General features: G+C 33.9%; 5 protein-coding genes across 5 annotated transcripts in view; 2 read left to right on the plus strand and 3 right to left on the minus strand.

Annotated features, from left to right (window-relative positions):
- Window positions 1-587, minus strand: part of LOTGIDRAFT_180041 (hypothetical protein) — a gene marked incomplete at both ends in the record, with an annotated part of 4,367 nt that extends 3,780 nt beyond the window's left edge. Inside the window, one exon of the mRNA XM_009046868.1 lies at window positions 444-587. Coding sequence (XP_009045116.1) covers window positions 444-587 — 144 coding nt within the window. The remainder of the gene's footprint in view (window positions 1-443) is intronic.
- A 6,420-nt stretch (window positions 588-7,007) lies between these two features.
- LOTGIDRAFT_237470 (hypothetical protein) lies at window positions 7,008-17,199 on the plus strand (the record flags this gene model as incomplete). Its single annotated transcript, XM_009046869.1, has 5 exons — window positions 7,008-7,234; window positions 9,403-9,813; window positions 13,733-13,982; window positions 14,594-14,718; window positions 16,293-17,199. The coding sequence occupies 5 exons, from the start codon at window positions 7,008-7,010 to the stop codon at window positions 17,197-17,199; spliced, it is 1,920 nt and encodes a 639-aa protein (XP_009045117.1).
- A 1,264-nt stretch (window positions 17,200-18,463) lies between these two features.
- LOTGIDRAFT_171004 (hypothetical protein) lies at window positions 18,464-20,923 on the minus strand (the record flags this gene model as incomplete). The annotated part of the gene is made up of 4 exons (XM_009046870.1): window positions 18,464-18,576; window positions 19,160-19,305; window positions 19,946-20,114; window positions 20,863-20,923. The coding sequence occupies 4 exons, from the start codon at window positions 20,921-20,923 to the stop codon at window positions 18,464-18,466; spliced, it is 489 nt and encodes a 162-aa protein (XP_009045118.1).
- A 7,457-nt stretch (window positions 20,924-28,380) lies between these two features.
- On the plus strand, window positions 28,381-42,708 carry LOTGIDRAFT_237471 (hypothetical protein; the record flags this gene model as incomplete). The annotated part of the gene is made up of 13 exons (XM_009046871.1): window positions 28,381-28,507; window positions 29,630-29,816; window positions 30,383-30,603; window positions 30,938-31,243; window positions 32,267-32,524; window positions 32,905-32,928; window positions 33,547-33,647; window positions 36,306-36,713; window positions 36,883-36,965; window positions 38,657-38,748; window positions 39,642-39,719; window positions 40,067-40,166; window positions 40,773-42,708. 13 exons carry the CDS (start codon window positions 28,381-28,383, stop codon window positions 42,706-42,708), a joined length of 3,921 nt encoding a protein of 1,306 aa, XP_009045119.1.
- Window positions 42,709-46,849: 4,141 nt separating this feature from the next.
- On the minus strand, window positions 46,850-51,243 carry LOTGIDRAFT_204987 (hypothetical protein). The gene is made up of 5 exons (XM_009046872.1): window positions 50,960-51,243; window positions 50,290-50,444; window positions 49,862-50,021; window positions 49,130-49,314; window positions 46,850-47,924 (listed from the first exon to the last, which is right to left on the minus strand). The coding sequence occupies exons 1-5, from the start codon at window positions 51,102-51,104 to the stop codon at window positions 47,856-47,858; spliced, it is 714 nt and encodes a 237-aa protein (XP_009045120.1). The 5' UTR covers window positions 51,105-51,243; the 3' UTR covers window positions 46,850-47,855.
- Window positions 51,244-72,089: the final 20,846 nt, after the last annotated feature.

The raw sequence follows: 72,089 nt of genomic DNA on the forward strand, positions 1-72,089 counted from the left end.
GTGAAAATAAAGCAACGCTCGTTTTGGAGAGTTTCTCAGCCACACTGGTTAAAGGTTTGATGTGTAAATTGACGAAGACAAAATGAGTCATGTGATTTCTTATTAGGTGTATATTGTCAATAAGTCAGTAAATAGACTACACTATTTCAACAAAGCCTTCAATTCACATTTAAAGCCATTTCTAAAACTTTAAGTGTGAATTTAAGGCTTTGGATGAAATATCAAAACTTTTAAAAAATTATTTTAGATTCGACTATTTAAATCGAGGTAGTGATTCAAAATGGCTGGAATTATGTTCGTGTGTGTTATTTTTTTTTATGTAAGAACCATGTGAAGAAAAATGTTGACAATGCAAACTCTTGAAAAATGTGTTGTTTATTAAACTATTATGACTCAAATGCTCATACACAAATATCAAGCAAATTACTAACACCGATACTTACTGGTTTTGGAAATATCCATCGTGGTAAAACCGGTTGGGTATCCAGAATAATTGTTATGGGTATATGTGTTATGAAATAAAGCATATATAAGTATTCTATTGGGCGTCTTGGTGCTGTGGTACCAACATCAAACGATTCCTTCATTTTACCACAATTTCAATATGTAGCCTCGCACACCTTGTCTTGAAAGATTAATGCTTTGACTCTATAAAAAATAATCGAGTCCAATTAGCTTAAGTTGTTAATGAGATTTCAAGTTTTGCATTTATAAGTTGGTCGCAGTTGAAATTTTCGATCGGAATAGATTCGATGTTACGCGAGCTTCGACGTCTCTAAACACTTTCAAAATTTACAATTCTTTAATATTTGAAAACGAATTCAGCATAAATTGAAGATCGATGATCATCGACCAATTATATGCTAAAATTACCATTGATGAAAACGTCACACGATGTCACGATTAACGTACAAAGGGATATAGTTGTCAAAATATTGAATTAATCACTAAACTGCAGATGCTACCCGTAATACTTTTCAAAACTAAATGCGACGCTCAGTTCTTCTATAATCACATTGAAACTGGGATAAAATCACTGTAAGTGAACTTTATAGACATTTTACCCTTTCCGTATTAAGACCGATATTACTAGTCTTTATTTTGATCACGCACTATTTTGACAACCTGATGTCAGATTTCATTCTTAAAAGTGATACAGGTAAATGGTAATAACTTCTATGAGCTTTAAGATTAGATTTCAAAGGTAGACATACATATACCTTCACTAATAATGAACATGAAATCAAATCATGAGATAGATATGAAATACCGTAATGGTATATTGGAGAATTGTTGCAGTGTCTGAACCTGTAGGCTATTTTTCAATTTCCTGGTTCTCGTTTAAGGTTTCTGTAATTTCAGATAAAAACCACTCTGTCATCCTCTGCTGTTTCCGTGAAGTTGAATCAAAGCACTAGTGGAACTTTCACGGTAGACTGTCTAACGAAACTGCGTATGGTTCTTACATAGAAATAGCACACACGAACGTAGTTCACAACCACTTCTTCGAATTTTTAGAAAGGATACATGTTTCTCCAAAGGCCTCAAATCACATTTAAAGCCATTTCTAAACCTTTAAATGTGGTCTGAAATGGTTGTAAACTACGTTCGTGTGTGGTATTTCCGTGTAAAAACCATTTATGGGTAGTCCGTTTGAGACAAAACGAGTCCAATTTATGACGTCAGGAAGGGCAAAAAAGTTTCTTATAGCGTTAATAAAATATTCCAGATCTGAAAATGTCTCGAGTCCAAACATTCTGACCACAAAAATTTAAACTGTGGGCACCAAGCACCATTTATGAGCTTTTCAATTAACATGTTACGACAAAAGTAAAGGCAGCTTAACTATAAACCGTTTTTCGAGCCGGGTTTACTGTTTTTTGATGCGCGTTCAGACGGACTTAAAAGTTAGGCCAGCCTTGCCATTAACCTCGGAATATCAGAGGTCATAATACCATTACGCATGCGCATTATGACATAGATAATAATGGCAGGAATTTGTTTAGACGACACGTACCTGCAGACATGACAATCTGACTGAATGTTAGCCAGAAGCGTTGAGACGGCAAAACTAAGCTGGTTTAACTTCCCAGGCCAGGTTTTAAGCTACCCTCGAAGTAGGTGCAAGTTAAGGCAGCTTAAGTTTAACCGGTTGCGTTCAGACGACTGAAAAAAACCAGGCTCGAAGAACAGTTGATAGTTAAGCTGGCCTAACTTTTGTCGTCTGAACGCAGTATTAGAAACGCTATTGCAGTATTAAAAAAAACGACACATCATACGAAGTTTGTAGGCGTATATATACACCAATTCACTGAGTATATTTTGAAATAATTTTATTTTAGTCTAAAAGGATATTAAAACTGAATGTTATGATAAATTAAATCTCAGAAATAGACAGGATTTTCGAACAGTAATGAAGTTCAAAATTTTAGTAAATCAATATAATTATTATTTGCTATTGAAATTCATATTTCCTTTTTTAATGAAGCTAACATACACTCCCACTTTAATACATTGAATATAACAGCTTAAAATAACAAACATTTATTCGTTTATTTTGTCATCTTCACAATGTCAAGCTATAACACAGTCATCTTTATATTGTCAAGCTATTACGAACTTCGTACTTATGTCTGACTATAATAGCCACTATTATTTTTGAATCACTGAATGCACCTATTTGATTGGATTGTTTGCCAGCGAATACAGCCAATCAAAGCCCCCGGCAAAAGGCTTGCGTTCACATACTTTCTGCCGAGGCCTCTGATTGGCTGTATTAACTAACGTACAATCCAATAAAATCGCTTCATTTACAAACTATTTTGATACCAGACTATATTTTAGTCAAGGCTTGACATTGTGAAAATGTTTAGCACTCTGTTTATTATCTTGAGAATATATTCTTGTATCACTCGATATTGTACATGCTTCGATTTGACTGAATAGTACGCGTGATATAAGAAAAGATACTAATGATTTCAATTGCCGCATTTACAGACGCACATATATTGTTAGTTCACGATTGCATCTTTTCAATGTTGAATACAATCAAATCGCTGCATTTACAGACGCATATTATAAAAGAAAAGACTCTAGTGGTGTCAAGGTATAAGATGGAGATCGAAATAGCTTGATATTCTGAAGATGGTTAGCCCACGATCTTATCTATTCAATGATGAGATCTGTTAGAAATAAACAACCAATTATCTTTTGTACAACAAAGTTAATTGTGATCTAAATGTTATTTGAAGCTTAAGAAATAAAGTTATATTATTCTAAACCATTGTTAAATGTATGAAATTAAAGTAATTAATATATATACAAACAGTACATCAAACAAAACTAATTGGAAATCATGACTTATGAAAGATATTGAAATAGCAAGAAAAATGTAAGCTATACAGCCGTATAAATACTTGCTTCACGAGCCGATTATGGCTTTCTTCCTTTCACGAGCCGATTATGGCTTTCTTCCTTTTTTCTGGTTCATCTACAATTATTGATCAAACGATAATCTTATCATGCCCTTATAACCCCATAGGCACCAATATTAATACATCAAACATAGTATCACCGCAACTTTTAACTTTAGAGACGAGACATTTCATTGGTCAAATCATCTTCGGCACCCAGCGCAAAGTGACTTGTAATAAGCTGGTGGTGGAACTTCGACGAGGAGTAATCACAAGGTAGATTGGTCACAGTAATTTGATCACAGGGTAAACTGGTCAGGTCCGTAATTTGGCTTTCATTACAAGGATTTTGGTGGACTTATTTCATTTGTATATTTCGTCAAATTCTGCACGATGCATTATCTTATTTGTCTTGATTGGAGTTACGGCCGTAGTGGTAGGCTACCTTTAATTGCAAAGATACAGTTACGAGATTCATTGTTCACACTTGATCCGTGTCGGTTGCTATTTTTAAAAGCAAACGTGATGCAGTCATATGATGTGTATACGACTGCTGATTTGTTAAAGACGGATTTGAATATAATTCTAACTAATTGAAATGTTGCTTACATTTGTTGGGAAGACGAAACATGCAGCTAAAAATTTGAACAGCTTCAAACACGTTAGCCCATATTCAACGTTGTTGGGAAAGCCGTCCAGACGATCAAACATTTGTCCACAAACACGTTCATACAAATTTATGTACTATGACGATGATTTGAAAAAAATGTTTGATCGTGTAGTCGGGACGGGGCTTTTGTAATGCAGACAACTGGATGCTGGATGCCTCCATCACCAGTGATAGGTCGCTTGGCTCATTTAGACTAACTGCAGATTGAATATAGTAGATCTGTACCAAGTCTTAAAAGAACTATGTCCGAGGAGATATAGTATGATTTATGTTTGTCTTAAAGACAGTTGACGACGTTATTTTTGAAATTTGAGATTAGTACAAGAAAACAACCCTTTATACCTCAAAAGGGTCATAGGAATAAAAGAAAAGTGACGTCAACCCCAAAGAAAAAGTGTTAATTGGATTTTTTCCCTCGTCATATTTAGCACTGCTCTTAAATTATAAACAGGGCAGTAACTTTTTATATTTTCCTGTAATATCCCAATAGTCTTTAAAAATATATATAATGCAATTATTTGTAACAAAACTGAGATCCGCCCGTATTCAGATTTTTGTTAGTAGGTTAATGTGTTATTGCCTACGGCGCTTTGGATCATGAAATTGGTATAGAAATTAATAGCCCATGAATTATGACTCGTGGCCGTTATATAATGGTCATTCATATTCAAAAAGGTACAATTTAATGGCTGATTTTTTTAAGTACCAACATTAAAAGATTAACAGATTATCATTCCTGTCGATATGACGTATACAGTCGAGAGTATAAATATGAGAAGACTACTCTCTGTCTTCAGTACTTAACAGGAAACGTTATTACTCATAAAGTCTTATCTTTGGCTACCTTTAAGACTAGTAGGCATTCGAAATTATTCTCGACTAGAAATACACTTTAAATTATTCTCTTGATGCTATTCTATTGAATGTCAACTTTAAGAACACAACGTGAAGTCTGATATTTATATAAAGATATTTGAAAACTGTTATTCAACTTATTTACGGACGGGGACCACCAGCATTGGATCGCAAAAAGGGGATATCGTCATATACCTATCTTTTCTGGTGCGAGTGACCAGGATTCTGAACGGGCAAGAAGATCAAGGAACTAGGAAAAAGAACAGAAGAGGAAACGCACTCCTATCGTTAAGTTAATTTTGTTTCACTGTCCATTGAGCATAATCCGAGAACATGTCAACAGAAGAAGAAACCACATTCTTCCACACTTTATCTGACCAATTAAATAGACTTACAAATTCGATATCGACTAATGGGGTGGTAACAATAATAGACTCATTTGAGGGGGAGCCCAAAGCGTTTAGGGAATGGACGAGATCCATTGAAAAGTATGCGGTGTTAGCATCCATTCCAAACGATAGGATGAAATTGATCGCTTATCAAACGAGTAAAGGGGTGGTGTCTAATTTTATTAGGCGCTATCTCGATACCCATCCCGCAGCAGATTGGCCTACGCTAAAGGATGAACTCTCGGCACGCTTTGCAGAAGTAACTGATGCACAACATGCTTTCGCGTTACTCCGAAAAGTTAAACAAAATCATAATGAAAACGTACAATTTTTTGGTGAGCGACTTTTGGTATTAGCATCGGAAGCATATTCAGGAACATCGTCGTTAGAAATAGAAAGGCAACTAGTAGGGTTCTTTGTTGACGGATTGAAAGAAAATTATTTAAAATTGAAAATTCTACGGGAAAATCCCAAAACTTTGCAATTAGCGGTGACCTTACTATTGAGCAAAATTTGAGAACACGGTTCGCATTAAGAACGGGAAGCAATTTCCCGCGCAACGAAGATAGTTCTAGCCGAGACGAACCCATGGAGGTTGACCATTTCAGACCCAGGAAATGCAGAATTTGCTATAGACATGGACATGAGGCGAAGGATTGCCGACGAAAACCTAACAATAGACAGGTTAACAGTGCGGACACATTTAGGGCATCCCGTCCTCCAATTAAATGTTGGAGGTGCGGTAAATTAGGCCATAAACAAGTCGATTGCAAAGTTCGACTAAATTCGGGAAACCATTAGCCTCTCCTCGTAAACCGACTAACGAGGAGAGAAAGAAAGTAACTTCAACAAATAAACCTATTTTCAACAAAAATTGTAAGTCAAAACGAAATTCTAAAAATAAGAAAATTTTAGAAGTAACCTTGGCAGGTAATCCGAGTACATGTTTAGTAAAATTTGAAAAACAATATTATAGGGCATTAATTGATTCCGGTGCAGAAGTGTCTTTAATGCACCGGTGCGTTTACCAAAATTTAAAATATAAACCCAAACTCAAAAAAGAAAATGTAATTCTACGTTCCGTGAGCAGACAATCTTTAACTATTGATGGAAGTGCCGATTTCGAATTTAAAATAGGAAACAAAGAAATGAAGCATAAACTCTTTATTGTATCTTCTATGAATAGAAATTTGATACTCGGAAGAGACTTTCTAGCCGAGAAAAATGTGAGGATATATTTCGACCTCAAATGCCTAAGGATCTATGGAACGTATGTTCCGCTACAACACGACCTTCATATTTCATCCCTTGTACGGTTGACTGAAAATGTTGTTTTACATCCTCAAAGTAGTTGAATGAGTGTAGCAAGGGCAAAATGTTTAAACCCGAATTCGCCCATGCTACAAATACAAGGAACCGATTCTGGTTTCATGAGCAAACAACCAGGAATAATAGTGCAAATGCACTAGTTGCAACAGTAAATGTTGAACGAAACAATGGACGTATGCCCATTACGATAGTAAATAATACTAACAAAACTATGACCTTAAAGAGAGGTTGCTTAATAGGTCAAATAGACCCTGTCAATCATAACGACGTAAGTGAATTAGTCCCACCTTTAGATGTAAACCAGGTTAGTAATGAACAAACTAATGATTTAAATGTTTTAAAGATATAAAAATGCCAAACAACCATCGGTCACGCCTAATGAATATATTTACTAAATATAGAGATATATTCGCCTCGAGCGATACCGAACTTGGACAGACAGATACTGTCAAAATGAAGATTGATGTTGGTGACCATCCACCCATAAAATTAAGGCCATATAGGACACCGTTAAATAAAACAAAAATCGTTGACAAAGAGATTGATGATATGCTAGGTGCAGGGATAATCGCACATTCGTCATCCCCGTATGCATTTCCTATTGTAGTCGTAGACAAGAAAGATGGAGGGAGGCGCTTTTGTGTTGATTACAGAGCATTGAATAAAATCACTAAAATCAACTCCTACCCTCTCCCATTAATCGATGATCTATTAGCACAATTAAATGCATCTTCAGTGTACAGCCTCATTGATTTACGAGCAGGTTACTGGCAAGTGCAGATGCATGCAGATGACAAAGAAAAAACTGCATTTACATGTCATAGAGGTTTATTTCATTTTAATGTCATGCCTTTTAGTTTAGTTAATGCACCCGGAGTATTCATGCAATTAGTTGGACGAGTATTAGAAGGCCTCAGTGATTTTGCGGTCGCTTATCTTGACGATATTTTAATATTTTCAAAAACACCAGAAGATCACTTTAAACATATAAAGTTAGTTTTTGATAGATTAAGACAACATAACCTAAAGCTTAAGGCAAGTAAATGTTCATTCATGCAAGAAGAGACGAAATATTTAGGTTTTACTATTACTAAGAGTGGTATTTCGGCTGACCCAGATAAAGTGAGAGCGTTAAAAGCTATGACTCCTCCCACCACAGTTACCGAGACCCGTTCTTTTATTGGAGGGATGAGTTATTATAGAAGACTTATACCAAATTTCAGTAAGATTGCAGAACCATTAATACATTTAACTAAGAAATTTGCTAGATTTAATTGGACAACGGAATGTCAACTTGCGTTTGACTTCTTAAAAAATAGTCTGACTACTATACCGTTTATAGGTTATCCGAACTCTAATCTTCCGTACGTTTTATACACTGATGCAAGTGACACTTGCATAGGTGCATGTTTAGCACAAATTATAGATGGAGTCGAAACTCCAATTTACTTTTTGAGTCATAAATTGAGTTCAACACAGGTAAAATATAGTACTGTGTTAAAAGAATGTTACGCTATACATTATAGCTTGCAAAAACTTGACTATTATTTGCATAATGCAGAATTTATTATTAGAACTGATCATCAACCATTAAAGTACTTGTTAGAATCGCCGTTTCAAAATAAACAAATTCAGCTTTGGGCCCTTGGTATACAAGGTTATAATTGTAAAATTGAATACATTCCTGGCAAAAGCAACTCGATAGCAGATCTACTATCACGAGTGCCAGTAGCAACTTTTGACAATTTAACAGATGACGACGAGGAGATAGAACCTCGATTAAACGACAATGCATTCGAAATAAATGTGATAAATTCTAATAAGGTTAACACAGGTAATTTCGCAGACTGTGATATGAATGATAATGAAAGTTTAAGTGACCCCGAAGATGACCCACTAAAATTAGACTTAGTCAGTGAACAAATAAAAGATGATGAATTACAAAATATTAAGACTGAATTAGAAAAAGGAAACCTAAACCTGCGGTCAATAATAAATATATAGTTGTTGATGACATATTATACTATATATCTGACCCAGATGGTGATCTTAATTTAAGACTCTATGTCCCCAAGCATTTGACGAGTAAAGTCATTAATCAGTATCATGATGAGAATGGACATAGTGGTGTTGACAGATGTTATGCTCTAATTCGTACTAAATACTATTGGAAGGGTTTATATAAACAACTATATAAGTATGTAGAAAACTGTGTCACTTCTCAAGCAAGGTCAACAACTAAAAATAAACCAGACTTAGTTGAAACAGGTATACCACCATATCCAATGGCTAAGATCTCATTGGATCTATCGGGACCTTACCCAACAAGTTTATCAGGAAATAAGTACATCGCCAGTTTTGTATGTATGTACTCTGGTTGGATTGAAGCATTTCCAATTCCTGATAAATCGGCACAAAACGTCGCACATTTACTGATTGACGAAATGTTTCCAAGGTTCGGTTGTCCATTGGCTATAGTGACAGACAATGGAACAGAAAATGTAAATAAAGTCATGAAAGAAACGATGCAAACTTTAAATATAAAACATATTTGTACTTCTTATTATAGGCCTCAAAGTAATAGTGTAGTTGAACGAAGTCATCAAACGTTACACGATATCTTGTCTAAACGGTTGAAATCTGACATTTCCACTTGGGACATCCACCTTAATCAGAGTCTTGCAGCTTTGAGATTCAATATAAGCGCTAGCACAAAACAATCTCCATTTACATTACTTTATTGTAGAGATCCAGTGTTACCGTTAGACAATATTCTCAAACCTAGACGTAAGTTTTTAGGTGAAGGTGATTTCCATCAGATCGCACTGGAAAATCAACATCGTTCATTCCTACAAGTTTATAAAAATGTCAAAAAGGCTAAGAAAAGACAGGCTAAATATGCAAATAAAAATACTAAGAACATCGAATTTAAAGTTGGTGACCCGGTCTATTATAAGAATTTCTTAAGGAAGAATAAACTTGAAGACCGATGGACACCTTATTATAGAATTGTCGAAAAAACATCTTCAGTATCGTATAGAATTAAGAGTCAACTCACAGGCAAAAAAACGACCAAAGCTCATGCAGAGCAATTACGGTTGGCTAAAATAGACGAATGGGACATTCCAACTGATGAACAAAGACTTAGACAGGCTAAGTATGTAGAACCCCTCTCTGACTCGAATTACATAAAACTCCATTTTGTACATAAATATATTATTAATATTTTCATTTGAATCTACTTAAATTAAACATTATAGCAGGTGAAATCATGTATAATATATATATGATAACAGTCAAGTTATTGACCCATAAAACTGTCCGTTTGTGTGTAGAACTGAATAGACCCTATAGTATACTGGCGATGACTATAGCTGTGCAGAGTTCACGTAGTCATGAAAATACTAGTTGACAGTTTTAAGTGCGTGACTAGTTGACAAAGGCGCACAATATAGGCTTGTGGTAGCAGGCTTTCTGAAAGAGTAAAAAATGTTACAAAATGAGGCGGTATGTAGCGTTTTTTATTGTCTTTATTCTGAAAGATTTGTGTTACTAACAGGAAATTTCAAATATTGTCTCATATAGACATCCTATTTGACTAATCGGACGCTATCAAGTGAATGAAATGAATGGAGTTTTCTGCATCATGTGGACTAACAAAGACGGGCAACGCCATGCAGGTGAAATGCGGGAAATTTGAGTCAGGGCTACCTTTTGGAAATTTGCCAGTGGCATTAGCCTGCTCTTTTTCGATTTTCAACTGCCGAGGGATCTTCCATGTGGATAGCCTGTAGCACACGGGGCCTCGGTTTATAGTCCCATCAAAACGACACAACGCTTTTTTTCATATCAGCCCCTATCACCTGCATCACAGGGAGAAGCCGGGTTGAAAAATCCGAAGGTATTATCTAGACTTATCCCTGGACCTTCAGATTAGCGAGCAAGCACGGCGGTTCCGCTATCAATTGAATGACGACGAAAATGTAATGTGGCCCAACTTTCGGTTAAGGGCAAAAGCCGCCATGTTGTTAGTAAACAAATAATGGCAGCTGTTTATTTTTTGCATAATTAACTATCACATACGCCTCTGACCCCAGATTCAATCATAATATGGTTCTCAATCTCAACAAGGAAACAGCCAGTCATGGAATGGTAATCAACAGTATAATGGTGCCAATTTTAAATACCAAAGTAATCCTTATTCCAATCAACATATTCAACAAGCCCTGGCATAATGGATTTAACCAAGAACCTCAGAACAATAATCAATTAAGGGGAGACAACCAAAATTATCAATCGGCTCAAAATAAACAATCTCAAGATCCAACAAAAAATGGTGCAACTGTGCTGTATATGTGGAATCAATAACACCTGTTTTACTGCAGATCGCTGAAAGTGTTGTATTTTTTCCAAATCAGAGTTATAAGATATTCTTTGTAAGACATATAGAAGTAGGAAGGCAAAAAAAAAAAGAAAAAGAAAATAACACAAGATATATGATATACTACTTCTGAGTTTATTACATACTATATTTCGAAACACATAGGCTACCGGCATTATTTACTTGACAACGTTACCGGTATGTGTTTCAAAACGTAGTATGTAATAAACTCAGAAGTAGTATATCCATATATTTTGTGTTATTTATAGAGTTATAAGGAGGTTAAAATTAGACCAATTTTTGATTGTGGGATCCAAAGAACTTATCTCTCAACTAGAGTTCGAGAATTCCTCCAACTGCCCACAGTTGACCAGAAAGATATTTTAATGAAAACATTTGGATCTACAGAAGAGTCAACCAAAACTGTAGATGTCGTTTATGTTAATATACACTCCTCTTGTGGTAACAAGTGCCACTCCCTTTGATCTGTGACCCCTTGACATCTCAAAACATAACTCAAGCTAAGAGATATTTTCCCCACCTCTCAGAATTTGAGTTTGCAGATAGTTCAAATATGGAATCTGGTGTAGAGATATGCTTATCGGTGCAGATCAGTATTGGAGTCTGATAACTGGGGGTATAATACGGGGGGAGAATGGACTTTCAGCAATATGTACCAAGTTAGGTTGGGTACTCTCAGGCCCTTTACACACGGCAGATATAGATCCACATCAAAATACAAACATAATCACAACCCATGTGTTGAAGTTTAAAACCAAATTGAGTGAGGAGGTTAATCCTGTAATCCAAAATTCTGAACTTGAAAATTGCCTCCATAAGTTTTGGGACTTAGAATCATTGGGTATTAAGCCACGGTCAATCTATGAAGATCTCAGTGATTCCATCTGTTTTAAAATAAGGAAGATAATGAAGTCAAGCTGCCCCGGAAAATTCCTCACCCTTTTCTTCCTGACAACTACAGCACCAGCCTGAAACGTTTTAATAGTCTAATGAAAAGGTTGCAAGGAGAACCAGAAGTATTACGTCAGTACAACCAAGTCATAGAAATCAGCTGAAAAGCGGTATCTTAGAATGAGTAGATGAAAATGATCTAGGGGAAGCGGGAAAGGTCCATTATCTACCTTATCATGGTGTCATTCGGGCTGATAAGGACACAACAAAACTTCGTATAGTCTATGACGCGTCAGCAAAAGATCAAGGTATTTGGTATTGCATTATGCTATATTTGTGTTTTGAATTAGACATTTCTACATAGCAGTAGGTTTTTGCCGCTTTCCCCCGCCATACTGAATACCTTGAATTATTCTCAGATTACTCTCCTGTAAGACATTATTGTGTAAATCATCGTATAGAAACTTTTCATTCAATTTGGAAAAGGCACCCTGGTGGGGTGGCATCTTTGAAAGACTCATTAAATCAACAAATAGTTGTTTAAAGAAAACCATTGGAAATGCCTAGTTATCCTATATAGTAGTTGAAATAGAGACAATTCTAAATTGTAGACCCCTTTCATATGTGTCATCTGAAGACTGCGAGGAACCTTTAACTCCATCTCAATTGTTATATGGACGTCGTTTGTTAGGCCCTCTAGATAGTGAACTTTCAGATTTCAGTGAAGATTATAACCCAGAGCTCCCTAGCAATTTGAGAAAGAGACATTTTCATATGAACATGGTGTTGCGTCATTTTTGGTCTCGGTGGAAATGAAAATATCTCTTGGAATTCCGTAATGGTCACAGAACATGCTCAAGGCGATCTTCAAACACCGTCTCAATTGCTGATAAACATCAACCACTTACTTTGTTGAAGCTAGGTAAAGTCGAGAAACTCATTGCTGGAACCGATGGATTGTTGAAAGGTGCAGTCGTAAGAGTTAACGGTCATGGAAAGTCATTTACTCTTCATCGTCTTATCCAAATATCAAATATCAAATGCGGTAAAAGATCTTGAAAAGCCACTGCCAACTGAACCACAAGCAATTGTGCCAGATCCAGTGGAACCTATGCCAGGTCAACGTCCACGTCGTTTGGTAGCAATCCAATCTGATGCTAAGCGAAAGGAATGGATAAACATATTAGCCAATTGTGATGGACAATTTGACAGTCATTGATTTATCAATCCTCTACCAGCTGAACATAGTAAATCTAGTTCATTTTATATCATTGTATAATTGTTTTATTGTGATATCCATTTTCATGTAGGACATTCGAATGGCTATCAGGGGCAGTGTGAGAGAGACTTATTAACCAAGACTATAATTATTACCCTTTTACGAACTCTCTAGTTATCGAGATAGATTCATTCCGTTGTTTATGTATGACGTAATTCGATTCAAAGAAATCCTTAATAAATCCATAATATATCCATTTATACAGTCTTCTAACAATGAACCATCGCATTAGGTGCTACTGGCATAAGTATCCAAAATATCCTACACGAACCGTGACGGTTCGACAATTTACCCAGTAGTGGAAACACACGAAATCTAGCTTAGAACTAACTTAAACCAAAGCCGGCTTTTTCCCTTAGAAGATACTCAGTTAAATGTTTGGATAAATGTATATTCAAGTGTTGAAATATATGGAAAGTTCTTTATGGATAGTTTTTCAGCTCCACACCTTTCCCTCTCAGATTTTGACTGCTACTTCTATAATTCTTACATTTATATTTTAAGAAAAATATGGAATTGGTTAAATAGAGTTAAAACAAAATGTGCTGTCGTAATATTCTTGGTGATAGCATACCCTATGGTGAAAATGCTTATAAAAGAAGGTTTATTCATTGCGGATTATCACATTCTAAAAACAACAAATCTTCTGAAACCAATTCATCCAAGTGCGGGTTTTTCGCCTGTTGGTGATACGTTCGCATCATATGTATACTCTGCATATTACGATAATAGAAGTACTACGGCCGAGATACAGGTTTGTATTACTCCTTTACATCTAGCATCTGCATTAGTACTTCTTTTATTAAATGTAGCATCTGTGTTCATACTTCTTTCTTTAAATCTACCATCTGTATTAAATACTTTTTTTATTATTAAATCTGGCATCTGCATAAGTATCTTTTTTATAAGATCTAACATCTGTATAAGTACCTCTTTCATTAAATCTGACATCAGTATTAGTACTTCTTTTTTTTTATATAACCTAGCATCTGTGTAAGTATATTTTTTTTTTATCTAACCTAGCAAGGGTATAAATATTTCTTTTATCTAACCTAGCATCTGTATAAGTATTTTTTATATAACCTAGCATCTGTATAAGAATTTTGTTTTTTATCTAACCTAGCATCTGTATAAATATTTCTTTTATATAACCTAGCATCTTTATAAGTATTTTTTTTTTTATCTAACCTAGCATCTGTATAAGTATTATTTTTTTTTTATCTAACCTAGCATTTGTATAAATATTTCTTTTATCTAACCTAGCATCTGTATAAATATTTCTTTTACCTAACCCGTATTAGTTCTTATTTCTTTCAATCAACATTGTGAAATGCTGTGGAAAATGATAATAATATATATTTTCAGATAACAGTTTTATTCACAGCTTCGCCTGCTACGTATTTTTTTACTTGCATCGTTTGGGATCTTGACAACAAGCCAATTAAATTAAGAGGACGACTTGAATACATTCCAGATTTTAGAAAACCTCGGTAAGTCCTAATTTAGAGAAATTCAAATGAGAAATCTATTTCAAATACCATCCAGAATCCTATGTTTTTGGGCGTTTCCATTACAATGCTCTTTGACTTTATAGATTGTAAAGTGTGCAATCATCATATTGGTTTTGACTTAATTCAATTTAAGAATTCAAGATAGGTTTCCTTATTTTTTTAGTGTCAAATTAAGCAAGCTATTTGATTAATTGGTGTTTCTAATGAAATATCATGTATTCTTAATCATATCATTATGTTCTTATTGCATATTATTAATATAAGAGTTTTAACCAATATCCACGTATGTACAGTCTGGATAAACAAAAAAAAGGCTTTTTGACCTTTCTTGATCGGTCACTCATTAGAATTCTGCTGCTCTTCTAATTAAGCTAATTGTGAATTAATTATGGAAATGTGAGACAAAGTGGTATTTTTTCAAGGCATATGGACACCCGACTTTAAATATTCAGATTTTTTGTAAGATCTTATATCATTTACTATTTGCATGAAGTTTTAATTATTAATGGTCATTTTTTTCAAATTTGTTAGCAATAAAACCAAACTTGTCCCGGGTGAGTTTTGTAATATCGATCCAATGGTAAAGGTTTGATCAACAAATTTGACAAAAACAGCTTTTTCGTTTCATCGCACACAGTTTTGCTAATATTTGTTTTTACTCAAAGTTCATCTTAATTAACCATGCACTTGGCACAAATGGTTCATCTACAATTTAAGAATAGTTATTTGTATTGTAGACAATGTAGACTAATACTACCAGAAAACATAAGAGACACGATACTGGTGCTGTACAGTCATTCTGAACCTCAGCAACTAACTTTGGAACTGTTACTTAATTTTCCCCTGTTCACAAATTCGTTCGAAATTCCACTTCGGATTCAGTCATCAGTTAACAAAATAGTGCGTAATAAAAGTCGCACGTCTATAGGTTTTCATTATTGCTCTCGGGGCTTGGCGTCATGATATCACTCGTGTGCTATCTACACGTGTTATGCCGAACGCTGTTATTTGTAGTAAATATCGACAAATCAACTGTTGATTACTTAGGATTTACTTAGAATGTATGAAAGATCCTCTCCCTTGATACTCCATGACGCCTACGACAAAAAAATAAAGGGAAGTAACTCTAAAAATCACAGGACATTGTCGTTGTCTTGATCGTGATAAATTTCTAGGGCTTATTTAAGTATTATTGTGTGCTCTTTTTTTGGAGGTGAAAACGGATTATTGTTATTTTGAGCATGACTTGAATCAGAAAATGTGCAGACAAATATCCTAGAGTAACAAAACAAATATTTATTTGTTTCGTTTCATTTTTGAAATAATTTTAATTCCATAATAATGAAGTCAACAAAAATTTCGCCAAATCTAGTTTCGTTTCGTATTATGAAACTATACCCCTTTTAACGCATTTTTATTTATTTACGGTAGGGGTGGTAGGGCGGTTGGGTTTTAAAACCCACCTATTAGCCTATACGGTCTAGAAAAAAGGTAGTATATCTATAGAATATGTCCTATGATTTATTAGGATTTCCTCCCTTTTTGTTTTTCAGGTATAGCTCAGGATTTGTCAGATGTAGTTTAGGAGGCATTCAAGATCGTTTAACAGAAATATCATTAATTCCCACCTCAACCAAATACAGATATACCAATATGACATATCCACAGAATATACTAACTATCAAATACGCAGATTCTCATTTTAAACGTAATGTAACTCGGTGTATTCAACCAATGTACAATTATACCAATAGAATTAACATCATACAAATGATAGAATACGATCGTCTAATGGGCACAGATCATTTTGATTTGTATGATTATGAGAATAATTCTGCTTTAGATATTCTGGAATATTATAAAAAGAAGGGCATTGTGGAAATACATCCTTGGAAGCTCCCCATTCCGTCCAACTCAGGCGAGGACGTGCATCATCATGCACAATATTTACACATGCATGACTGCTTAATGAGAAATCTGCACGTATCCCGCTATGTTCTATTTGCTGATATTGACGAACTTGTGGTATCCAGAAAATATCACACTTGGAAAGAAATTGTCGATGATCATAAGGCATGTGACTCACTTTCATTTCAGAATGCGTTCTTTTTTCCTGGTCTGACTAAAGAATTGTTTCCTTTTAAGGAATTGGCTAAAACATATGATTTAAACACCTTCTTATGGACGAACCATTCGGAATTTTATTCACATGGTGAAAGATCGAAAGTATTAGTTGATCCACAACAAATTTGGATTTGTAAAATTCATGCCGTAAAATATTTCGTTTCTAGCTTTAACAAGGAATGTTTTTTGGATCCGAATGACGTATTCCTTCATCATTACCGACCTGCTGTTTCAGATTCAGTCAAATACCAAAATGTGGACATGTTAGGACGAAGTGAGCGACTTATAAAGAATATTGTGTTGGTAATTCGTGAAACAAATGTGGACAAAAACTAAAACCATCCATTGTTATGGAAAGTTCACTTGCTGCTACCAATGTCTTGACAAAGTGTAGGCATAATGTTGGATTTCCTGTGATGCATTTTGTGATGTCCTCTGTTATTCTTTTTAATATCAAGAGGATTTCAGATTAGGGAGTATTTTAGTAATACTTCATGTTGATCTGTAATAGGCTATCTGTCAATGTTGTTCTCATTGCGCACTACATGGCGTTGTCCATCCTCGTTGCTAAAAACTGGCATCATGTCAAGAATCCTTGTGTGCATAAAGCATAATTATAGGGGTTTTTGGAAAAAAATCATATGCAATAATGTTTTTTTTTCATTTTCAGTATGAAATATTCATCAATATCCGACAAGAATCGAGCTATAGTGTTTACGAGATAAACATTGATAGCGTTTTCAAGAACAAGGACAATAACTCATATTAAATATTTTTCAAGTTTTTTGATTTTCGATAGAGTTCATCCTTGTGTGATTATAACCACTAACACCAAGTTTCTACAGTGTTTACGAGCTAAAAATTGAATTCGTTTTCAAGAATAAGGGCAATAACTCGTACTAAGTATTTTTCGATTATTCTGATTTTCAATAGAGTTCATTCTTAGGTGATTACAAACACTCACCAAGTTTCGTCAAAATCCTTCAAGAATTTTGCCTTCTAGAGTGTTTACGAGCTAAAAATTTAACGCGTTTTCAAGAATAACGGTAATAACTCGTACTAAATATGTTTGGATTATTATGATTTTCAATAGTGTTCATCCGTACAAACACTTACCAAGTTTCGTCAAAGTCTTTTTATTCACTCTAAAACTCAACATGTGGCCTTATGTCAATTGTAATTTTCGCATTCTGCAGTGAAGTGCTGAAGAAAGAAGTTCACCTACCTCTGAGTACTTTGAGGAGGCTGGCTGGTTTGCTCGAAATTTTCCCAGAATATTTTTCTGTCCGAAACGATAATATTTGTTGATTACCGTGACGTACTAAGTAATCTGACTAATAAAATCCAATCAAAGTTTTAGTTATCTACTGGATTAGCACGTTCCGAGGTATATTGAATTTACGGATTATTTACTTTAATGATACATGCAAAAGTCGACTGACGAACTTGAAAATGGGCGGTAATTTACGACAATGTTCCTGGTGAACTAAAATGCTTGCATTGGCTGATATGCACCAACTAGCTTAGTAGTGATAATGCAAGTGCAATATATCAGAATAAATTGAAATAACTAGATGAGAGAATGTTGTTTTTATATATTTCAACCAACTCTGTCAGGTTTTACAGGATAAACAGATTCAGCTGCATCTCCGCAAGGTGGTTTCACTAAAAATGGCCAATCACAATTATTCTTCTCGGGGTTGAATAACAGATCTAAAATTAGAGAAAAGCTTTTTATGATAACATTTTTTTATTACTAAATAAACCTCAAGCTTTAACGAATCTGTTATCATGAATCCCCAACATCCCTAAAATCGTGATGGTGCTCGGCATTTTGACAGCAGAACGTGAGTGCTTTCGAGAAAATGTGGACAGGCGGACGGTGCCGGCAAAATAATTGAAAATACACATGCATATAGAAATAAGAGAAAATATCAGAAGGTAATTTATGTAACCAACGTTTTATCGTCATTGACCAAACGTTCATGTATTAATTTGGTATTATTGTTCTCAAAAGTCTGATAAATCTGCACCAAAGTGAATGACGTCCCTCAGATGATTATATAATAGCTTATCAATCCGCTTTTTCATGCTGAATTAGTTATACGGGGTCTAACAACTTCGAAAAATCAATATGAAATACAATCTCAATAGCAGAGCGGCAGTAGGTGTTCTGGCAGAAAAATGAGCAAGTATTCCTGCGCCAGGAACAACCTTCACCTTATTTAACATCGTGGTTCTCAAAAGATTGTTGACATCTTACATTTTCTACTAAAGGAAGGTAACGTGTACTCACTGGCAGCGCATTTGGTATAACCATAAAAATCATCATGTAAACATGTATAATAATACTGGCATTTCCGGGTGTAATCCGGATAGTTACCATCAATAATACCAGTACAATTAGGAGCTGTACCACATGGAGGTGGTACTAAATCTTTACTAAAATATAAACATTATCACAAATAATACAAGAACAGTTAATAATCAGTAACGATGGAGGTGTAGCTTGTGTGTACAGACGAAATCTCATAAGCAAATCGATATCTTCAGCACCTTTTGCGATAGTGATATCATAAAACGCTTAGTTCAATGGAAATGCAGGAACCACAGAAGTCAGACTTAAAGTCGGAATGATGCAAATAGATGCTACCAGTGTCCCGATAATCATGAAAAAGTTAAGAAAACATCTTTACAATCCCTTTAATACCAAGAATGTTAGTTCAACAAGAATTGCTATAGGTACTTACTAATCATATCAGATTTCGAGCAACGAACTTCGTCTAATACCTTGTCTGCAATAATCATCCTTCTTGTATCACGGAATGCAGCGATTTGATTGGATTGTTCACTAGCAGATACAGCCAACCAGAGGCCTCGTCAAAAAATCTGTAAACACTAATCCATAATGTATACAGTCCTTCTGTCGATGGCTCTGATTGGCTGTATTTTCTAGCGTACAATACAATCAAATCGCTCCATTCTATGTTACATGAAAGGCGGCTATTGGTTGCAAGGCATGAGACGAAGTTCGAAGGATATGGTTTGGTGTGCATACCAACTTGAGTGGTTAGGTACTTACTAATCACACCACATCTGTCTTTCATTGACAACCAGATTACCGGGGCATGGTAAGTGTTCGGTTGTTTCATTTTTACATCTATAGAAATTTAAACAATCGCCAATGTATAAACCGTCTACAATATCTGTACAGTCCCATCGAGGTTTAGCTGACTTTCTTCGGGGTTTACCTAGAATATTTTAAAGATGGGTTTCCTTATTTTTTAGTGTCAAATTAAGCAAACTATTTGATTAATTGGTGTTTCTAATAAATTATTCATGTATTCTTAATCATATCATGATGTTCTTATTGCATATAATTAAAAGTTTAACCAATCATAAATGTCCGTGTTTGTACAGTCTGGATAAACAAAAAAAAGACTTTTTGACCTTTCTTGATCTGCCACTCATTGGAATGCTGCTGGTAATTCTCTTCTAACTTAGCTCATTATGAATTAATTATGGACATGTGAGACAAACTGGTATTTTTCCAAGTCATTAAAACACCTCTACTTTCTATTCATAAAAGAAAATAAGGGAACCCATCTTTAAGGCTGTATACCTTTCACACAATGACTACAGTTGTGCAGAGAAGCATTGTCTGCAATTGCTTTTACTCCACAAAATCAATGATATTTGAAACCCAACAAGATTTTACCCACAGCCCCGTTATACGCAAATGAAGCACTTTAATTGGTTAAAAATCACGTCATCAGAACGTAACTGCGGTAGAATACTTGTTAGATTACAATAAATACAAAAAATACCAGAAAAAAAACAAAAGAAACGAAATTGTTATCTAATTTTATTTAGATTGGTTATCTGCTATCTGTGCTACATTAAAAAATAAAATAAAAAAGGGTTCGACTGATATCTAGCTTTCTTAGATGGTATATATCGGTATGTAAATATTCTTGTTTTATGATTTAAAATTCCTACCTCGTTTGAACTGTGCTAATACGACACAAACACAAATTAACAAAATAATATATCGAATCATTTTTACTATTCAAAACAACGCACAGACTATGATTCCAATAACCGCCTCCCTCAGAATCTTACACTAAAAATAACTTTACCACTGGAAAGGAAATAGCGAGCTCGTTCTCTTGTTTAAATTAGATGTGTCTGTGATTACTCAAGGTAAAATTAACACGTGTTCAAATTGACTTAAAACTTGTTTATTTACAAAAAAATGACTTAATGTTTGTTTGGTGTTTGTTTATATTGGTTAGAAAGAAACATATTGAAGCAAAACGTCGTAATTAATTGGAAAGTAGTTTGTCTCTGTTCAGCCTTAAAGGAGCCGAGTTCAGATAGTTCTGGACTCTTTCATTATGTACCATCGAATGATCCAGGCTATATGATTAAAAGCCGATTTCTGACATGTATCATCATATATCTACATCATATCTATATCCATTATATCTTTTCACATTGTTGTACTGTTTTTATATTTGTATGTCGCCCACAATGGGCAATAAATCTTATCTTATCATGAAGTGTCTCGCTTGAAATTTTCGTAAAATATAATTGACTTAGTGCATTCTGACACATAATTTGGTTCAAAAACATATCTTTAAATTTACAATTTACTCCCCTGGCGCCGCCACTGAATCCAAAGTATACAGGTGGAGCCTGAGTTGCTGTTCCAGTTTGTGTACGTACAAATAACTTTCTTGAGTATAATTGTTATTCTTAAGCTCACAAAAAATTGGTACTGATTCACCTGTACTACCCATAAACATTTGCTTATAATATTTGAGAAAACCAATGACAATCTCCTGAATACTGAAATATATTATTATAATTTTCTAGTAGAGTGAGAAAAATATGACGACTATAGCCATTCAAATTTGAAATAATAAACCTTTAAAAGACTTTTGATTCTTAAGTAGGAAGTTCAATTGGATTCGCATTATTGTTTATATGTGTCGTATATCAATAACATAATTACTGATTTTTGTCGGGGAATAACCAAATATTTTCTTAGATATTAACATTCTTACAACAGAATACTGTCATGTATCAAGAACTGTTCTCTGTATCTTTGAACATTCATACTTTCCGTTATATAGCATATTATAGGCCTATGCATTAAATGCCATGCTCACCATTTTCTGGAATTGATTGAGATCTTGAATACGTATTATATATTTATATGTAAATTGTCTTCATAAGAACTAAAACTACACGAATATCACAAAATACCTTCCAACATACCTCTAACTAAAAATTCACTTTCTATTTCTAACTAGGTCTTTCCTATATATGACAAAGTGTCAAGAAAACTTTTGAAAATTCTGGACACACATGAATTCGAAGGCTCAAATTTCGACTGTGAACTCTGAACACATTAACTTAGTTATGAAATTCCAATTGTTACAATTGGCCAAAAATGGCGCTTCTGTCCCTTTAAAACAAATTAGGTTCCCAAGAAGGAAGTAGATACATATTAAAATTAAAGAATTATTGTTTATTAATCTATATAAAATAACGACTCCAGGAAAATCGGGTGCTTGTATATAATGATCATACTAGCATGCCCTGTTATACTATCTACCATAGCATCCAAAGCCAATGTTAGGCTTAGTGCATGATATCATATAGCACAGGTGATGAGTCAAAGATCGGTAATAAATCGCAATAGAAGCAGTGGCGTTTCTACGAAAGGAGGGGGGGGGGGGTCAGAAAAGATGCTTTTTAGTACGTTAAATGGTTTTTCTATAGTAATTGTAGCCTATAGGAAGCAGGGGAAAGATCAGTCTAATAAAATGACGACAGATTTCATTCAAGCACTAAATAACCTAATTAAAGTAAGATTGTAGTCGGCAAAATGAATCATAAGCACAAATGTTTAAGGATCTTGATGCCACGTGAGCAATTATTATGAAAGTATATTTTAACACAAGACATACATTTCAGTAAGCATTACGCATAATTTGTAACTATTTCATTCAAAGACCACGGAGGCTGCATTTCAGATCAATGGTGGCTCATTGCTATCGTGTCACAATTTAGATAATTTCGTATGCCATGATATCGAAGATCTTTGTACCCACAACACTCGGTATGCTGCAGCTATGGTCTGATTACGTAACATTTGTGCTAACAAGTGACAAATCAAAGCCACTGTATAATATAGTCACAGATTATAGGTAATAAATCGCTAGAATTTAAGTGGAGACACTAGAACAGAGTAGTTGATTGGTGTATGTTTAAAGGAACAGATTCGCTATCAGTTTGAACAATCGTACCTTAGTCTCAGAAACGGGAATTTTTGTAGCTAAGCCATTCAGTAGTATTGTTCACAGCTCAGCATCGAAATGAAATTTGAGCCTTCAGTGCTACTATCCATGTTTGAAAGTTAAAAGACGACTTGTCTTTTCTTGAGAGTCTACCATTTAAAAGGCATACATAGAACTATAAAGAGAATTCCTACTTATAGTGCTTCTGAAGACTACTATATTCAAGACCCAAATCGAAGCCGGAAAATGGCAAACCTGTGACTTTAAAATAATCGTCTTCAAACAACAAAACGAATTGTCTAATCTCTTATCCCTATTCTTTATATTCATATCTATATTTATATTTATTTATTGCAAGTAGATTAAGATATTGCTTTTAGATTAAAGATATAAATATTGCATTTAGGAAGAAACACTCAACTTGTGACACGTGTGCCATATGTGTCGCGAATCAACGCTTGCAAAATGGCGCGCGATGGAAACGCAAAACCCTTCACGTGGATATTACCTCTGCCTAGTTTCATACTTTACAAGAATGATATTTTTTAATTTGGGTTCTTAAAATATCCCGAGGGTATTGAAAATGTTATTGCTTGGTTTTTGTTATCTCTAGATATAAATTTCTTCGTGGCCCAAGTGACATTGTTAAACACTAGATTTATTTCTAAAATCAATAGTATATATTTCAAACACACGTTTGGTATTCAAATTTATGAATACAAATTATTTTCCATAAGACTTATTGCATTGGGAGATCAAAGGAAAACCACATTCTTGCTGTACGAAAAATAATATACATAATATTACTTGAAGATTAAATCGCATTAAATGCTTCAGGTTCCACAGCATACACAACTACGTATGGTTCTTACGTGTAATTTTTCCATGTACAAGAACCATACGTAGTTTCGTATGGTTTTACAGTTGATAATTCGGTTGTAAGAGATTTCAAAGCAGGTTTGAAACCAATGCTAATTACGATGGTGACTATAATGGTCAAGTTTAAAGGAATGGTCGCAAATGTCGGGAAAATAAACCAAAGGACAAAAAAGACTTGAAAACAACCCCTTATATGTTGGACCCTTGTCTATCGATATGTAATATCTACGCCAGACGCTTCCGGTTCCTCTTTGCAAACCATAAGCAAAGTTCAAACAGTTCAATTTATTGTCCAAGCGCCTTTTAAGGTACTCAAAAGAGGCTATTCTCAAAGATCTACTATAATATTATTTAGAAAGATTTTTTTTAACTGGATCCATTTCTAATTTTCCCTTTGTTTCCGTTTCGATCTATTTTGCGTCCGTTTTTGGCAACAATTAAGGTCGATTTCGATTTCGAGTTCGATTTGTTATGGGTCGTAATTTATTTAGTGGGGCTTCTTAATTCATTTTCAATGATACTTATCGGTAATCATATATCTTCGAAGTGTATGGTAAAAAAGTAGGTTTGTCTTTTTAACAACTATTACTTGTGTATCCTAAATCATCGAAAATTAATATCAATGATTTAAAATGTAAGTAAGACGATATTTTGCTGGTCAGATTCGTGGGGTTCCTCAAGATCCAAATGCTTGACTGTATATTATGAAGTCACTATCACAAAAGCTGCTGATAATATCTAAGGGATGATAAAAAAGAGTTGTAGTGGAATTACGGGGACCGCAAACGTCTGACTGAAAATTGGAATGGTGCAAATCGATGCTTGAGAGAAAACCTCTTATAATCAATCAAGATCAGCACACGTATATTGTTCGACCATAATTTCCCTTTGACAGTCTTCAGTTTGGTGGTCCGTTTCAGTCTTACCTAAGATGACCTGCCACAGTGTCAAATATTTCTGTAGTTTTGAACACGAAGCACTTTTGTAATCTGCTTTTCTGTTATCTATTTGTTATCATTTTACGGCTAGGTCTCTTTAGCGATTGAGATCAATTGATTGAGTGATAAATGTCATGCCAGAAGTTTTATATCTCCTACAGAGTATATATTTAGTTATTCAGGATGTAAAAGGGGCCGATATATAATTTATAAGAAACTTTTGTGAGATACCATATACTATTTCAACGTTAAAGGTATAGGGTCGTCCATCTTCACAAATGGCAAGGTATTACGAACTTCGTACTAATATCTTGAATGCGATAGCCACCTTTCTTGTTTCAGGGAATGCACATACAGAGCCCTCGGCGGAAAGAATTACCTTATGACATTAGTGCTTACAGACTTCTGTGTCGGGACTGATTGGTTGTATTACCCAATGTACAATCCAATCAAATCGCTGTAGTTACAAGCTCCCGTGATACAAGAAAGGTGTCTATTGCAGTCAAGGTATAATACACTGTTCTAATAATTTGACATTGTAAAGATACAAGTCGTCTAGCAAGGTAGATGGATATGGGTCCGTGATTTCAGATTTAGCACTTATTATGTTAAAAATAACTTCAGACTCTTATCAAAATAGTTTGTCAACAACCGAGAGTTTGGACTGAAATGTTGTCGTTGCGGCCCTTTTTTTCTTTAACTACAGACGAGCCTAAATCGGATTTACGTCTATTATTTCAGGTTGGAAAGCAATGTTTGATGTCTTAGCCCTTTGAAGGGATTGTAAAGAGGTTTTCTAAAATTTGTATGTGTATCTTGGAAACTGATAGCATCAATTGTATCATTCCAATTTTAAACCAGACGTCTGTGGTTCCTGAAATTTCACTGAAACTAAGTGTTTGATGACATCACAAATCGCAAAATATGCTGTATCACAAAAGGACATTGCGTTTAGTGACGCCCATAAACGTTTAAATGGAATTTCAGAAACCACCCACGTCTGATTGAAAATCGGAAAGGTGTAAATTTATGCTATTAGTGTACCCGATACACATACAAAATTTAGCAAACCTCTTTACAATCCCTTTAAATATGTATATGGTAATTTAACACTGTGAAATCAATGTAATATGACAAGGTAGTTGTTACAGCTATAACATGAATTTTAAATATATAAAGGGGTTTAAATAACAACTGAATAGCGGCTTAACGTGTGATGAAGAAGATGGGGAAAATGTACCTTTTGACATTGTGTATTTTAGGTAAGTTCTGATTCATCTTTTTGTCTTCTTCAATGACCTTACTATTGAAGTGTGTTTTTTGTCCAAACCCAGTGGCACTAGCAATCAAATCATCTCATCGAAGTAGCAGTAACTGACTGGTTAGAGGTCGATGGGAAGTCAAATTTACTAGGAAGTAGAACATAAGAAACATAAGAAGTCAATTGAGGTTTTTGATTTCATATATAGTCTCCGGGCGACTAAATTCAGTGACTTATGTAGATGCTTGCAGTTGCTGTCGGGCCTAAACATTTTGAGTTGACTACAAAAATGAAACTTACACTTTGTAATGTTTGGAAAACCCGAATTAAAGAAACAGTCTGATTTTTGAAAGTAGTTTCAGTGGCATTTTTAGGAAACATTAGGTAAGGGGCCGAGAAGGGGCCACAAAATTTAGTCTGGACATACTATGCGAAATGATAAAAAAAAGTAGGTGGAGTGGGGAGGGGGCATGCACCAAAATGGAAACCCCACTGAGTAGGTTTGGATAGTTAGGTGTTCGAATTATAAAAACTATAGATTTAGAGATATGTCCCTTACCTTTTTTGAAAGTTTTAACTATGTAAATTTTCCGAAAACTAAAAATATTTAAATGATTAACGTAAACCAAGTGGCTATGTTTTTGGTCGATATACGGATTCAAGCAAATAAGCGCAAAATTGTAGAGAAATATGTCTTCAATTTATTCTTATTTTAAAGGAAAGATGCGCCGTTGGTTCGAACAATCGTACCTTAGTCTCAGAAACGGGAACCTTTTGGCTAGAAGGAAACATCTATATTTTACAAGGTTAACAACTTATTTTCACAGTTAAGGATCCTTTCTACAGGTCGTCCTCGGCTAAACCTCTTGACATTGATCTTTCCTGGATTATCCGTACCCATTAACAGCTGGGTCGACTGGAATTATGAGTGAAGATGACTTATTCAAGGTCATCACACGCCGATCGAAAATTAAACCAACAGCCGCAATTTGCTAAACTAATCAGTAATAGTTTTGCTAACCTTCGCAATTTGAGCCTTTAAATCCATGTGTGTCCAGAATTATCAGCGTTCGAAAGTTAAAAAAGACCCTTTTCTTGAGACTATGTATGTATAGAAAAGACATCTATAGAAATTGAACGCTAATTTCATAGTATATATCAGGTGTCTTAAGGAATTATACGATTTATAGTACTTCAGAAGACTATTTACATATATTTAAGACCTCAATCAATCCGCGAAAATGGCGCTTCTGTCTCTTTAGACTAAAATTATTGATCTGTTAATGCCCAGCAGCAAACCTAGTTTTTAATTAACCCTTTTAAAATATAAGTTGATCAAAGTTGATACATAGATGTAGATAGCACATTTTCTAAATATTTTCAATTAAATTTAAAACGATTTAATGATGAAAATTTTGAACACTGCCCCTGTAACTAAATACGTTTTCATTATTCGTCCTTAGTGATTATTCTTTGCAGACAGTCTTTCGTTCGAAAACGATGCAAAAATGATAAACTTTCAGATTTGCTTTTCAAACAACTATCTGGGTGGTCTGAAGTTGTCAAACACATTCCGATAAGTGAGCATGCTCTACTGTCCTCTCTAACTCGGGAAATATAACCTGTACATCGTAAAACCACTATTAGGCCTCGGCGTGTGTGATATTGAATTAAAGAAGTATCTCTGAGTACGCCTTAAAGGCACAGCGGTGCCATATTGGGGGCTTGATTTTAGATTTGAATATATGTAAATAGTCTTCAGAAGTACTAGAAATGTATGAAAATCGCATAATTCCTTTAATAGAACTTCAAACTAGGAATTTTACACACTATTTCTATATATGTCTTTTCTATATATCATAGAGTATCTTAAATTGACGAGTCGTCATTTTAACATTCAAACGCGGATAATTCTGGACACACATGGATTTGAAAGCTCAAATTCGACTGTGAGCTGTGATCAATATTACTGATTGGCTCAGCTAAAACAAAATCTCGTTTCTGAGACTAAAGTATGATTGGTCAAAAATATGTGTCCCCCTAGAAAAGTGGTTTGCGCTCTCAATTGTACCCCCACTTTATTTTCAACAAATCTAAATGTTTATCTTATTTCTCCAAAATATGTGTCAGAATGCACAAAATCAGTAAAATGTTCTTGAGAGAACTCTCTAAGACGCTCTATGAGTGGCTTGCGACTATGACACCACCACAGAGTAGCCAAAATTTGAATTCAGTCTCAGCAGTTGTCCCCCCATTGAGTAAGTCTGCCCCCTACTTGTACCCCCAGTCTCGGAAGGCTGACGCTGCCACTGGTTATTTCTCTTAAAAAATGGAATATCATATTTATGCGTGGCATCCCATAAGGCTGAATTTTTGTTATGTTATATCTATGGACACTTTATAACTGTGTGTTGTGTTCTTTATAGATATCAGTCAATGTTTCAAATCGCGAACGCAGCTCAGTACCCCCACCCCCCTCTCCTCCTCTGCACCAAATTCTGACGTTCTATCCTTCACTCCCTTGTTCTTGACATTCGGCATTATCTTGATGATATATAATGCTTAATGATTCATTGAACTTAAGTGCAAAAAGAAAATGTCAGACTTCTCCACCCTATTTAATGATAATATTGTGACAAATTATCATGTAATAAACTTCACAAAGCTTTTTTTTTTCAATCAAAAAACGAAATTCTTTTTGTTCGTATTGCGGTGTATCTTATAAGTTATATTAGATAGTCAGTTTTACTGCACCGAATCTAAATTACAGAATCATATTGCGAACGTAATTTTATGTCGGGCGTGCACCTACCAATGCTCATGGCAGTGACATGCGTGACATAATGGCATTTTGTCCCCCACTGTCACATATTCTCCCTTTTATACACCAACATGAAACGCAGTCTAATTCACATTAGACCAAACTTTCATACCGTTTTTATTGGCTTTTATTTTTAATTTGGCCACTTCGGTTAGGGTCTTAAGTCGGGCCTCTTGGACATTCGTCAGTTTGTCAGCCAATAAAATTTCTTCCCTCTCCAACACTTGGAATATGTGAAGCGAACAAAAGGTTATTTCGAGCAGCATTAGACACTGAATGCACCGGATCACAAAAATCCCAGCGTCGTCAAAGTGGCAAATTAAATAAAAAAGCTAAAAAAAAAAACAAACAAACGAAGGAATAAAATTATGATGAACTTGTATTTTGCTTGTCTATGTGGGCAAGCAGACCTCTTTTGATTCTCTGGTACTTTTTGAAAAAGTAAAACAAACCCTATCGATCTGAAATGCCACAAAATTTGGATTTTAGACAAAAAATTGGGGTTTTAGACAAAATTTTGGGTTTAAGTTCAATAGAATCTGTTAAATTTTGATTTAAGGATTATTTGAAAGCCATGGTGTCCTTCCCGAGAAGGCAGAAGCGTGCTTTGGAACAGGAGCGAATGTGAATATGTATTGGTTAAGTTTACAGTGTCCAGCAACAAATATGATTGCTATTACTGAGATGTACTATGGTGTTAAAGAATGGAATACTTCCTGTCAACCACCAGTTAATAATGACTCGCTGTAAGTAACGGTATCGCAAGAAAGTGACGCCCAGACAGTTAATCTATTAAGAAAATTAGATTTAACTGAAATAAAAGGAGTTTTACATCCTACTTTTCTGCACCTGATTGGGCTAAAGAAGACAGATAACATCACGCAGTGTGCAACGAGGGAAATTTTGCCATGACAGGTAGTCTTCTAGAGTCAACAGTCTTGTAGCGTCAGCTACTTGACGTAATCATTATTTACTTCGGCTCCAGATTCTTTTATGAGATTCGAATAACAAGATGGCTACTTTGATACATTTATATTTAGATACTATAGTATAAGAGATTTTTTTTATGACGTCACCCTGCAAAGGTCTTATGTGATACAAGTCAATTTTGAGGGGTTGACGTCATAAAACACTTAGTTTTAGTGGAATGGCAGGAACCACAGACGCCTGATTGAAATTTGGAATAGTGCAAAATGATGTTATCAGTGTTCCCGATAAGTATAATTTTTTTTAGAAAAACCTCTTTACAATCTCTTTAATTTGATAATCACGAGTAATCATGTAATAATGTGGATTGCCATTACCATTTCAGAACTAATTGTTGTGTGTATGACCAGTCAGCTGACTGTTTGGTTAACGTTTTTCACTCGAAGAAATCTGCAACTTGGCCAAAGGTTTTTGAAATATTCCGTAATTGTACAGGGTATGATAATTGTAATGAACAGGCGACGTGGCATAGAGCTATAGGGTGTGAATCTGGAACCCATTTCGACTACTCCAGTTATATGATGGCAAAGTACCAGTGTATTTCTGGTAAATATTTTTTTTCTTCAAAATTTTAGAAAGATTTAGAACGAAAACCAGCTAAGGGAAAAAAATTTTGCATCTTATTGAGTTTTTTTTTGATGAAGTTTCTGTCAGATTCGACCTATCCTCTATCGCTTAATGGTTTGTTTCGCTAAGATATTCATCTAGAAAACAGTCATAAAACGCCATTTTTTGAATTTGAAAAAACATTTGACTTGGATATTTCTACAGAAGAGCCTAACCGGCTTGAAAAATCTGGCGATATCAATTGCCCAAATATATGTCCCAATTTTCACTGCTGGAAAGCTACCAATGTATTCTGACAATAATTCATTTCCAGATTCACAAATTATTCAGCCTAATGGTGATATAGAAATATCAAGATCAGACGTACACTTACAGAATATTGGTTATCCGAATAGTACTTCCGGTAACTCACAAATGGCTTGTAGTATCGAAGTGCCCTGCGATTCCGCGTTAGAGTTAACGGCCATTGATGTACAACTTGGATCTTCCACTGGTACCTTCGATAGTTCCCATAACAATTTGTACGAGTACAGGGAAATAAACCTTACAAACTCTCGACGATTTCTAGTTATAGATATTGATTTTGCTGACGATTCAAAATTTTGGATTTACATAAAAGGTTTGTATCAATTACACATCTAATACTTTAATGGGGATTATTCGTCAGCTTGAAATTAACAAGAATTCAATTTCATTCTTTCATGGCAACTTATAAAACTGTTCAATTCGAGTTCCTGATTGAGTTGTAAACTTAAGAAAAAATGAAATGAAATGAATGGGGTTTTACGTCCTACTTTTCTGCATCGTGTGGGCTAATAAAGACGGGCAACGCCATGCAGGGTGCAATGAGGGAAATTTTGTCTGGACAGCGGCATTAGCCTGCTCTTTTTCGATTTCCAACTGTCAAGGGATCTTTAACGTGCACAGCCTGTAGCACACGGGGCCCCGGTTTATTGTCCCATCCGAACGACTAGACGCTTTTCCATGTCAGCCCCTCTTACCTGCATCACTGACAGGGGGAAACCGGGTTGAAAAATCCGAAGGTATTATCTCGACCAATGCCGGGATTGAACCCTGGACATTCAGGTTAGCGAGCTGTAAACTTAAGTGCTAACCTGTCCGTTTTAGGATTCTATTAAAGCACAAATATAGGTACGCCTTCGAATTTTTCGACATCGTCTCCCACTGTCATGTCTGACACGGAAAAAGCGTCTAAAGTTGGGATGGGACTATAAACCGAGGCCCCTTACGTGTGCTACAGTTTATGCAAGTTTAACATCTCCCGAGAGTTGGAAATCGAATGTCACCGTCCCTCATTATACACTGCGAGGTGTTACCATCTTTATTAACCCAATCAAGGCACCTATTCTTGAAAAAATGACTTAAAATGATTTTAGTGTTCCAGTCATCTGATTGATCGAACTCTAAAATCGATTTAAATTTAAGTTTTGTTATCCAGTCAGATTATATTATTTCCTAAAATCTGAATTTTATCTTAATTAAGTTTTCGAGAATAAGGCCCCTGGTGTAAAACGTTACGTTCTCGTAGCTTATTATGTTATATCTTAAAGTCTCTACTTTGCTGTGCTGTGCGGGTCTTAGATCTTTATACTTAGCTTATTCGTGACCCTTTCAATTTCAGCAAACGATAGTTCAACTTTAGATATTGCTTGCGGGAATAACAAAAGAACAGTTCCTTTAGATGACTGTCTTCCAACGACAACCGAAGAACCAACAACCACTGAACAACTAACACCAACAGAGGAGCCAACAACAACCGAGGCACCAATAACTGGAACATCGACCCCAGATACACCATCTACAACGGAGTTTATAAACCAAGAAACCACAAATATAGTTCTTAATAGTTCTTCAATAACTCCATCAAATTTCCCTCAAGGTAGGTGACTATTTACGTATGAGTAGGATTGGTGCACGACCACAACCAACCTATCGACAAAGCCCGAAAAATCTGGCCCATTCGTTCCTCGGACGTGATATACGGATGGGATTTATCAAACGTTTAACGGCTTTTGTCATGAAAAACTAGCGATATCGTGCCAATATCCCATCCGAGAAACGTGTAGGGATACCATCGACCACGATGGCAATTGATTTTTCAGGGTGGGAGAGGTTCAGTTCCCTAAATATGGTGAATGGAGTATGCATATCTATGCTCAACGCGGAACACACCACTGCGCACATCGGCATTAATGAGCGAATGTGTTTCTTACTGTCATGTATACTTATATAATATTAACATTATGTTTCTATTTCCAGTTGGATCTAATAATGATGGTCAAGGTAAGCCACTAAATTTAGATTCTCATGATATTATGGCTATACGGCTCTGTATTATAGTTAGGGCCATTGAGATATGAGATACATTCTGATTCTATTTGTTATTATATTGACCATAATACTGCATTCGGCACTAATATATACTTATTTGTTTAGCATTGTGAAAACTATTGACAATTAATGAAAATATCAAGGAGAATGTCTGAAGGATTACGTTTCTTGGTTCATATTTCCATATTCATACAACTCAAGGGACCTTTTTTTAATCCGGGAAAGATCGAGGTTTGGCCAAGGACCCTCGAGTAGAAAGTAACTTAACCGTGAACCTAAGTTGTTATCCTTGTAAAATATAGTTTTTTCTCTCTTTCTTTTTTCTTTTCGTTAGCCCTGTGTCGTCTGTGGTTCTACTATTACTAAACGTTTTATGACGTCACTATCTCATATTATAAGCAGCTTTGGCGATAGATAGTGTCGTCATAAAATGCTAAGATTTAGTCAAATTTCTAAAACCAGACGTCTGCTTGAGTATTAGAACTGTGCAAAATGAATGCTTTCAGTATCCCCGAAACACATAAAGTTTTGGAAATATCTTTACAATCCCTTTAATTATGAATATTGCAGATAGTGTCGGTTTGATAGTGGGTATAGTTTGTGGTGTAATTGTAGGCCTCATTATAATTATAGCCATCGCCGTTTACTTGTCTAAGAAAAAGAACAAGAAGGTAAGCAAAGAATTATCAGAAATTTGATTGCAATTGCATAATAATAAACAATAAACACGAAAAACAGGAAGGAAAAAAGGGAAGTAGTTAAAGAGAAGTAATGGAAATATTTTTTTAATTAGATTTGGAATCACTCTACTAATTCGTTTAGCCATCTCTTCCCATGTTAAAACACGAAATTCAACAGTCCACAATTTTTTCCAGAAATCTCGTTGAATGCTTTCCAATATGTCGAATGAAAGCCTGACCAATCCTTAATGTCTCCTAAAAAATTCTATATGATAACCATGAAAAATTTGGGCTCCTAAATTGCTCCTAAAATTGAAATTAGACTACTACCGGTTATACTCAACCGCTAGAGTTTGGCAGTTCAGAAAACGGCTATTTTTAGAATTAGCCTTCCGCCTTAAAGTCTCACATCATCTCACCAAATCTTAAAAATAATGCAATTTCAGTCATCAAATTCTAAATCTAAACCAAAAATTACTCAAAAATAGACATGCAAAAAACCCAAAATGGAGAAAGAAAGAAGATTTCTAAAAAATAGCCTAGACTACATTCATATAATCATTTGCATAAAATGTTTTAGTGGAGTAAGACCATTTAACAGTTCAAGGGAGGGAACTTATCACAAACATAAGTCAGATTTTTGGTTTTTTTTTATGCTGTGTCTGAAGGTTAAATGTACTATATACATAATTATGTATTTTACATTAGGATGACAGTGTACATAGCATTTCGATGCATGTATTTTAACATCACCTTGAAGGGTATGTATGTATTCTGCACGTTGTCGCATTAAATGATATAGTGTCTCAAGAAATGACGAGTCGCTGTTTTAATTTTCAAACCGTCCAATTTCGACGGTGAACTGTAAAACGTTTCTGAGACTAAGGAACGATTTTCAAACGAATGGCCAAACCTGTCCCTTGAATAATTGTTATTTAAAAACAAAACCCACTTTTTTTACAAATTTCTCATTCACAGTCCTGGAACCTTGCACAATATCCCTTAGCACAGAAATATCAAGGTTAGCTTGTAAGAATGTCCAGTCAGACTCAAAAAGGAGATATTTCTCTTTTCTAGGCTCCATAGATCTTTTTTTTATTAACTAATGTAAGAATCTAAAGTTTCCAGCTCTGTTTGCTACATAAAAAAAGCCCGAATATGAAAAGTCTTTGGCATACAAGAGAATTGAAATATCAGAAAAGGTGCCAATGAAAAGTCTTTGGCATACAAGAGAATTGAAATATCAGAAAAGGTGCCAATGAAAAGTCTTTAGCATACAAGAGAATTGAAACAATTCTAGATTACAAAATGTGAAAGGTACAATAAGTTATAAGTCTTTTTAGGGTATTTTCATGGTTGTCATTCAGCATCAACTTATGTGACTGGACATTCTGAATTCAATATTTAAATTTATTTATCTTTGATAAACCGATATAAGTTACTTATATATATATAGATATCCTTTAGAGTCCTATATCCCAACCGGAAGTTAACCATTGTAGGTTGTAATTTGGGAGAATGAAATCGTACAGTGTGACAAGATAGCAGCAAAACAAAATCCAAAATCAAAAACGAAAACACGATTATTAGTTGTTTCCTTTATTTCAAAAATCTTTGATTCCATTTTGTCGATGTCGCCATTTTCCTACAAATAAGTTTTCGATTGGTTATGTGAAATCCATGATCTATTATATGATCAACTTCCCTCAAATTTTTTAACTTCCGGTTGAGTCAGATTCTATCCTACTTAACTGTCTTAATTTACTGATATAACTGGCACCAAGTTATCGTATTATTCATGTACGGAGTTACAACAATAAACGAATGAAGGTTTTTACGCATTCTGTTTTAAGCTTCTTAACAAAACAATATTTGGTATTAACGCCACCTGTTGTATACAAGCAACACAAAGTAGCAGAAAATGACGGGCATAATAAGTAGCATACCTTTTAACTTTTAACTAGTCAGCACATACTAAACGATCAACCTAAAATATTTTTATTTTTCTCTTGTGTTCAGTACATTACTTTCATTATGAAATACTAACTCACTTATGCTTGAAATACTTTCTCATGTGAAAAGTTTATTAGCTGCTACAAATGTTTCGCCAAAATGTTGAATTGGATTTCGGGTTTCGTTTTGCGATTCGAATTGTTAGTACTTGGTTTATTTATTTAAGTTATTATATGAAGTACAGTACTTTAAGTTATTGTATCATTTCCCTTGTGTATCATTACAGTACATAACTTTAAGTTATTATATTATCCTTTACTTATGTATTTATATATAACCGTATTATGTTATTTAATTAAAGTTAAAAGTTATTGTCTTTGTAAACGTTTAATCGTCCAGAGATTGTAATAAGCTGTAAATAGGTGAGGTATGACCCAAGTCTGCATACAAGGTCCTGTGTAACAGTAGGAATATGGAAGGTACAGGGTGCTGCCACGATCCCGAATGTCATGTATATGTATAAACACGTACACGAATTCGATTACTCCGTATACCTCGTCCTTTAGAATCTTAAGATAGTCTTTCTGTATAATCAATGTAAGATTGTAGAATAAAATGCAATGAGAGGGAGGTGAGATTATAATGTAATACGACATTTATAATTTATGACTTTATTCGTTTTGTTTTTTGTTACAGAGTAGTGTATCACCAGACTGTGCACCATCATCTGCATACAATAAAACCAGTGAAAAAAAGAATCCAGCATGTGAAACAATATCAAATGGTAATACAGTATACTCAACAGCGCAAAGAACTGGTTTTCTGGGACCTGCACCAAAACCTATAGGTCCTCTACCACCACAAATACCACCAAGTAGTAGCAAATTGGCCCCATTGAAGAAGGATCGACCTGTAATGCAACCACCACAATTACCATCCCGTGGTAGCGAATTAGGTCCCTTGAAGGAAGGTCGAATGTTTACTCTCCCACCACAAATACCACCCCTTGGTGGCGAAGTGGCCCCTTTGAAGGAGAGTAAAAACATAACAGATATTGAATCACCAGACTTAGACGATGTCAGACATTTCGTGAATAAAAAGAAGGTTTGAGAATTCATATTTTAGAACTGTGGCAATGGGAGTTATCAATTTGAAATTAAAAAGTAAACATCCGTATGTATCTGAAAAGCTCCTGTATATACAATTTTGAAAAAAGAAATTTTTATTTCAAAATAAATATTATATTGTCCGTATGTCTGTACATGTATTTCAGCACGAAAAACATTTTGATTTTGAGAAAAAAAAAGGTGGATCGGAAGTAAAATTCACACTAGAAAATGTTCTTGGTGTCGTAAAGTGAGTTCTGACTGCAGTAAAGCGTGTTCTTATCAGAAGAAAACGACTGAAAAACTGAAGGGATGCACATTATGAAACGTTTTTCAACAGATAACCGAAATAAGAATGAAATTTATTTTAAAAAGTAATTTTCCTAAAGGGACATCGAATTAGAATACCTCTAAGAGAATGGTAAAACAGATTCTATAAGGGCGAGGATGCCCGACTTACTTTAAGCACCGTAATGAAACAACACTATAAGTTCATAGATGATCGGGTATAATTATTTTAAATACAAATCTGGAAGACATGGCTTTTTTAGACACACTTTAATTTAGTGACAGGTCAAACAGGCACAACGTTATTAAGGCAAGTGTGTAAGGTTTATTCACGTGTAAACTACACCAAAATGCCTCATTAATTCGTGTGAGGTTTAAACATGAGTAAAATGCACCAAAATGTCAGATAAATTCGTGTGGTTTATTCATATATAAAATGCACCAAAATGTCCCATGAATTTGTGTGATGTTTATTCATGCGCAAGATTCCTCTCAATGTACCACGAATTCGCGTAATGTTGAGTCATGCGCAAAATAGATAGGGGACATGTTAAACTTTCAGTTACAACAAAAATTATACCTCTCGGGTCAAAATTGGCGAAGTTGTGGCCATTTTAGTTCAGGGGTGGGGGTCGGCAGTCTAGTTGCACTGATTGGGGTTAATACCAAAACTTTGACAGTCTGCCGTTCGAAAACTATCAGAGCTGGAAAGCTGAAATTTGCACTGAAGGTACACATCCATCGGAAGGTAATAATGTAAAGTAACCAAGATAAAACGGACTGTACAGTTCAGAGCAAATCTCATTGCGGTCAAAACGGACACAAAAAAGCCAACAAGCACCTCATATGAGTACCTTACTTGAAAGTCCTCTTGAACAATTGGATTTGGACTTTGCTTATGGTTTGCAAAGAAGGCGGCTGATGAAGAAACTAGGTATGGGGAGTCCAAAGTTTGAAAGTGTATATATGGCTTTTGTGATTCCTGTCCAACCTGGACGACCTTTATAAGTAATGTACCATATTGTGTGGCATGACAATAGCTTGAAAACTGCTTATGAATCCCTCACTGTAATGTAATGTATGTATGTATGTATGTATGTATGTATGTATGTATGTATGTATGTATGTATGTATGGTATGTTATGTTATGTTATGTATATCATTTTTTGAGGACGACAAGGATGTTTTTATTGAGATCTGTAGGCATTTTAGGCATCAGAAAGAATGAGAAACTATCAAGCCTTTCAATAATGATATGGTTTTTAATTTTTAAAAAATCAAAATTATGAAATGTGAACCTCATTTTGATAAACTTTAATTATGACGTTATTATAGATTTGACGTTATAATAATAATTGTGTTGACGTCATTTTGATTGTTCCTCATTATTATCAGAATATTTCAGATAATAAGACGCTATTTTACTGCGCTCTGCAATAAAATACTTTTTAGTGGAATATTTTTCACTGAAGAACGTTTTGAGCTTAGCATATAGCTTAGTTCTAATTGGTAAGTTAAAATCTGTCTTCATGTATCATTTCTTTTAGCTCAAAAATTACAAACGAAAAGTTTGCATTCTTGATAATAAAAGCAAAATGACTTCCAGCTTATTTTGTTCCAAATTAAAAGTTAGAGTTTCCATGTTTATTTCAGTGAAGAAATGGATTCACAAAAGGCCCAGGAAAGTGGAGATACTGAAAATCATACAAACTTTTCACTTACACCTGGTCATAGACCTAAAACCGGTAATTTTATTTACTTTAAACTGTTAAATTTTCAAGTTGTTGTTGTTTGAATGGGACAATAAACCGAAATCGAAAGAGGAATAGATATTACACATGGCCCATTTTCGGTACAGTGGTGCCGATAGTCTGGGTTTAGAGGGGGTCCTATGAAAATGATTTGCACCCAATTTGTACCTCCACTTTATTTTTAAGAAATTCAAAACTATGATTTTTATACGTTTTCGCCACAAAATAATTGTTATAATGTACCGAATCAATCAATTTTTCGAAAATTTTCAACAGTTGTCCCTCCATTGAGTCAGTCTGCCCCCAATTTGTGCCCCCAAGTCTCGAGAGGCTTCCGTCGCCACTGTTTCGGTAGCTAAACTGGCAGTAGACATGAAACACCATTTCATTTATTTATTGTAGAAGATTCGGCAATTAATTCACAAATTAATTGTCGTCCGGCCTCAAAACACCGACTTGATTGTTTCATGGAAGAGGATGAAGATGAAGAATATCCTCCACCCAGACTAATTACTGGTAAGTAAACTATTCTTCTCTTGGACTAATTACTGGTAGGTAAACTATTCTTCTCTTGGACTAATTACTGATAGGTAAACTATTCTTCTCTTGGACTAATTACTGATAGGTAAACTATTCTTCTCTTGGACTAATTACTGATAGGTAAACTATTCTTCTCTTGGACTAATTACTGGTAGGTAAACTATTCTTCTCTTGGACTAATTACTGATAGGTAAACTATCTTCCACCTATACTAATTACTGGGAGGTAAACCATCTTCCACCTACACTAATTACTGGTAAGTAAACAGCTCCTGTCATTCAAATAAATTGTCTATTTCTTGTATATTTAACTTAACATTTTATATTATAAGCTTATAACATTTGTAGGTCTTCCAGAGACCAGTAATGTAGATAATCCTACAGATAAAGAGAGATCTATGATACAAGAGACTTCCTCTCCTCGAGGTAGGTTAAGAATAGTAACATAGTAGGTCATACCTACAGCCTTGTGTACAACCGACAGGTTAGACCCTTTTCTCAAAAATGCTACTCTGATTCTTCCTTTTTTGAATACATGTTTACTTTCACTTTACCCTCAAACTTTTTTTGTTTCCAATTCTTATAGATATCAGGGCATTGCCTGTTAATGTGAAATAAACAACTGTTTACGCCAATAAATTGGAATGCCTATCACAATGCAGATGTCCAAGTAGGCCTAAGGATGTAAACATTTGTTCTTGACATCGTATATCAATGATGTAATTTTACCTAAATCTGTATAAAAACATGTAATGTCTACCAACATATTTCAGCACCATGTTTGTTATTTACGACTGAAGAGATCAATGATTATATAAATCATCTACAAACTAAATTAAATAGTTTATATAAAAACATGCTGGAAACTAAAAGGTAAATTTATTTCTAAATTGCTTGTGGCTTCATATCAGAACACACTCAAAAATTTTAAAGTAAGAATTACTAACTAAAAGATGTCAGATCATCGAAGGCAAGAGTGGTATCCTACAGAAAATAAACGAAATAAAATGTAAACCTGCATTTTCATCAGATTGATCTGTAACCAGTATACAATATTTTTATTGCATAGACGTTCAATGATACTTTATCACTTTGACAATATATTGTAACCAGCAGCATCTTCGACTTCACAATGTCAATCTATTCATAATTCGTCTTATCCCTTGACTTCAATAGCTACCTCTCTTGTATAAAAAAAATTGCAGCGATTTGATTTGATTGGATTGTATGCCAGGGAATACAACCAATCAGAGCCCTTGACGGAAAGCTTAGTGTTAACAGATTTTTTGTCTAATTGGCTGTATTCACTAGCGTACAATCCAATCAAATCGCTGCATTTACAAAGATGGGTATTATTGCAGTCAAGGTATTTACAGATGGAGTTATCTTGACATTGTGAAGATGAACATAATGTTATTTTCATTTTGGCAGAAGACATAATTGAAGTTACCTGTATAGCCTGTAATGTTTATTTTTCAGACACCTGATTGATGTTCTTCAAACACAAACTTATGATAAAAAAAGGATAAACAATCAACAACACCTTCTGAATCGGCAGGAAGCGGAGTTGATATTTTACAGGAAATTTTATAAAACTGGTAAAAATAAGGCTAATGAGCAGATTTGTGAGGAAAATAAAAGACCTAAAGCACCACCAAAGACGGAATTCTTCAAGTACTCCTTTGGAAGAAAGTTGAACATCGAAATGCACCCTGTAGATGTAGATCCCGACATTAAAGATGCTGTTGACCAAAGAGTCCAGGATGTTCTACAAGTCCAGGCTGATAACGATAAAGAAATCCCTTCACCAAGTCCAGATTTTCAAAATATTCTTCACGTCAATCATCCAACAGAGGAAAGTAAAGATTGGGATTTTAATTCAACAAGTCCTAAACCAGTGGTGCATGGTGTTCCGCTAGAATTTAGAGACATAGGGTCATCAACAACAGCTTCAAGCTCGAGTCCACTTGAAGATACATCCAATGTCAGTGCAGATTCCGAGGCATTTGAGGAATCAGAAATTTACGAGGTTCCTCTCCAATTTCGAGACAAAGGTATCCCAAATGTTTCAGAGAAAGACAATACATCTGGATCCTTCGCAATCGCTCTTACCGAAAGGATGGAACATCTGGTCAACAGTGTCCCATCTAAGGAAGAATTGGATTTAAACACAGTTGAAAACATCAACGAAACAAAATTTCCATCAAGAAGCCCAAGTCCAAAAAGAGAAGTCAATGATGATGAAACTGTATATGGGGAGGTTTGTAAACCTGCAACTGAAAGTTTCCAAGACACAACCTATCTCACCAGCTTGATGGCCAGTATTAAAGATCTTTCTGCAGAAATTTCCACAGAAACTGCACGGAAAAATGTCAATCTTCAAAAAAATACCGAGTCACTAACATGTAAAGAAAGTAGGGTCATTGAGGAGATAGAGAAATATGTCGGCATTGATAACGAAATTTCACTTTCAACAGAAATCACAAAAGAAACTGAACGACAAGATGTTAAGATTATGGATACCGAGTCATTAACAGAAAAAGAAAGAAGGATCATAGAGGAGATAGAGAAATATGTCGGCATTGATGACACTTCAGATCCATTTATTAATTCTTCATTGGGAAATATGCACAACATTCCAACATCTGATACTGATAACTATCAAAAACTTGATTATGCCAATAGTCCAAACCATTTGCCCAAAAGGGAGGTGAGAGCCTTGACAGCTTTATCAGAATGCAAGGCGAAGAAAAGTGTGAATTCAATGTCAATAGAAGTGGGAAAAAGACGGTACCCTCTCCAACCTGTCTACAGAAGCAATACACAGAAAACCATTCTTCCACCTATTAGACCTCATAATAAAACCAACAAACCATCACAATCCAAGTTCACCAGCCAAGAAAAGCATGGACCTCTACCAAATATAACAACCGGTAAAAGCAGCACACCAAAACAATCTGAACAGGTTTTAGATATTGAAACTAATCACAAAATGAAGTCAGACGAAAGCCATTTTGGATTAAAGTTAGAGTCAAAAAATGAATTACATCTGCCAAAACTACCGACTGTCCAAACTGCACCAATCATCAAAGATATCAAACATAGAACAGACAAAGTGTTCTGTCTTCCTCAAATAAAGACAGCTTCGACGAAACCACATTTAAGAAATCAAATCAAAACCGCAATTCTTCCAGATAAATTGAAACCAGGACACACATCGTCTCAATATACCGCTTCAACATCAAGTACTACAAGACATTTTACAAAGTCTGCTAACTACAAACCACCAAAAATATTACTTCCGGTTCTACCTAAAATTTATCAATCAAATCGTCGAAAGGAGAAACAACCACACAAATTGCCACCTATTTGTCACTTGGGACTTGATAATGTATTTCCATGTAGAAAAGATTAAAAATTATTTTTAATATTTACTTAACATTTACTTTAAGACATAATTTCATTCAGTTAACCTTCCACTAGGCCTACACCCTTGACCAGTCAAACTAAGACCTACGCCCTTTGTTTCTCCTAGTACTATTCATGTTAGGCTATGAGTGGAATGCAAAATTCGCCATCTTTGTTTGTGTAACTATAAGTGAGCATCATTAGGCCCAGATCATGAAGTTGGTGGTCGAGTCAAAGGGGAAAATAGCACCGGGCATTTAAGAACTTAATGATTCAACGATAAGAAATTTGAAACTAGGGACAACCAAGCAAGCTTTATTGCTAGATTCGGACTAGCCCCAGAGCCGTATAATCTATATCTCTATACATTGTATTATAATATACGAATCCGGTATCCATTTTTTCGACTTGTTGAATTTGTTGTAATTAGGTCTACACATAAACAAAATTTCAATGAGATAGTCTAGGATTCAAAATGATATTTTTATGAATGATGGTTTCATATAGTTCTAAAAAGATACTGGTAGCAAATATTATTAAATACCTTTGTATTACATTGTATGTAGTATTCAGCTCCTATATTAAGCGTACAGACTACAAAGAATTAGTACTATCAATAATAGTTTTGAGAGTTATCTCCCATTTGATATTCCACTCTTGTTGACTCTTCCTGTCAGGAAGTGGGTCATAGAAGAAGAAATAGGAAGATTATGCTAGAAGATAAGGATTTCAACAACGAAATAATCGTACTGGTAAGTGTCAAGTGCAGGGGTAATTGATGGTCGTTCAATGAGAGAAAACGTCGCAATTCGAATCATACACGTAATTCATATAGCCTAATTGCCCTAAAGGATTAAGAAAGAAAAGAAGCACAAAAGACGGCAATCGTAGTCCGAAACATCTGATTCTATTCTAGCCTCTTGATAGCTTACATGTAGCTATGATGAAAAATTGTCGGCTCGTGTGGGGTAAAAAAAAACACCCCCTAAAAAAAATAAAATAAGGATATGCATTACATAGTCATGTAGTCCAAAATATCTGTCTCTATTCCAGCCTCTGATGGATATTTTGACAGTTGTCAGCAGGAGTAGAGTCAGAATAAAAGACCTTGTTAAATGGGGATTTTCCACACCTAACATAATATTGAAATATTTTTAAGATGATTGTGAATTAGTGTTGGGCATCACCGTAACATTCTCACTGACCTTTGACATTTTGGCAGCGCACGCAGATTTAAATGGCTGATGCTAGATCAGTTTCGCCAAAAGCAACTTTGATGGAACCAGACACATGTCATAAATGGTGTAGGGAGAAAATGATGGTACAACTGAACTAAAAAAATATTCATCTTTCCAAATATGCCTGGGTTTTGCAGATCCGAAGTATCTTAATAGGTTTAAAACCCCCACAACGGCAGAAATGCCGAATGTTCCCATTTAACAAGGCCTATTTTTTCTGCCTCTAAGCCAGCTGACATCTGCCCAAATAGCTATCAGAGGCTGGAATATGGCCAGATGTTTAGGTCTATAGTCATGCAGTGCAGTTGATTATAGTGTAAGAAGCTTATCATGACTTTACTTCCTTTAAATTCATGAACAGAATAATATGTCATGTGTAGTATGGTTTTATTTTTTAGATATAATAAAAGAATAAGAGAACAATGGGAAGGTAATGAAATTCTCAAGGTAGAAAATGTGCCTGGTGAGTGGTTGTTAAAAAATGGCTGATGTATTTGTGGTAGTGCTGGGCTGTGGATTTATTATCTTATCAATATGGTGGTTTATCCATCTTATTTATATATCTCATCAGAGTCTAACTCAATTTCAGAACTATCGTTCCATCTTATCTACCCATCATAACCTCTGTAAACTGGTCTCAGTGGAAGGCGCAGTCAAATTTATCTATGGTGTATCATTTTCAATTAGTGCCTTCGCAGTAGATGACAATTCACATTTCATCAAAAACAAAGAGCTTGTGTCCATATCTATGTTTATAGCTTTTCTTGGTTTAAATGATTTACATTCAGGGTACTTCAAAAAACCCTTCATTGAGGGCTTTGAGGCATTTTTAACATGTGTTCTATTTTTGATTTGTGCAATTATAATGTTTGGAAATTCTGCTGCGCATGAATACCCAATACATAATATCTACAGTCTTTCATGTTTACTTTGTTTAACCATTGCCGTCTGCATACTTGTGGAATTCAGAATGAACAATCAAGTTCTTTTTGGATTTATGAGAACATATTTGATATTTCTTCTTGGTTCATGGTTGATTCAAGCCAATTATTTGATCAAAGCACCAATGTTTTCATCAACAGAAGGTTTTTCTGTCAACGTAACCATGGTATTTACATGGCATTGTGCTATAGATATGATTATCATGATAAGCCTATGGAGTATTGTTTATAAACTCTGTAAAAAAGAATGGTGCTTTTGTTTGTCATCAGCTAGTCACGGACAAGCAGAGATGTGTCTTGAAAATCGTGTTCATTTTGATATGAAAATATTAGGACGATTAGAGGAATCAGACATTGAAGAAACATGATATTATAATTTTGACTGGACATCATCATCCATAATTATTGGTTTTTATACGCCCACATAGAAATGTGGAAGTATATTACCATCGCCCCAGGCCGTCGGTCCATCCGTCCGCATTTCTTGTGTGCATAATAGAGGCTACAGTTTTTATTCGATCTTGATGAAACTTGTCAAGTACGAAATTGGTACAAATTGGATTATCAGTGTTGGAGTTATTACCCTTGACTTGCCCTCAAATTTGGCTTGTTGGCACAAATGGACAGATTTGCCATTTTTGATGGTTGATTTGAGTCTTGAATATTTTTAAATAGTCTTCGGAAGTACTGGGAAAGTACGAAAATTGCATAATTCCTTTGAAAATACCTAAAACTAGGCATTTTCAGTTTCTAAAGGCTAAAATTTCTACAGTGAGCTGTGAACAATTTTATTGATGGGCTTAGCTAAAAAAGATTGGCTGGTAAGATTGGTAAAAAAAAACTGCGTACTGGTTTCTTTAAAATGATATAAGATTATACATTTAGTTACTCAATATTGAAAAAAATGACAAATGTTACATTAGATTATTGTCATATATTTGTATAAATTTTTATATATCAGATAAAATCACTGACAAAAAATAACTTATCAGTTTTATGTCTTTCAGGATATTAATATGTAACAGATATTTTTATTTAAGTAAATCATCTAGTCGGACATAGTCCTTTTGTATTTTCTGGTCTGTATTTTAAGTCTTCACCAGCATAATATTTTTACTTTTGCTGACATTTCTCTATACTTTTCTTACCATGAACATAATGGTGTGTATGTAACTTATCTACATCATATCTACATAATTATTTGTGTGTTTGTGACAGTTCTAGGCCTTCATTATAACTTGTATGTGAACATATTTGTGTGTATTTGCCAGTCTAGGCGTATCTTATAACTTGAATACGAACATATTTGTGTGTATTTGCCAGTCTAGGCCTACATTATAACTTGAATATGAACATATTGGTGTGTATTTGCCAGTCAAGGCGTATCTCGTAACTTGAATATGAACATATTGGTGTGTATTTGCCAGTCTAGGCGTATCTTATAACTTGAATATGAACATATTTGTGTGTACGAGACAGTCAAGGCCTATCGTATAACTTGTATATGAACATATTGGCAAGTATGTGACAGTGTAGGCTTACATTATAATTTGTATGTGAACATATTGGCGAGTATCTGACAGTTTAGTCTTACATTATAACTTGTATGCTAGTATGTGACAGTCTAGGATTATGTTATAATTTGTATATGAACATACTGGTGTGTATATAACAGTGTATACTTATGTAACTTGTATAATAATATGAATATATTGGTGTGTATGTGATGGTCTACCTTAACATCTTGTGACATAATTATTTGTGTGGTGGTACAGACCTTTTTGCAGATATTAATGTGTACAAGTCTTCCATTTGTGTGTTTCAAAAATACAGTCCGTTTTACAACTTGCCATATAAACATATTTTATTATGACTCTTCTTTTTATCATAAATTGTGTTAATCAAAAATGTCATTTCTATTTATCTGTGCTTACTATGTTATAAATAAAAACAATATTTTTATGTATACTTACAATGTCTTTTGGATTTATAAACTACTATCTGGTACAGGTAAGGATAGGACGGGGTTTTAGGAGGGTGTGTCTGTGGCTCAATCTAAAAACATGTTGTTATGACTTCTGACTCCAGCCGTCAGTGATGAAGGTTAGAGGGTCAAAAAATGTAAAATATGCGTTACAAATGGGACAAATAAGCAATGTTCCGCTGTGTCAAAAGGCTTGTAGTGCTGTCCTATTAAAAATTTTCCTTATCATACTGCATAGCCTTGCCTAGCTTTATTAGGCAAATCTAGAAGACATAAGTAAAATGAAGAAATTTATTTTATTTTTGTAGCGAATTAGACATTTGAATGTTTTGTGACCATTGGAAAATATGAGAAAAAAAAGCTCCTACAAAAAATGCAACTTTATCACATATCACATATATTTACATATCATATAAAAATACACTATACAATTAGCAAGTAAAAAAAAATCTAATAAACACCCATGATAAAAGGGCTAAATTCAAAAGAATGTTAGATATCTCCAGCTAAATCATTTATATACAAATATAATATGTGCTGGAAAATTTTGGCTCTCCAAACAAATAATATCAAAAAGTTTTGACAAAAAGATGAAATTTAAAAAGTCTTAAAAGGTGTACAATGAACAAAGATATGCTGATAACAAAATTATTATTCTTAATTCTGTTTCAATCCTTTCTTTTTGGCAGACCTGTGGATAAGTTGACCACAATAGAAAGCAAATAAACTGTATTTTTGGCTAAAACCAATAAAATATTTTACAAGTTAAAAACAGTCTCTCTGTATGTCAAATACACATCATAAAAAAAATGATGATTCAGCGGTTTTTTTCTTTCGACAGCAGTATAAAAGTAGTGCCTTAAAAACACCCGTGAATACACTTAAATGTAAACTAAATATAAATTCCATTATTCATGATACAAGTCAATGCTAATCATCACACAAAACAAATTATTCCAGCAGTTTTCCCACTAATCTGTTTAACACAAATTTATTCCTGTTCAGGTAAAAATCTGTCTTCAGCTTCAGCTAATACTGTTGCTATTTCTGCTAGTTCATTCTGGAAACGAAAAAGGTATTTAAGATTGGTTGTAATTTACAAGGAAAAAATTATTCTGAAAGGTATTTCATAATTTTTTTTGTCTAATTAATTGGTTCATAAAATAACAAGAGCCTTATTATAGCTTTTCATGTCACTTATCGAAACAAAATTGCATGCAGTGTTTATATGCAATTCAATATTTGATTACTATCTTTCCTGAGTCTGTCATGGAGGAATGACAGAGGCCCGTCATCATTTCTAAGAAACTATTGCAGAAAAGCTGGTCCATGACAGAAATGGATACAAATTGGCAGGCATGATGTTGCATTTGAGTAGAGATAGATGTTTTCATGCTTCATTTTTATACGCCCACATCTCTCTATGTGGACGTATATTGTCGGCACCCCTGTCCGTCAGTCGGTCCGTCAACATTTGCTTGTAAACGCTCTAAAAACTAGATTTTTTGATGGAATCAAATGAAATTCAGTATGTGTTTACATATTCATAAAACGAAAATCAAGTTCGAATTTGAGCTATTTTGGACCGTAAGAAGCAGAGTTGCCCCAAAATCTTGAATATGCTATTACTCTCTTAGTTTTCAACCGATTTTGATGAAACTTAAAATGGATGTTATTGGACCTAAATTGAAAGGTTTGAGAAAGATTAGCTTACTTCTGATTAAATTTAAGGCTTTTTCAAGATTTAGGCCTCTTACGTCAGTTTTGAGGAGTTATCGCCCTTTAACCTCTATACAGTAAGTGCTTCTATCAACATCAATTGCTCGTAAACACTCTAAAACTCTCTTAGTTTTCAACCGATTTTGATGAAACTTAAAATGGATGTTTCGTTTTTACCATCCGCATGCCGTGGTGGGCGTATATGGCTGTGGTCCACTATCTTTTAAGTTGTTGCCATGGTTACAAGGTGATACCCTAAGACCATCTCAAAAAGTTGTCACTCAACCTCAAAAAAGTTATACATGAAAACACCTATCTATAAGCATACAGCATCATGTATGTCAAGTTCTGTCAATAGATATAAAAAAAAAAAATTTTGGACCTGCTCTCCCCTTAATTTTTGTCAAAGTTTGATCCTAAAAATATCTAGCTCTAACCTCTGGACAACTAAAAGTATTTATTTAGAAATAGGGGTCGAAAAAATAGCCAAGCAAAGATAGTCAATTTATAGACACCATGTTTGGATTTTGATTGAATCAAACTTACATCTGGTATAGGATATTGTGTGGGTTCAGGAGCACTATCTCTATTGAAATCTATCATTGTACCACATTTAGGAATATCATCAACCCAAACTCCTTCCTGTAATTGACCTTTTGTTAAAAAGAAATATTTCCCTTTTCCATTCTTTTTGTCATTCTTCCAGGAACCCTCATAACGATTTTCATTAGCTGAAAAATGAAAATAGAAATTCAATGCTTTCAAATTTTAGAAAGTCTCTTTACAATCCCTTTAATATCATTTCATAATGATGAGTTAGAATAAAGTGAATGGTGAATATTTGAAAATCATACTGTAAGTATGAGGTTCTATAAAGCACAGTCAGTTATAGTGTTGGACATTTGCTTGGTTACGTCAAATATAATATTATTGCGGTTGTGGGTTCCGATCTCCATCAGCGTGTGAAAGTCTGGTGACCTTGAATAAGTCATATAACAAAAAAAAAAAAAAAAGGGGTATATTATTTTTCTTTTTTTTTTTTTTGTTATATCTACTCTCCACTTCTAAATGTCGTTCAAATCTTATTGAATAAGTCATCTTCACTCATAGTCAACCCAGCTGTAAATGGCTATGGATAACCTGGGAAAGATCAATGCCAACCTAAGTTGTTGTGTAAAATATAGTTTTTTCTGTATTTTTGAGAAATTTTTAAACAAGGAAAGTTATGTCATATTTCCTGTTTAGAACACACCACCCCACACCTTCCTTTAAACTTACTATATCTGACCATCCCTTCTCCATTTCTTTCATCATCAAACCATTCTCCTTCATAAATAGTTCCATCAGCATAATACATTCTACCCCATCCACATCTCTTATCAGCATACCATTCTCCCTCATAATAATCTTCAGGGGAATAAAATCGTGTACCATAGCCCTTAGAGAAAGAGAAGAAATCTACATAATATGAAGTGTGTGGTTCTTCAAGTCAAAGTTTAATGTTAAATATCTTTGACCTCATCACATGTAGTGAATCTGTTATTGAACATACAGTTGATTGGTTGAATATTTAAGCCTATATGACCTAGAACATGTCTTAGCATTATGTCTTACGATCATGAAAAAAGGATGAAAAAACAAAAAATCTATATTGGGTCTACACTGTTCAAAATATTGATAAATAAAAGTGATTCAATGACCCATACATGTCTTTTATCATTTTTCCATCCACCAGAATATTCTTTTTTATAACTGCCTTTTCCATCAGGTAAACTGTATGTTCCAAATCCACTCCTTTGTCCTTTCTTCCAATCTCCATCATAAATAGCACCATTTGATTTCCACTGGTACGTTCCTTTACCTGTGGACAGAATGATAACTTATATCAGTCACATTGTGGATATTTAGCAGTGAACTGGTTGGGATTCCTTTTTGTTACTTTGCCAGCCCTTTCGCTTTCATGTATAGAAAAATCAAAATAACAATTAAGTGTCAAATATGAAATTTAGAGACTTTTTAGGGTTAGGTAGGGATGGTCATACTTTGAAATATGTCCCAAGGTCAATCTGTTTTTAAAAAGGTAATAGGGGGTAGGAGACGAAATTTTATTTTGAATATTTATGAATTTAAAGCTCAAAGTCAGAGTGGACAGAGATTAAGCCTAGTTAGTTTCAATTCAACACTTCATCGCAATAAAACATTTAGCATAAATAAGAAGTAAAACCTTCGCTCTTGAAATGAATGGTTAATGAAGCCATGCAGTCTACGCGAAGTGAACGACCATTAAGTCGTAGTTGCTTGGCCAAATAATTCAGTCTCAAGATATTTCGACCAAATTATCAGTTTGTCACTGCGGTGTAACGGCTGTGAACTAACCTTGTCGTTTATTGTCTTCCCATTCTCCTGTATATTCATCTCCATTCACAGAATAAACTGTGTGTCGAACTCCGCGTTTCTTGGCCTTAAAATCAGCTTCCTTCCATGGGGCAGGTTTGCTGTTGAGATTTTTTAGATGAGGCATGGTTAAATAGTTATATTAATGAAACGATGGTAAAAATCATCAGAGTGTTAATAGAAAATAGTGCTCTTAAATGTTCATTATTTGTTTACAAAATACATGATTGTTGTTATTTCCGCCGTAAACTACGCATGCACGGCGTTCTATCGCTATGGTTTCAACATCCGGTTAATAAAAAATAAAAAATAAACTAACGAGTTTAAAGAGTAACAAGAAAACGAAGCTTTTTTAATCATAAATTGAAATTTATTTTTCGTTTCAAAATACATAATACATTGGCAAATTATGCCTGGTTCTTTCTTTTACACGAAGCCCAGTGAGAAATCAGATTAAGCCTACTCTCGTGTTATCTTTCGTTGCAAACGGCCTACCATGAATGTTACGCGCTATCCATTTAACTTTATGGCGCTATCATACAGTTATAAATAACTCTATACGCGCTATGCAACATTCAGCTTTACGGGAACTGCTGATGATTGCCACATGACAGCATTCAAGTCCCGACGTTGATTAGAGCTTAATACATCTAAGACCAATGGCTGTGACGAAATTATGGAAGCCGGCTGCGGCCATATTTACTCTCGACTTCTCGCCCACGAAAATTTTCCTCTCTTTTTCTCGCTTTTCTACGCTTTCGCGCCCTTTACCTCGCTGAATGTGTCAATAAGACACTTTATATAAGATAATTTTATTTGTAAATTAAGCCAAATAATAGTAAATAACACATGACACAATACATTAATTAAAAAATTAGGATTAAAGCTATTATACACACCAATTAATTAAGATTAATTGATTTTAGATCAAGAAGGCAGCCTTAAATCACCCATTTAAATCAGGCAGGAACATTGTAGAAGACATTGAAATTGATATCTTGGACTCCAGTTTACCAGCCGCAAGCAGAGAAGATCCAGAGTTATTGGTAAGGGTGGCAAACCGATGCAGGGAGAGGCTACGACCGAAAAACACAATGGACTTAGAATTTGAGGTAATTAATTGAATTAATTAAAATGTTATTAGGCCTACATATATATATTATAGTTAGGCCTATATCAACACTTATATGCAGTCTACATATATACATGTATTTTACATTTTAGTTGGATGAGTTATTTGTGCCTGACTTCATCAAAGCTGATTTAAGAGTGGATGGAGAACGACACCTTATTATGGCCACAGATCAGCAATTAGCCCCATAAGGTGTTAGTCGACAATGGTTGCCAGATGCAACATTCCAAGTGATCAAGAAGCCTTTTAATCAACTGTTTTCTATACATGGTTTCTGCAAGTCAGGTCAGCAAATGAAAATGGTGCCGCTATGTTATGTTGTGATGTCCAGGCCTTTTTAAGGAAAATCGTCCAGTTATTGCTTGAGTCCCCAGTTGTGAAATCAGTAGTAATGGATTTTGAGGCTGCTACCTGGAAAGCGTTCTCAAAAGTCTTTCCAGATACCAATATAAAGGGCTGTCTGTTCCATTTTACACAAGCGATTTGGAAAAGGCGTCAAGAACTGGGCCTGCAGGTATGTCTTATTTATACATATAATACCATAATAATCTCCACTAACATTTAATGATATAGTAGTTATAATCTATACAGAAATAAAGACTCATATACCAAGTTCTTAAGAAGATTAATGTCGTTACCATTTTTGCCGAGGGAACACATATCAGCTGTGTTTCAAAAATTGCAGGACAAGGCCCAGACTAGTGAGAAATTGAAACAGTAATGTGTGCATATTTTGAGTGGATGGCGAATTCTACATTTACCGTGTCTTCATGGTCTATGTATAATCAGACCATAAGTACAATTAATAACCATGTCGAAGGTAAGATATTTTCCAAATTTTAATAGCCAAAAGTAATGCTGCAATCTAAGTAGTTATTTATATAAATTAATCATTATTTTACAGACTGGCACAGAAGACTGAACAATAAAACCGGAGAAATGGGGCTCGACTTATACCGATTAGTTGAGGCATTAAAGAGGGAATCTACCATGTTTGAAATTAACAGAGTTTTATTGAAAACCTGACAACGAAAGAGATACATCATTATTTCACGATCAAGCCCGAAACAAAAGGCAATTTTCAATGCATGGGAAACATATGGAGCTGGGGAGGCTTCTCCCATGCGCCTTTTGCAGTTGAATTCAGACGTTCATGGGCCAGTAACTGATTGATAGATACATGTGTGCGATGTAAACAAAGTTATATGTGGTGTATAATAGTGCTCTAAACTGTATGTAAACAAAGTGATATGTGATGTATAATAGTGCTCTAAACTGTATGTAAACAAAGTGATATGTGATGTATAATAGTGCTCTAAACTGTATGTAAACAAAGTGATATGTGATGTATAATAGTGTTCTAAACTGTATGTAAACAAAGTGCTATGTGATGTATAATAGTGCTCTAAACTGTATGTAAACAAAGTGATATGTGATGTATAATAGTGCTCTAAACTGTATGTAAACAAAGTGCTATGTGATGTATAATAGTGCTCTAAACTGTATGTAAACAAAGTGCTATGTGATGTATAATAGTGCTCTAAACTGTATGTAAACAAAGTGCTATGTGATGTATAATAGTGCTCTAAACTGTATGTAAACAAAGTGATATGTGATGTATAATAGTGCTCTAAAGTGTATGTTGACAAAGTGATATATTGTATAATATGATGTATAAAAGTGCTCTTAAAAGTATGTTGTTAAAATTATTATTATATTAAATAAAATATATGGGTCATTCTCCCATTAATGTGCAATTTGCATGTTGCAGAAAAATACAAATCAAGTTCTTTGCACTATGAAATAAATCATTTTATTTGGACGCAAAATGTTTCATTTTATTGATTATAGCTTGTGCACATTTTTTAATGAATATTTTAATGTTTAAATATGACTTGTTTGTTCAAGAACTGTCAAAATTTCTCAACACCGTAACGAAACTAAAAACGAAAAAAAAAGCAGACATAAGTTAATAAAACATGCCGAAAGTAGTTTAGAATGTAGAACTTCTTGTTTCAAATCTTTTAAAGTATAAATCTGTTATTCCATTTGCTTAAAATTTAGCATTATGACTTATTACAACGCGTCATCTCTACATTACGTATATTTTGCCATGTTCTAAACCCAATATGATCGTTTGACGTTTTCCCACCACCATTAAAGTAACTTTACCTGGGAGGATAAGTGCATGGCAATGATAATATAAGTAAAATATATGCGAAAAGGGGCATCGGGCAGCTTATGGAAAAATTTAGGCATTCGTTACGGTGTTGAAGTTGAGTTACGGTGTTGAATGTGTGTTACGGTGTTGAAGCAGAATGATTCACACAAAATAAGTTTGGTGCGCAAATGAAAACTTAACTGCAAATTGCATAACAATCTGATCCACAATACTAGAAAATCTTTTTTGTTTCACATTGTATATAAATCTGAATTTTGAATCAAAAATTTTATTGAGAAAAACATGTCGTAGGCCTATTTTGTAAATGAGCACTACGAAACTGTATCAGTATCATAATGTGGATAAAAACATTCTCATTAACAAGAATTTACTTTTATTTAAACAAAACTAATCAATACAAAATTGTAATTCATTAAGGTATTTAAGATTAAAATTAACCAACAAATGTAGATAAAAGTGAACTAATCATAAAATTGAAACAATCTAGCTAATTACGTCCAAATACTCTTTGGTACGGTACCTGATAAAGTTCTCTGCGAGAGCTTATTCTCTCTTGTGCATGAATCATAGTTACTATTTTAGAATACGCGTACCAAATGATATCTTTGAATGCAGGCAATACGAATTTGTTACTACAACTACAAGAAGAACAGAAGTTAGTTTATCTTCAAAAAATTTGAGAATTTGCAGGCCTTAGTCACAATCATTACTACCTATTAGTCCATAATTTAATGAAATCGAATAGGACCGGCATAAATTGATCTCTTTATTTTCGATGCTTTTGGGTATTTGAGGGTATGTGTATGTCTAAAAACTTATGTAATGTATAAAAAACTCAACACCATAACAATATTTCAACACCGTAACGATAATATTCGTGACGGTGTGTGACGGAGTTGAGCGTTACGGTGTTGAGAAATTTAACATTATCTTTCATTAGCTCGTTAATGTATTCATCCGCAGGACTACTTTCAATGGTGACCGCCGAGAATCGATTTTTTATTTCGAAAAATCATTTTTATACAAAGGTTTAATCATTAGACATTGTGAAATCTGCGTAACTGTGTTGAAGGGGAATTAAAATACTAGCCTTATTTTTGATAAATATTATTACTGTTTATTCAGCTAATATTATTGTTGAAAGATCAATTCGACGTCGACGAGCACCAGGAATAGTAGCGTGTGCAAAAAGCTACATTGTAAAGTGGCAGTTGTAATTTCACTCCGCAACAAAAGATCCCGTTACGGTGTTGATAAATTATTTAGGGACACCCATAAAATGTTTTTTATTTAAAAACAAATACCATATCATAAGAAACCATTTCTATTAATCAATTCTACAAATGTTTGTTCACATAGAAAAACAGTTTTTATGAATTTTAAGCTGTCTGAAGTCTAAGTGAAGTGAGCTTGAAAATAAAAAATGCCGATCGGGACATTTAAAATAGGCTATTTTTCAGGGGGGAGACATTCTTTAAAGAATCTTCAAGAAATTATGTGTTGAAGAAATGAGTATTAAATAATTGTCTTGAATCATGTTAAGATCGATTTAAATGAAAAATAGAGAAAAAGTATATTTTATTGAAATGTATCGACCGGGACAAAAAATCAGTAAAACTGCACGTTAATGGGAGAATGACCCATATAACGACAGGAGAAGTCTGGACGTCAGAGACTAGTCACAGCCGTGAGCATACAAAATGGGACCGAATGAAAGAGGCAAGAAGTTCATCAAGCGTATGATTATTCATCGTTTTTCGATAATTACTTAGTTTTATGAATTTTCTACATTTTGCACGCATTCTGTTGTAACTTTATGACACACGGTAAGTTCATATACTCATATTGACCATTCTTGAAAATTTAAATTTTATGTTTATTCTAAGACATAGTAGGCTTTAAGCTTAGGTTCGCCTAATCTACTAACCACAAACCATGACACCAATTAACAACACATAATCATTTACATCAGCGAACTGTTAGCGAACAGACATAGGCTACAAATAAATATCAAGTTATGCGAAAGCGAATCCCCTTAGTCCACGCTATAGATACTAAAGGATGCAATTATGAGAAAATGAGAAAGAACATAATATCTACAGTAAATTGGGAAACTGACCTCAGTGGCTGCGCCAGTAGGGGTACAGGGGGTGGCATGAAATATAATCAGCCATTTGCTTGCCCCTATCAATACTTTTCTAAAGGTCTTTACATGAAGGAATAGTACCAACTAACCAGGTCCGTAGCCTGACCAGTACTCCTGGGGGGCAAACGTGCAATCGAGGGGGGAAATTTAGGAAAGCACCTTGACGACGATTAAACGTCGAGAAACGGACTTTCACAGAGTTTTTAGATTCGAGATTATGTTTGTTAAAACACACAAGTTATAATACGTTACATTTTTATTGCCGTTTTAGTTTAAACGTAGTCGGATATACGTTTTATGGCAAAACGTTGAACAAATACTCCAAGTTAATTTTCTGGGTACGGTTCCTGTTCAAGGCAAGAAGAACAAGAACGTCGTTGTGGTGAGTCAACGCAAGTAAGAGTTGAAAAGCTGCATTCACACACAGCGGTACTAGAACCGAGTGTGTCTTTTCAGAGCATCTTGGTACTGCATCCGTGGTGTTGCCCGTTGTGGTTTTGATACCAGTGTCAGTCGTAGTAGTGTCGGAACCATCAAGCAATTTGCCTTTTTGATCAAATATTTATCCATTTTCCCTACTTTGGGTAGTTTGATTCATATGATTACAATTTATGATTACAATTTAGGATAATATGTGTCTATTGGTTAGTATTTAAAATCAACCAATCAAATCTTTTGAATTTTGAGACAGGACAGATTACAATCCAGCATCAGACCAATAATTTTGTAACCGACGACGCTTTACTGCAGACTTTTTATAATTTTCAACGAACTCAATTGTATCCAATTGTCTATTCTAATGTAATTAAATTTGAAAATGTTATGAAAAGCTATGATGTCTGGTTTCATCCTCAGCTAAGTATAAACAGAAAGGTATTTAAAAACAGTTAAGTTATAGGCCTACATACTGAGTATTTTGTTGAACCATTTCGCATAACGCAGCCCTGAAAGCCATAACCTTATTTTTCGTTACGTAAAATCAAAATATCGAAATACTCATCATATAATCGACAATGGTGCGCTTACTCCACCATAAAATGCCTGACCAGAATGACCACTGTTGGGCTTCACTCAGACTCAGTTACCTGTCGCTCCTATTGACGGTAGTGGCTATTTACCACTGGCGTGGTAAGCGTGGTAAATAGCCATAAGAACCTTTACAGCTATTTACCACGGCGTGGTAAATAAAATTAATCATGATTTAATATTCTTTTCGGAAAAAAATGCCTAAAACTACCTAAATATTTAAAATAACGATTTTGCAATCAATTATTCGTCATTTTCATCAAAAATTTTTTGAAAAATAAATGTCGTGTTTGTTTACAAATAGATATCAAGGCCGATAGTGAAGAGTTCAAGGTTCAAGGCTGAATACTTCTCAATTCAAACCTATCTAAAAAATTCCGCGTTGTATAAAATTTGGTGTACATTCATTTGTTCTTTCGGCAATAGATTTTAATTACAAATTAGTCATAATTCACTTTTAACCTTGTTAATGAATTGGAAAGCAGGCTTATTACAAGTATATCTATTCAAAATCAATTGAGGACTTAACTTCACCAAACGATCGTAAGGGTATTTTGTGTGAGAATAAGTTTTGAAAATAAATTCCTGCATTTTATGCAATGTGTCTCCTAATATTGCTACGTTTTTAGAGTGGCGTATTTAGAGGGTAGTGCCCTGGGAAAAAATACGGTAAAGTTGCCCCCACTCCCGTCAATGAAATCCTGGATGCCACTGAGTAAGTAGAATTAATGTATATTTCCACAAAAATTGTAATGTTGTGTCCTATGGATATTAGGGTGATAATAAAAATTCCATAAAAGCGCAGACCTAGGTCATGAAGTTAAAATTTTATATTTAGCTAAGTACTGTTAAACGCGTTCGCCCCTATACATTTTCGGTCTTTTTCATGTTTGCCCCTAGTTCGTTTGCCCTGGGTTCGTTCGCTCCATAACATTTTGTGACACAATAATTCATGATCGACAAAATTTGGACAAAATGTTTAAATATGTGTTTAATTGTCAAACTTGGTCACCTATAAATTTAAAAAGGACCCGTCCGCAATCATGTGACTAAAAAACTGACTTGTTAGTCTTTCATTCAAACCTCTTCCAATTTGTCGTCCAAAAACTTGCCTTCACCAACACAATGTTTTTTTTTATTTTTCTTAGTGTCCAGAATTAAAATGAACTTCGAAACAAACAAATAAATTATGTGAAAATTGTAAAAACTTCCTAAAGTTCTCAAGAAAGTGGAAACATGGCTCACTTTTCAACTCAATTCATGCAGCATGAACAATTTTTTTGCGACCTGGACAAATAATTTTTCAAAAGGGACAGTTACGCCAATTTTTTGACCAATCATACTTAGGTCTCAGAAACGGGATTGTTTTAGCTAAGCCAATCGGTAATAGTGTTCTAGGTCACCGTGAAAATTTGAGCCTTCAAACTCACATCTGAATTATCCGTGTTTGAAACTAGTATAAAGAAGATGTCTGCAGTAATGATACAGATATTGACAGTGTTTGACTGTAGTTTGTAGTAGAGGGAAATGGCAGGACAGATATTGATAGTGTTTGACTGTAGTATGTAGTCACGGTCAGTAATAATTCAGGTATTGACTATGTTTAACTGTAGTTTGTAGTAGAGGTCAGTAATGGTAGATATTGATAGTGTTTGACTATAGTATAGTTTACTAATGATACAGATATTGATAGTGTTTGACTGTAGTAAGTAGTAGAGGTCAGTAATAATACAGATATTGACAGTGTTTGACTGTAGTTTGTAGTAGAGGGAAGTAGCGATACAGATATTGATAGTGTCTGAATGTAGTATTTTGTCAAGGTCAGTAATGATACAGATATTGATAGTGTTTGACTATGGGATAGTTTAGTAATGGAACAGATATTGATAGTGTTTAACTGTCTTAAGTAGTAGAGGTCAGTAATGATACATATATTGATAGTGTTTGACTGTAGTATAGTTAAGGAATGGAACATATATTGATAGTGTCTGACTGTAGTATGTAGTCAAGGTTAGTAATGATACAGATATTGATAGCGTCTGACTGTAGTAGTGTTTGACTGTAGTATGTAGTCGAGGTCGGTAATGATACAGATATTGATAGTATAGTTTAGTAATGGAAGATATTGATAGTGTTTAACTGTCTTAAGTAGTGGTGGTCAGTAATGATACATATATTGATAGTGTTTGACTGTAGTATAGTTTAGTAATGGAACATATATTGATAGTGTCTGACTGTAGTATGTAGTCAAGGTTAGTAATGATACAAATATTGATAGTGTCTGACTGTAGTAGTGTTTGACTGTAGTATGAAGTCAAGGTCAGGGATACAGATATTGATAGTGGTTGACTGTAGTTTGTAGTAGAGGGAAGTAGCGGTACAGATATTGATAGTGTTTGACTGTAGTATGTAGTCAAGGTCAGTAATGATATAGATATTGATAGTGTTTGACTGTAGTTTGTAGTAGAGGGAAGTAGCGGTACAGATATTGATAGTGTCTGACTGTAGTATGTAGTCAAGGTTAGTAATGATACAGATATTGATTGTGTCTGACTGTAGTATGTAGTGAAGGTCAGTAATGATACAGATATTGATAGTGTTTGACTGTAGTTTGTAGTCGAGGTCAGTAATGATACAAAAATTGATAGTGTTTGACTGTAGTATATTTTACTAATGATACAGATATTGATAGTGTTTGACTGTAGTAAGTAGTAGATGTCAGTAATGATACAGATATTGATAGTGTCTGACTGTAGTATGTAGACCTTGACTACATACTACAGTTAAACACAGTCAATACCTGAATTATTACTGACCTTGACTACATACTACAGTTAAACACTATCAATATCTGTACCATTACTGACCTCTACTACAAACTACAGTCAAACACTATCAATATCTGCATTATTATATCTGCAAGATTCGGGGCAAGATTTGATTTAGCCCCCTTCGCTACGGGCCTGCAACTAACATGAAGAAAGCTAAAGTCTTTCCAATTTTCAAGAAGGGATCCAAATTTAAATTAAACAATTATAGACCTGTCAGCCTCACTGGTATATTGGTCAATGGAATCCCTAATAAGCAATGAGGTGATGAAATTCCTGAAAAACAATTCACTACTAACTTCTAATCAGAACCGATTCAGATGTGGTCGTTCAACCACCACTCTTGAAGTACTGGACAACTGAACCGAATATATAATTTCTACCATACCTATAGATGCAATCTACTTGATTGGATGTCAGAATAAACTGCTTTTGTCACAGAATAATAATTATTTGCAATTCCCTACCAAAGTCTGTCTTTGAGTCAACAACCCTGAACCAGTTCAAATCCAACCTTAACACTGCATGGAAATACGACCAGTTGAAATTCCGTCCGAGCACAATGATATAACAACGACTTTATCATTATCAGAACAGTCAATAACAACTCTACAATTTATCTTTATAATTTAAATGCGCATCCCAATCAGTCAGTCAAATTTAAGGTGGTCAAGAAGCGGTAAACAATTACCAAAGACAGAATGCAGTATGAACAGCATAAATACTTCCAAGACATTTACAAAGACAGCCTTGCGAATCAAGGTGACATACGCCGACCAGCAGCTTTGATAGCAAGTACAAGCAAACTATTTGATTAATTTGTGTTTCTAATGAATTAACATGTGTTCTTAAATCTATCTTAACCGGCACAAAGTAAAAGATAGGTAGGGCTCTAGCTGACAGTAAAACACCATGTGTCTGTTAAGGTAAGTATTTTATTGTATCTACGTACCATAGAGAACAGCTTACAATATACGTACATTATACATACAAAATACATCATTTAATAATACAATGTAAAATAAGGAAATAATACAAGTAAATTTTATGAATCATCTACACAATGTCAAGCCACTGCAGACTTTGCGTTTGGCCCAAAAATTACTGCCTAAAAACTCCACTGTAAATAAGATAACGACCTTGTATGATGCACACATTTAATAATTCAATAATAATTTTTTGTTCCAATAGAGAAAGCCTGATTAATTGAACAGAAAATCCCGTAAAATCGTTTTCTTTTGGTTTATGTTAAGGTCAATATCTAGGAAATACATGTAAGTCTAAACGGACACAAGGGAAGGGTACTGGACACTTCGGACACTCTGGACAATGGTCAATTTGACAAAGGGGAAGGGGACTGAACTCTTCGGACAATCACTTTCACCACGTAGCAGACGACATAATATAGCCAATATTATAGATATCTCATGTAAACACGTATAAGGCCTATTAAAAAGAAAACTAGTCTTCTGTTAAATCTGTGTATCTGTTAAATTCTGGCGAGTGCCGCTGAGTGTTGCAGTCGAAGTGTCGACATGTCTTGGGAAGTACCAAGTGCCGAAATGACCTGATGCCGAAGAGGTCTTTTGTATGGCCTCCTATATTATAGAGAAACATTATGTGATACAACAAAACAACATAAGAAAGTAAGCCTGCACAGTTAGTTATGATATTTAGTACTATAACTATTGATTAAAATATTTTGTAAAGAGAGAACAATAAGGAGTCAATACTAAACCCAATGATATCAGTTTTGCAGCTTAATGGTGCAATGGTTCTCCCTTGAGGGAGGTGAACATAAAGAAAATACGAGAAGAAAAGATGGCATGCAGACGATTACTATTCTTTTTTGGTGAGTTTGTTACAATGTACCACACATTTCTCAAACATAAGATATATAATTGATAATGCATGATTGCTATATATTGATATACTTTGGGTACAAATAAATAATATATGATTTACTTAATTTAATGAAAATTCTAAATTCTATTATGTTTTATTGAGATTCTCTGTAATTTCTAAATGGCCTATTACCATTTATTTTAAACCTGAATTGAAATTTTAGCTCATAAATACTGTAGATGATAATGTATTCAGGGTTCAACTTATTGTCTGGGCAAAGTAAAAAGTTTTTTGAATTTTTTAGATACGTTTGAAGAAAATTGGAATATCAGTCTCAAAATAGTACTTTTAGTCTTAGAATGTCTGTGTGTTGATAAAATTATAATAAAAGTTTACATCGAAAAGAAACACATTTCTCTCCTAGAAATTTCAACCCTAAAATGTCACAAATTTTGGCTGAAAATTGTCCTCTGTAAAAACAAATTTTGAAGACATAATGTGCTCTTATGCTTATATTTTCATCAATGCAAAGACATTTTACGACTAACATTACTATTTTGAGGCTGATATTCCAATTTTCTTCATAAATATCCAAAAAATTCTAAAAACGTTTTAGTTTGCTCAGACAATAGATTGAAAAATTTGATTAGCAATTGATCACACCAAATTTTAAGTTATATCTTGCAAATATCTGCATCATTTCCGACCTCTACTACATACTACAGTTTAACCCTATCAATATCTGTATCATTGCCGACCTCATACTTCTGTTTAACAGTATTTTCATAGGGCTGGTGATAGGATCTCAAGTATTTATAAGATACAGACTGAACGCATTTCGAAAGACAAGAGCAATGCCTCATAACAATCAACACATTTTAAATTTATGATTTTATAGATATTTTTATTCATAATAATCACTTCTATGATACTATACTAATCAAGTAAGCAATTAGATGCTCAGTAGGAAGACTTTGTTGTTTTCCTTGCACCAATAGTTCAAATATAGGAACAGTTGTCTACAAATCCTACGCATATCATCAGCCACATTGAGTCTATTTCTGTCTTTAGTTTTGATGACTAAAGTGTCGAGGTTCGCTTGGGTTCGTCGTGTTGAAGGGCACCAGAAATCCTGAAACTCTATAATTCTTCTCCTACAATAGCCTGGGAACCAGGAATATACAGTATTATAGCTTGGAAATTAAAAATTCAATAAAAGTCTGTCAAAAGCATAGCTTTAAAATGTATAATATAAACGAATTGCAGACTAATAGACAGACACGCATTCCTTATGATTCACATCACATAGCGATTGCAGAAATTTTTAGACTGTGAAATTTAGCGTCCAAAATGCCCGAAAACCATAGTCACCGATATTAAATATGGCGGATATTTTTCTTCGCTAGAGATATTGAAATGCTTATTTTAGTGTGTTAACAATGTGAAATGTTCACAATATTCATATTTTTGAAATCGAAAAAGTGTGATTTTTTAAAATGTCAAAAAGAAATTGGATGAAATCCACTAAATAACAAAAAACGTGGTAAATTTAGTTACCACGTTTTGTCTCCATAGACTAACATGGTGACCTTGGCCTAATGCTGTTAGTTCCTTAAGGTTATAGATATACTTTTTAAAGAGACAGTTGCATGATATTTTGTATAATGTTCACAGCTCACCATCTTCAAATTCATGTTTGTCCAGAGTTATCCCATTCCTAGTATTTCTGAAGAATATCTACATATATTCAAAGACCCAAATCAACTCTCGAAAATGGCGAACCTATCCCTTTAATACAATTGTCAAGTGCTTTGGAAATTCTACTTTAAATATTCATATTCAGGAAATGACATCAAAAAATAATAAGCCGTTGTCTACTATGAATAATGCAGGAAACCATTTTTAAATTCATTATGAATTAACAGTATTTTTATGTTTTAAATAACATATGAATATCATTGTATTGCATTAATATTTTCATTTAGTAAATTCATATCTTTAGTAATATAGCAAGATTGAAAAATACCGAAATATATATCATCAAAGATATTTGTCCAGATAAGATTATCTACACAATTCTAACAAGTAACTAAACGTGATACTACGTCTTAGAATGAACATAAAATTAAATTATCAGGAATGGTCAATATGAGTATATATTCATCAGTGAACTTACCCAGTGTAATAAAGTTACAACAGAATGCCTGTAAAATCTAGAAAATTGTAAAATTCATAAAACTAAGTAATTATTAAGGGTTTTTCAATAGTCAATTACATATTTACTAAGTCTTTTGGATTTATCGGATTATATAAGGATCTTGTTATGTTATTTGTGTTCTCCCTTTCCTCACCCTCTACCATGATAAATCAAAACCAAATAGTGTTTGATAATGCCATTTATTTAAAATGACGAAGGATGAAAAAATAGCATAATAAACAAACAACAATTAAATAAACAATAAATCATAATGATTTATAAACAATATCATAAACTAGTTGGGCTTAATAAACCTACTATGCGCCAAACACATCACTGGACAAAGTGATGTCTAACCCAATCCAAACCCTATCACACACAATCTGGGGGACGGAATCATTAATAAGAAGATGCATTATATAAGGATCTTGTTATGTTATTTATGACACCAGGTATATCTACTGATGAATATATGCTCTTTTTGGCCAAGTATGAAATTTTTAAATTTTATTTTTATTCTAAGACGTAGTATCCCTTTAATATTTGAAACCAATGGGGTTTTTTTTCATGATATTAAAGCTGGGTTGTTTTTAAAGAAATTCTTTTTTAAAGATTTTAGATCAAAAAAAAAACATTTTGTGTTACCGGTACTTTGCCTGGCAACTATCTTCCCAGCTGGTTTTACATTGTCAAGTAATTTTGAAACATGCTTGGAAGTGTATTTCAATAATCATTTAGTTTAAAGGGACAGATGCACCATTGACTTATCATGCCTTAGCATCAGAAACATTAGCTTAGCCAATCAGTAATAGTGATCACAGCTCACCTTCAAATCATATGTTTCCAGAATTCCTAGTTTGAGATATTTTTGAAGGAATTATGTGATTTTCTTACTTTTCTAGTACTTCTGGAGACTTTTTACATTTATTCAAGACTCAAATCAACTCCCAAAATGTTACAAATATCCCTTTAATGGACATACCTTCTTAATCTGATGAATATATACTCTCATTGACCAAGTTTGAAACTAAATTTATGACCATTCTAAGAAGTAGTATCCTTTTGAATAATGGTACACATGGACTTGTATAAGCCTCACAATTTGAAAAATTAATGAAATGTATTATTTCTGTGACAGTTATGTCAAGCAAAATTAGAAGTCTATTCTCAATTAATTATACATGTCTTATACAGATGACTTCTGTATTAATCATTAATCTTTATTAAGGAGAGTTTTATTTAAGGCTTGTTTCTTTGTCTTTTTTTCATTTTTTTTTTTTTCTTTACAGCTACAACACAATATGCACGGTAAAATTTCACCATAATGATAGTAAGCTTTCATCATCTAGTATTATTATAATTTTTTCTACTGTCTTATATAATAGAAAGGAACTAGTAAAGTATAAAGATACTTTTATTGTGTAGAAAGCTTCTTAATTAAAGATGGGTTTCCTTACTTTCATTTATGAAAATGAAAATGCTAATACTTATATGAATAGAAAGTAAAGGTTTTCTAATTAAAAAAACCAGTTTGTCTCACATGTCCATAATTTATTCATGATTAGCTAAATTAGAGGAGAATTACTAGCAGAATTCCAATGAGTGACCGATCAAGAAAGGTCAAAATACATGGGCATTTATGATTGGTTAAAACTCTTAATTATATGCAACAAAATTATAAGAACAAAATGATATGATTAAGAATACATGATAATTCATTACAAACACCAATTAATCAAATAGTTCGCTTAATTTGACCCTCAAAAATAAGGAAACCCATCTTTAAAGTAGCCTATTGCTTCTAGAATAAAACAATAGTTATTTATGTTTTTTTACCCTTTTTATACTTAATTGTTATACCTTGAATTTTAATTCCTTTGGAACCCTGTAATTCAGTGAACTCGATGCCCAATTGTTACCTTGAAGGCCTAGGATTCAATCTCTGCATAGATCAAGTTAAAGGGATTGTGTAGAGATTTTCTAAATTTTTTATTAGTATCGAGGACACTGATAGCATCAATTTGCACCATTCCAATTTTCTGTCAGATGTTTGTGGTTCCTGCAATTCTACAAAAAACAAGTGTTTGATGATGTCACTAATCATGAAATTTAACATATTGGGCCCCTCATGATTAGTGACGTCATCAAACACTTAGTTTTAGTGGAATTGTAGGAACCATAGGAAAAATTACCTATTACACCCCATGGCATTGTCATTTTTATTAGCTCAATCAGGTGTAGAAAAGAAGGATATGAAACACCTTTTGATTTTATTTCATATTTGTTAAAGTTAAAGGGACATGTTGACAAAGCGTACTTTAGTCTCAGAAACGGGAATTTTTTAGCTAAGCTAATCAATAATAGTATCCAGAATTATCCTTGTGAGAAAGTTAAAAAGAGAACGTGTCTTTCCTTTCCTTTTCAATTCCTGAAAATGGCAAACCTGTCCCTTTAAAGTTATATTTGTTGTATTTTTTTGATGTTTTTTTTCTATATGTTATGAGAATGTGAATATAATAATATGATATAATATAAAGTTCATGAATAATAAAATCTGACAGAAGTGTTAGTTAAAAGAAATTAATGAAATATAAATTAACTTTATTATATTTACATACCGGTACTAATGACTGGTTTTAACAAACTAATTAACTAATCAGTAGCTTAGTGACCCAAACCAATATCAGCTGTTCATATTTTTATTCAAATGCTACAATCCTTAACCGATTTTAATAAAACTTGGTATGTGTTTATATCATGAAGAAATAAATGAATACAGGGTTGATAGTCTCTCAACTACCATAGGGACTGGTTGAAAAAAAAATTAACAGGCACTAATTTGACTAACTGAAGAGGGTTTTAGAATGCATTAAGCATATGTTTAAAAAAAAATCTTCAAGGGAGGAGCAACAACCTATTCATCTAGTTGAGCCACTAAGGGTTAGAGTTATTGCCCTTGTTCCAGAGAGATTTTATTGGGTTGAGGTCAAGGAAATACAATGACCACACAGTAGGTGACGTTTCTAAAGTTTACCCAGAAAAGAAGCCCTGAAAATACAATAAGATAAGATCATACATGTATAACAAACATAGAAATGATCAAATGATATTTTACTATGTGCTTATATCAACGCCAGGCCTGTAGCCAGACTTGACTGTTCTAAGTTACATGTAGTCCTACACTGAAACCAACCTATACATGCGATATATTTCAACCGTGAAACAAGAATTATTGAAATGTGGATGTATGTTTATTTTAGCAATTTTAAGCTTACATCGTTGATTTTTCATCTGTGAAGCATTTAATTGAAACATTTCAAAAAACTTTTTAATTTGTTTATACAATAAAGGGGTTTTAAACTATAGTCTATACTAGCAGGGTTAAGGTGAAATACCTTACCAGGGGCTAAAGATCTGGAAATGAAAGAATGATGGCCGATAATTGGTAACCAGGGTAAACAAAAAGCATGAGCTATGAAAAATACAACATACCTTTAAAAGAGAATCCAATGCAGACTATATTGAAAGAATATATCTGTCAAATTACTAAATCTACCTATTCCTTATAATATTGAAGGAGATTCAATATATAGCAATTATCTTAAATATCCACTTCCTTTCAGTTTGAAAACTAAAACCTGAATGACAACCAAGGTTGTCAGGTCTAATATACCAATTAACATAGTTCAGGGCAAAGATTAGAAAATCTGAGGTGATGAAAACTCAGAGACAGAGAAAGATATAGGAAAGAACTAGAAGCAGTGAGTTGCGACTTTAACTTGTTGTTATATAGTTTAATACTGTGACTGAACATAACTAATTACAATTTAAATACAATATGTACATTTAATTTCACCTTTCAACTCTCTAAAACAATTTTAATAGACAAATTTCAGTCCAAAACTGAAACAGTCCTTTTTATTTGAAAACTAAAGGCTAAAAGACAAAAAGATAAGTATAAAAGTGTTCAGAGTGATGAGATGACATTGGTGAGTTGATCAAAAGCTCACCAATAGATCAAGTATAAAGAAGATAGAATAGGGTGAACAGATTTGAGTTGGTGACTAAGTGTTCAGTGTGTAATGTTGTAAATCATCAAGCCTTGTTGAAACCATTAAAACCTGTACACTCCACCAAGACTACCTTTGCCTCAATTTAACTTGGATTATACTATTCATGCTTGAAAGAGAGATTCATAATGAAAATTACGTCATCCATTGATAAGGTGGCAACGGCATATGAATGAATAGCCTATGTGACGTCACTTAACACCTGATCAACAGACAGAACATGGGCAATTCAAATCTGAATTTAATGATATAAAATATGATAATGTCTGAGCTAGTGGGATTATATAGGTGGGTTTACAACAGTGACACAACTTTCTGCATTCAATATAGCCGTTGCCTTTATATGGTCTCTACAGCCTGAAGATTGGCTTAATTTTGTAAATATGAAAAAAAGCTATCAAAAGAATGCCTTTAAAGACTTTATATTCGGATAGCAGAAATAATATTCTCCATGTTTCATTGGAAAGGATTTCTTACTAGACTTGGCTTGTTTGTTAGTTTGTATTTTAGATGGTGTCTTTTTTTGTATAATGATCTGCTTTCTTATTTGACAGGTAGCAACATGGCACACACAGTTATGTTATCTTGTCTTTACAAGCAAGCCAAAATCACCTTTTTATTGATATTCATATTGGGCTCAGTTATTTTCTATATAATAAATCGTGTAAGTTTCTGTGTTTCATATTGTGGGTGACCGGATGAAACCTTGTATGAGGATACATTTATTTGATGTGAAATTACTTTTCGAGAAAAACGAAAAACTATTTGTACACATATTTTGTTAAAAAAAAATTATATATTTTACTGCACACATGTTTATATACGTGTTATTTAATTGTGCAATGAGGGAAATTTTTTCAAGAAAGGACCATTACCTATCTCTTTTTTCCTTAATGTGGGCTCAGTTGGACCTTAGGACTGGCATAATCTGATCATCTGTTTAAGGTACTGGTAGCATCTTAGATAATCTAATCTATCTGTGGCTTGCAAACACAACTCAAAAATGACTATTGCAATCAGTTGCTCATATTGTATTTTAAGAAAACAAAAATGGATCTAATGGTCCTCATGAGAAACTACCAGCATTTCATAAAAGAGGATTTTAATGAAGTTTATTTATTTTATTTCAGACAAGTTTTTTCTCTCTGTTTAAGCCTATGCCTATAGTTTTAGAACATGTAAATATCAGTATTGCCCTCAAGAAGGTGAGATTTATATCAATTTTATATCTCTATTAAAATGTTACAGTTTGAACACAGGACATACTTAAGCAAAATATTTAGATAGTATGGGACAAATGAATATCGCCAGTTTAAAGGGATAGGGATTATGTTTAGAAAAATATTTGAAAATAAACAATGTAAAAAAGCATATACTTAAATTTGTTGTTTTATTTGTTAGGTTTATTACCCAGAAGTAAAGATTGATATATCAGTAAGTATTATTTTACCTTGTGAAAGTCAAAAAGTGTTGTATAATCTGATAGTGGAGGTTTATAATTTTCAACTTTTTTCTATCTATAACCCCTTTCAAGGTCCTTCATATATTGCATTACCCCCCTCCCCCCTATAAATGCTTATAATTTCATGATTTACTTTTAAGCTTTCTTTTTCTTGTCTGAGAATATAGTCTGAAGAAACAGAACGACTAAAAGCTTTATTGTTCACAAATTTTATGCTAGACTACAAAGGTCTTCATTATCCACGAAAATCTAAAAATTAATCCCTTGGGGGTAATAATCCTATGGTTGAAAACCCCTGGCTAATAGGCAGTATTTTTATATTGCTTATATCCTGTGGGATTTCCATGAAAAATAGTAACTATGTAGGTACATGATAATAAATGAAGATTATGATCATTTCAAATTGTATCCTCCCTGTGATCCTGAACTGTGTTAATACAATACTTCCTATAATTTTCATAAAAATTGGTGTGTTGGTATATAATGTAAAAGGGAAATAGATCTTTATCTTGGCAAATATTTGAGACCTTTTTCGAGAGTGGCTTCCATGAAAATGTTTACCTCATGATTTCATACCGTTTTATTTGTGTATATCAAGGATAGCATCAATTTGTACAATTTCAATTTTCAGTCTGTGGTTCCTACGTCACTAATCGCAAAATATACTGGTATCGCTTAAGGGCTATGTGATTAATGACATCATCAAACACATAGTTTTAGTGTAATTGCAGGAACCACAGACGTCTGATTGAAAATTGGAATGATGAAAATTGATGCTATACACATACAAACTTAAGGAAACCTTTTTGCAGTTCCTTTAAGGTTTGGGGGATAGTACAATGATCCTTGACTTATGTCAAAGTCTTATACATTGTATTACCAAATTGTTATATATATCTTGTATAGTCAGTAACAATAATCATCAAAGTTACAAGTGTTATTTTCCATAGGAATAATGAACATTAAAATGAAATAATTTGTATAGAACAATGAGGAACAATTTAAAGGGGCAAGTCATACAATTACAAAATATCGGATATTAAGGAAATGAGTTATTAAATTTCAAAATATATATCAAAATATAAAGATCAAAGTCAGAACAATTGACACTTAAAGGACAATAGTACAGAATTTTCAATATGATTTAATTATAGAATAAAAAAAAACAAATAGTTCTCTATTAAAATTAAAATAGTTCTCAACGAAAATTCAAGTAGTTTTTGCAACAAATAGCTCTTAATGAAAATTCAAATAGTTCTCAATTCAGATTAAAATAGTTTGTAAAAGAAATAGTTTTAAATAGAAATGAATGTTGTTCTCAAATAAAATTCAAATAGTTTATAATGAAATAATTTATAATGAAATAGTTGTCAATAAATCAGTTGTCAATGAAAATTCAAATAGTTCTCAATATAAAATGACATAGTTTTTAATGGAAATTCATATATTTTTGAATTCAGATTCAAATATTTTTTAATTCAGATTCAAATATTTCTGAATTCAGATTCAAATAGTTCTTAATTCAGAATCAAATAGTTTTCAGTGCTGACTGGGGGTTATGTCTTTAAAACATGTTTACAGATGAAATTGTTAATGATATCCAATTGCAGGAAAACGAAATTGAGCTCTATCACGTGGTAACCAACTGTACCCGGTAAACATACCAGAGCAGAAATCTAAAGGTTACAGGTTTAGTTTGTATAGAGATCTGGCCCAATAACCTTTTTGTTGACTTACAAGGCAATAGATAATTTTAGTTTAATGACTATGAGCTGATCAGTGACATATTATTAATGGGGTCAATTGAGAATAGTATGAATGGTGAAGAGTAATTAATGAGCTTTGACATCCCCCTTTTGACCTGCGAATCCATAACTCAACAAAGCAAGTACCACTACACAAATGAGTTATGCCCCCTCTCATTTCACCTGAAAACTTTGAAAATTAATGGAAGCAAGCATCAGAATTTTCTGAAATTTTGATGAAAATTAAGGACAAGTGAAAGTGCCTTTCTGTGAAGTTTCACGTCAATCATTGATCGAAGGTTATAAGCCTCTAATGATGATATGGGATTGTTCAAGCAACAGTAAGATGTGAATAATCATCGTACCGTTGCTAAAGGAAGATGTCCTTCTATAGGTATATATATATATATTAGAAAATATTTTCACTATTAAAATAGTGCCCAATACATATAAAAATACCATTGTTAAAATAGTGCTCA

Source organism: Lottia gigantea (genome assembly GCF_000327385.1).
Source record: "Lottia gigantea unplaced genomic scaffold LOTGIsca_108, whole genome shotgun sequence".
Classification (NCBI taxonomy): domain Eukaryota; kingdom Metazoa; phylum Mollusca; class Gastropoda; family Lottiidae; genus Lottia; species Lottia gigantea.

Coding starts and splice junctions, on each gene's coding strand:
- LOTGIDRAFT_204987 (XM_009046872.1), bottom strand. CDS start 51,104: ATGCCTCATCTAAAAAATCTCAACAGCAAACCTGCCCCATGGAAGGAA. Junction 50,022..50,289: donor GGAAAAATGATAAAAGACAT/GTATGGGTCATT, acceptor TCTTTCTCTAAG/GGCTATGGTACACGATTTTA. Junction 47,925..49,129: donor CACAATATCCTATACCAGAT/GTAAGTTTGATT, acceptor TTTCGTTTCCAG/AATGAACTAGCAGAAATAGC.